Here is a 72089-nt window from a genome sequence, read left to right as displayed (position 1 = left end):
AAAAGAGATAAAGAAGATCACTACATAATCATAAAGAGAACAATCCAAGAGTAACAGATAACAATCATAAATACATATGCAACAAATCAGAAGCACCAAACTATATAAAATAATTACTAACATACATGAAAAATCACATAGCCCTAATAAAATTCTATTGAGAGACCTCAGTGCCCCACTGTCATGAAAAGATTCAACTAGACAAAAAAGTAATAAAATACTAGAACTAAATCAAACTTTTGAGCAAATAAACTTAGTTGATTTCTATAGAGTGTTCCACCCCACAACATCAGGATACATTTTCTTGTCAGTTGCATGTGGAACATTCTCCAAAATAGACAAATCCACATGCTTAAGTAAATGCAAATGAATTAAAATTATGTCATGCACAGTGTCACAACACAATGCAGTGAAATAGGAAATCCATGCATAGGAAACTACAATGACTTAATAAATACATGGAAATTAAATAGCACTCTACTGAATGACCAATGGGTCACAGATGAAATTAATGAAGAAATTAGACAGTTTGTACAGTTGAATGATAACAATATAAAACACCAGAACTTGTGGGACACAATGAAAGCAATTATGAGAAGGAAAATTTTAGCAGTAAATACACATATCAAGAAAGTGGAGAAAGTGCATATAAATTACTTAATGTTGAAACTGAAACTTTGAGAAAAAGAAGAGCAGACTAAACAAAAAGATGGTACAAGGGAGGAAATTATAAAGATCAGAGAAGAAATTAGCCCACTGGAGAATAAAAAACAATACAAGGAATCAATGAGTGGAAGTTTGTTATTTGAGAGATTAAATAAACTTGAAAATTCCTTAGCCAACCTTATCAATAAAAGAAAAGACTCAAATCCATGCAATTAGATTTCAAAAGGGCAAAATCACAACAGATTCTGCAGAAATCCAAAAAATAATCTCTACGTACTTTAAAAACACGTATTCTAAAAGATAGAAAATATAGAATAAATAGATTCCTAGATATGTATGAATTAACAAAGCTGGATCTAGAAGATATATGAACCCTAAATATACCAATATCAATAAAATAAATCAAATATGTAATTAAGAATCTATCAACCAAAAATAACAGGCCTTGATAGATTCACTGCTGAATTCTACAACAAATTTAGTGAAGACATTTCACCACTACTTCCCAAACTGTTTAGTGAAATTGAAAGGGAATCGATACTTCCAAATTCATTGCTGGAAGCAAGCAACAACCAGGGAAATACCCACATAAGAAAGAGAATTACAGACCGATCTCCCTAATGAACATTGATACAAAAATCCTCAATAAGACGCTAACAAATCAAATGCAGCAAATCATTAAAAATACTGTACACCGTGATCAAGTGAGATACATCCCAGGGATGCAGGGCTGGTTCAACTTATATAAATCCATAAATGTAATGTACCATACTAACAGAGCCAAGGATAACAATCATGTGCTCATCTCAATAGATGCAGAAAAGGCTTTTCAAAAAGTCCATCACTTATTCACGAAAAAACTTTACAGAAAATTGGAATAGATATCTTTATGTCAATCTGTTAAAATCCATTTATGACAAGCCAAAAGTCTACATCATTCTAAATGGATGAAAGATGAAAGCTTTCCCTATAAATTCTGGAACAAAACTAGGACATCCACTTCCCCCACTCTCCTTCATTATAGTCCTGGAAACTTTCCTGGAGCAATTAGAAAAGACAAAGAAATAAAAGGAATAAGATATGAAAGGAAGAATTTAAACTATCATTATTTGCAAGTGACATCATACCCTACTTAGAAGACCCCAAAAACGTCACCAAACAACTTCTAAATTTAATAAACAAATACAGTAACATAGTTCATTCCAAACTCAAGAGTAAAATCAATAGCTTTGGTGTATCGAATAAAAAACTCATTGGGAGAGAAATGAAGGGAAAAGTACATTCAACAATAACATCCAAAAAATGAAATACACAGGAATCAATCTCACAAAGGAGGTAAAATGCTCTACATTCAAAACTATAACACTCTGAAAAAGGAGATTGAAAACAAAATTAGAGAATGGAGAAATATCCTGTGCTCGTTAATAGAAAGAACCAAAACAGTGAAAATGACCACAATTGCAAAATTGCTATACACAATCAGTGCAATCCCAATCAAATTTACAATAGCATATCTCACAGAACTACAGAAAACAATCCTAACATTCATCTTGAACCAGATGGTACCTAGAATAGCAATGGCAATCCTGGGCAACAAAACAAGAGAGAGGAATCACAATCCCTGACTTGAAATAATAGATAAAGCTGCTGTGATTAAAAAAAAAAAGTTTGGTACTGGTAAAAACACAGGCTCAAAGATTAATGGAACAGATTAGAAGATGCAGAAACAACTGTAGACACACTCAGCTAACTTGTCTTTGAAAAATGTGTCAAACACTTTCACTGGGAGAACCATAGCCTCTTTAATAAATAGTGATTGTAAAACTAGCTTAACATATGCTGATGATTAACAATAGAATCATATATTTCACCATGCACTAAGCCAAAATCAGAGTGGATCAAAGATCTTAATATTAAAACATAAATATTAAATCTGCTGAAGGATAGAGTAGGTAACACTCTAGATGTCATTGGTGTAGGCAAGGACTTTATGAACATAACACAGATTTCACAGGAACTATCACAAAAAATCAACATCTGTGATTTCACTCTACTGAAAAGCTTTTGCGCAAGAGAAATCAACAATAGAGTGAAGAAACAACCCACAATGTGGGAGAAAATGTTTGCCAGCTGTTCCTCAGACAAAAGATTACTGTTGAGAGCATATAAAAAACTCAAAATATAAGTCCTCCCGGATTTAAAGATCCAATCCAAAAATGGATATCTGACATAAATACACACTTCTCAGATGAAGAAATACAAACAGCAATTAAATATATGAAATAATTCAACATCACAAGTCATTCAAGAGATGCAAATTGAAACAACAGTGAGATTACAACTCACCCTGCAAAGAATGGCTATTATCAAGAATTCAGGCAATAACAAATGCTGGAGTGATTGTGTGGGAAAAGGAATCCTTCACTACTGTTGGTGGAAGTGTACCCTGGTGCAACCACTGTGGAAATCAGTGTGGAGATTTCTCAACACATGAGGATTGGAGGTCCAATTTATCCCAGCTATTTTCCTTTGGGGTACCTTCCCAAATGAATTAAAGGTATTATTCTACGGTTGTTTATGATTCATATATATAGTAGCACCAGGGTACTTATAATAGCCAAAACTTGTAACAACTCATGGGCCTATCCACTGAAGTGTGAATAAAAAGATGTAGCATTTTGGTAGAGTGGAGTAATAATCAGCCATACAAAAGGATAAACCGGACACAATTAGGTAATATGTGCAACCTTAGAATATACTCATTAGTGAAATAAATAACACACATGTGTCAACTTCATATTGTTTCATTAGTGTGACAAGTTGAAAGGAAAAACATACCTATATGTTTATTTATATGTATGTAAAAACAGCTAAGATATTTATATTACTGATGTCTTGAGCTCACTAATGAGGAAGATTTGCGCTGGTATTTTTTGGATAAATGGATGCAGATTTCCGGTGCTCAGGGTGAATGATTTGAGGCTAACAATGCCCAATGTTTACAACATTGTTGACCCCGGACTGATGTGTATTGCGTGTATTTTGTTGTACTCTCCTTCTCCTTCTCCTTCTCCTTCTCCTTCTCCTTCTCCTTCTCCTTCTCCTTCTCCTCCTCCTCCTCCTCCTCCTCCTTCTTCTTCTGCTTCTTCTTCTTCTGCTGCTTCTTCTTCTTCCTCTTTTTCTGCTGCTGATGCTCTTTCTTTTTGCATTTCAATAAAATGAATTCTTTTAAAAAGCCTTGATTTGATAGAGGACATCACAACTCTGAGCTGAACTTATAGTACAATATACCATGATAAAATCATATAATTATTGTTATTGCAAAGCACAAAAACAGAACTAAACAAAACAAACAAAAAATCAGAAGATCAATGAATCAAAGTAGAAAATGCAGAAACATCTTCAAGAAAACTAATCTACCTTGCTTTGACAAAGAGGCCAGGCACTTAGCATGGAAGAATGATTCTTTAAAAATGGTGCTGGGAAAACTGACATTCCACATGCCTAGACTTGTATCTCTCACCAGACACTAAACTAATATCAAAATTCTAAATATTAAAATAAAAGGCTTCAATCTTCTGGAGGATAGAGTAGGTAAAACTCTTGAAGATACAGGTGTAAATAAACTCTATGAACAAGCACAAATTACAGAAAACATTACCAAGTATCAGCAACTAGAATCACATCAAAGTAAAAAGCTTTTGTACAAAAAAAAAGAAATCATGAACAGAATCAAAACGCTCTACGCAATAGATAAAATTTTACCAGATATTCCTTAGACAAATAACTAATATCCAATGTACATTAAGAGCTTAAAATATCAGACCCCTCAATTTAAAGATCCAAAATGCCATTTGAAGAGATACTTCCAAGATTAAGAAACACAAACAGCAAATAAATACATAAAAAGCAATTAAATATCACTGGTCACTAGAGAAATGCAAATTCTGTATTCCATCTCACTCTTGAAGAAATGGCTATCATCATATAAATCAACCAACATAAATGCTGATGAGCTATGGGGGGAAATTAACCCCTCTCCACTATTGCTTTGAATAGAAATTGTTACAACCACTATGGAAATCAAAATAGGGATCCCTCAAAAAGTAAAAACTAGAGGTTCCAAAGGTTATTCTGTTTCCCTTCTAAAGCATCTTCTCAAAAAAAATTAAAAGCATCATACTGAAGCTATATATGCATAGTCAGATTTATAGCATTACAATTTAGAATAGCTAAATCTTTAAGAGCCTAGATGCCCAATAATGGATGAATGAATAAGGAAAATGTGGTTTTTATGCACAATGGTGTACTGTTCTAACATAAAGAAGGATAAACTTGAGAATTTGTTTTCATTTCTATCTCAATGTTTATTTAAAAGTGGCTTTTTCATTTAAAAGGTAAAAGAAAAAAAGCAGAACAAAACAACAGTGTAAGGTACAAGTAATACAGAACTACAAAAAAAAAAAAAGTAAGCTATCACCAGTTAATAGATTACACGCTATCAACTTAGAAACGGTATTTCAGGTCACAGGATCAAAGCATACAAAGTGAACATTCAAACAGTGAGACTGCAAATAGTTGTGTTCAGTAATCCAATAAAAATATTAATATGGTCATCTATTTAACACACTTAAACACCCTTGCTGTTGTATCCTTTAGGGCACTTTTTTTCCATCTCTTTATTACAACAAAATTTACACATTTTTGTTGGGAGCCACCACATTGCCGAGCCGCCGCATATAGCGATCATGCGGCCTGTGGTAAAGAGTAAAGCCTGAGTTAGATTACCCCTCCCATCGAGTACGTTAGTTTCCCACTTCCTGGTTGAAACAACCCGCTCAACAATGTAGTTTACCTAGTAACTAATGACGTTAGCCAATCAGCTTGCATCGCCGGCTTTAACATGATTGGGCGCTGTATCTGCATATATACTAGTGCCTCTTCCGCGAGAGGAGAGAAGCACAGAAGGAGCCGCGGGGAGCGGACCAGAGGAGGCTTTGGCTGGGAGCGATCCCAGGGCAGGCTGTACGGAGAGAAAATAAAAGAAAAGGTTGTCCACTGCCAGACTTTGTTGTGTGTCCTTCCTGCCGGCCGGGAGCAACACCGACACATTTTGGGTTTTATTGCTCCCTTAGAACTTAATACTTTTTTGTAAGAGAATAAAATTAAGCATGATAAAACAAAGCTGTCAGTCAAAACCAAGGATAGACATAGCACATGATGTAAAAACAGAGTACAAGGTTATCAACAATGGTTACCATAATGCCTCTTGCTTCCTTAAGAAGAATTTTCTATCTCATTAGGTTTTATAAAGTTGAACAAAGCAGTAGAGAACAAGACCAATGAAACCTAAACATTGTAAATCTTACAGAACCTCAAAAGAGGATAATAGTCAAACCAGAATGGGCATCATAGTGAATCTTATTGCCTTCAAAGTAGTTGCCTATACTCTGATACTTGATACTTTCATACAGAGCAGAATAGAGTCTAATCAGTCAAAACAAGATAATGGGGGTATTACAGGATTTCAAGTTAACAGGAAATCGAAAAAGGTACTATAATATGTCCTGCTAGGTTTTTTTTTCCCCTTAATTTAAAAAATTAAATAATTTTTAATGAATAAGGGAGATGTTGAGATAAAAGGGGGCATAACAACATAACAACACAGGTTAAAGCATGACACTTTCAGCAACCTAGTGCTTCACCACCAAATAATCCAACTTAATAGTAGTTTCCATAGTGACTTTTTCCTTGAAATATTTGAATATAACTTCATATGCTATAGCATCAAACATGTCAAGACAGTGTAACACCATTCAAGTGGATGAAAGCATTGAAAAGTATTTAGAACCAGCTAACAGAAAAGTGAACAATGGTTTCTATATTGTCTCTTTGCCTATAACAACTTTTGTTTATACTACCACATAAGATAAAATTCAGCAAGATACAACATGACAAAATCAGTGGAGACAGAAAAGTCATAGTTTGTTGCGGCTTCAAAACAAGATGGTACTAAATCAGCACTAGCTATTATGATGTCTTGTTTTCTTCAAAATAGCTGTTCACTGCATCACAGGCCATAATATCAAATAGCCCAAAATAAAGCCATTCAAATTAATGAGTGAAAACTTTCTAAGGCTTCAAGACCACATAATGGGGAATCATGGTTACCACATACTTTTATATATTTGAATCATTTCTTACATGAGGGAAACTATTTGGTGTGCACAGATGCGAGTTTGATTTATTTCACTTATGAGTATGGTTTCAATCTGCACCCATTTATTGAAAAATACCTCAATGTGATCCTTCTTTATAGCTGAGTAGCACTCCATTGTATAGAAATACCTCAACTTTTTTCCATTCCTCAGTTGATGGACACTTGGGTTGTTTCCAAGATCTGGCAATTACAAATTGTGCTGCTATAAACATAGGTGTGCATATATCACTGTGGTATGATGCTTTCAGTTCTTCTGGGAATATGCCTAGACGTGGAATATGTCGAACAAGTGGGACTTCCAATCCCAGCTTTTAGAGAAATATCCAGACTGACCTCCACAAAGGTTGTACCAGTCTACACTCCCACCAACAGTGTAGGAGAGTTCCTTTTTCCCCACAGCCTCTCCAGCACTTGTTGTTGTTGGCTTTCTTGATCCTAGCCATTCTTTCAGGAGTGAGATGGAATCTCAGTGTGGTTTTAATTTGCATTTCCCTAATGACTAATGATGACGAACATTTTTTCATGTACTTATTTGCCATTTGTATTTTTTTCTCTGAGAAGTGTGTATTCATCTCAGATGCCCATTTTTGGATTGGGTCTTTGAATTTTGGGGCTCTGAGATTTTTAAATTCTTTATACGTTTTAGACAAAAGTCCCTTGTCTGAGGGGGAGTTCACTAAGATCTTTTCCCTGTTTGTGGGTTTTCTTTTCACTATGCTGGGAAAAAAATTTTTTTTGACTTACAGAAACTTTTTAATAAGAGGTGGTCCCAGTTATTGATTCTGGGAAGTATTTCCCATGCAATTTGAGTTCTGTTCATGAATTCTTTACCTACCCCTATGTCTTCAAGGTTTCTACATAACTTGTCTTTCAATGGATTTAGTGTTTCTGTTTTAATATTCAGATCTTTGATCCATTTAGATTTTAATTTAGTACATTGGTGATAGGCTTGGGTCGAGTTTTAGTTTTGGTAAATGGAGAGTCAGTTTTTCCTACACCATTTATTAAAAAGATTGTCGTTTTTCCAGTGAAACTGCTTGGCTCCTTTATCAAAGATAAGGTGGTTGAGTGTGTTTGTAGTCGTGGTTGTATCTTCTAATCTATTCCATTGATTCTCTGTTCTGTTTTGATTCCAGTACGATGTTGATTTTACTACTGTTGCTTTGTAGTATAACTTCAAGTCAGGGATTGTGATGCCTCCTGCCTTGCCTTTGTTGCTTAGAATTGCCTTTGATATTCTAGGTCTCTTCTGGTTCTAGATGAATTTTGGGAGTGATTTCACTAGATCTATAAGGTATGTTGATGGTATTTCTATTGGGATTGCATTGAATCTGTATAACAGTTTTGAGAGAATGTCCATTTTCACAATGTTTATTATCCTATCCATGAACATGGGATGTCTTTCCATTTTCTGAGATCTTCAATTTCTTCTTTCAGTGTATTATAATTTTCCCTGTATAGGTCTTTCACTTCTTTTGTAAGAGTAATTCCTAAATATTTCATTTTTTTGTTTGCTAGTGTGAACAGTGTGGCTTCTCTTATTGCTCTCTCTGTGATTTTGTGGTTAGTTAGTGTATAGGAATGCTAATGATTTTTGAGTATTGATTTTGTATCCAGCCACATTACTGAAATTATTTATTATATCTAAGAGTCTTACAATGGAGTTTAGGGGGTCTTCTACATAGAGTATCACGTCATCTGCAAAGAATGACAATTTAACTTCTTCTTTTCCTATCTTTACCCCTTTTATTTCTCTCTCTTGTCTAATTGCTCTGGCTACACTTCCAGTACTATATTAAATAGGAGAGGTGATAAATGACATCCTTGTCTTGTGCCTGATTTTAAAGTAAAGGCTTTCAATTTTTGGCCATTTAGTATGATACTGGCTGTTGGTTTGTTCTAGATGGCCAAAAGCAAGAATCACATGATCATTTTCATAGATGCAGAAGAAGCCTTCAATAAGGTCCAACATTCACTCATGATAAGAACTATACAGAAAATTGGAATAGATGGTCTTTACCTCAGTATAATAAAGGCCATCACTACCTATCCCTAACTATGAATATGATCCATAGCCACATGTTACCCTGGTTACTGCGGACAACTAAATTTGTTTGACATATATCTAAGCCCCAGATTTCAGACCTATTTCTATAACACCGTTGCTTATATTTCAGGCAATGGATTTACTGCCACTGGGAAAGTTCTGCTCCAGTCCTTGGTGTTGTGGTAGTTCCACATATGCTCCTGCTTCAGATCCTATTTCTACTTCTAATCTGTGACCATCTGTGCTTCAGACTTCTAAGCCCAGATGACAGTGTATCATTAGCCTTCTCCCTTGACTCTTTAACATTTTTTTCTATATGTGTACTTGTGACGCATAACTGAGCTCTGTATTCTGTTTTGAATATACTCACTACGAACATAAGAACCACTGCAGAAAACATTTCTTTATTCAAGCTTCCAGTCAGTATTCCTGTGACCACCATATTCATCACCCTTGTTTCCTCTCCACTCTGTAAGTGCTCATGCTTCATATAATGTTATGACATAGTAATGAAGTTCCGCTGCAACCCCATCCATCAAAGTTTTTCTATTATCAATCTATCTATCTATCTATCCTTCAAATACCAGGTTTATAGATGGTCCATAATTACCACACAATAGAAACAATACCATCTTACAGTATGAAAATACCATCATCAAAATATGCTGCATCTAACTTTAAAAGGAATTCTTTTTAGCACAATATCCCTTATGGGAGAAAAACTAATCAGAAGATCCTCAGTGTCATCACCACTTAATATCTCAACTTTTTTTTTTCATTTCAGTGCATCATAGCTAGGCTACTAAGGACAGTTCAATCTTCACTGATATTCATCTTAGTTGAGAGAGCTGCACACAGTGTATGTTGTTAAATCCTTACCAGTTCTGTAACCATTGCATTTCAACTGGACAATTTTTTAATATCTACTCATAGAGAATGTTTTTGCCCAAAGAAAATAGTCCAAAATTCTGGAAGAGTTGTCTCCTGGATGAACTGAGGAGACAATAGAACAACCCAATAAGAAACATAAGAAAAAGATAGTATAGCTATTTTTAGTATAGCAAAACAGTAATTATACAATAAATGACACAAAACATAAATCTATAACTTATGGAAAATTCAAGATAAGTGTTTTAAGAAATCACAGCAGAAGCACATAGATGGATAAGTCAATGAAATTAGAAAAAAACACTAGTCATGTATTGCATAGTTATGTATTAGTCAATAATGGTACATACATATGATGGTGGTTGCCTAAGATTATATAAGCTATTGATACAATACCAATGTATATAGGCAACTTAACATATGTTTGTGTAAATATGCTGTGTGATTTGCACAAAGACAAAATTAACTAACAATGCATTTCTCAAAATATATCTCTATCATTAAATGACACATGACAAAATAAGATCAAGCAAGATACATCAATAATGCAAAAGAACCAAAGAGAAATTCAGGAGCCAAAGAATATGAAGGAAGAAGTTTAAAATGCAATAAAAACATCAAAAGCAGAAGAGACAATCAAGGAATGATTCTGTGAAATCAAAGACAGGTCTTATAAATATAAATATTCATAGAAAAATACAGCACCAAGAAAATGAAATTTGTATTGTCTGCAATGCAGAAAGGAGATTAGAGGGAAAAAAGCTTGTTTAAGGAAACAATTTCTAAAACTCAGTAGTCTGGCCCACATCACAAATACATTGGTAAATAAAAATAAAAATCTAAAATTATATTCACTTCAAACAAGTGTACATAAATAACTGTAATCAAACTGTCAAAAGTGAAAGGCAAGAAAAGAGTACTGAAAGTAGAAAGAGAACATAATTCCTCATATACAAAGAACTCAAAAAGCTACCATATTATTTCTCAGTATAACCTTGGTAAGTCAGGTGTGAGGAGAATGTGAAGAGTATGGATAAATATAATGCTTTTCACAGAAAAGCTCTTCTTCAAAAATGATGTAAAAGAAAGAAAGACTTTGCCAAATAAATAGAAACACAATTTTCTTATTAACCTTTGCTATTAGACAGAATAAACATCCTGCACTTGGTTTTAATTTTATATTATCTGTGTTGGTTAGAAGTTTCCAATTACGTTTTTACACTTCTTAAACATTGTTGTAAGAATATTCACCTCTCCATCTCTGTTCTCTCTCTCTCTCTCTCTCTCTCTCTCTCTCTCTCTCTATCTCTATGTATCTCATTCTTCGCTTAAAAAGTGTGATGCTTTCACAGAAGTACAATGGTATCTGACAAAATTGAGTGAACATTATAAAATATACTTAGAGAAACATACATGGTTTATGTTTAGGTAAATAATTTGCCATGGCTTCTTGTTTAAATGAAAAAAAAACAATAAATATAAGTACTGTGAGGCTGTATATAATTATATTGCTATACCTTTGTATGATTGCTAGAAGATTGATTTACATCAGCCTGACCACAAAAAATGTAAATAATATATTGATGTATAATATTAGGGAAATACAATATTAGTATATGCGTGGAGTCTTTAGTTTCACTATTTTCTTATGAGACCATCATCATATATATGATCTATTACTGATGAAAATTTCATTATGCAGCACGTAGTTGTATATACCTATCAACACACATTTCTTTTTATTTAAATATTTATTTACTTTTAATTTCATTAAACATATACTGGTAATTTGATGTTTAACAATACCATTTATCATACCAAATTTAATAACAGCTTTATTTGACTAGTAAATTTATCATATATTTCAGATATTTTAGCTTGTGTTTGCTTTCTTTTTTTCTCCTCTGCCCCTGAGTTTATGCTGACTCTCAATCCTTGTTTTCATATCCTCTAATCTCACATCCTCCCTTTCATATTTTGTTTGGATTGACTGAATTATCAGTTTTATATTTCACTTCCTCTTTCTTTAGTGTTTTTGAGGTTGTAGAACATTTCTTGTAGCATTAGTCTCAATTATCATTACTACTTTTGGCAACTCATTAACTGTTGTGCCTTGTTATGTCTTTTAAATATGATTTTCTAAGTTTATGATTATTTAAATAAATTTTCCAAGTGAATTGTAGGAATGATAGGAAGCAGAACAAATATGTATGCTCGTGTAAGGATAACAGTGATGAATGAATTGGTGGACAAGCAGTAGAGGTTAGGTAAGCACTTGAATTCTTGGAAATACAATTTTTTCAAATTTTAGATTCCTTGAGATTTTACAATATTTGTATAGAGTTTGCCATTTTAGTATCCTTCACCAAAATACATCACATCTGAAATGTTCTAAATTTAAAATATTTTAATACTGGAATGATGATGTTCAAATAGATTCTGATTTTGAGCATGTTATTTCTTGGATATTAAGATTATAGGTAAATGACAGGAACAAGTCTATAGTATTTATAAAGAGAGGAATGAGATATAGAGACAGGGGGCACAGAAGCAAGAAGAGGCAAAGCGGAAGTAAAAAGTATCAAGAATGTACATACACAAGTTTCCTGTGGTGAATGAATTTACTATACAATACAGAGATACAGTAACAAATTTTTTGGAAAAATAGTCAAATGAACATTTCTCTCACAATATGCAGAATATACTCAAGGGAACGCTATATATTAAAAGATGTAAATATCATCAATAATTTGGTTGATATCATATAATGACCCATAAAAGGAAACAAAATAGATATTTTATATTAACAAACAATAAAATACATAAAACAGCATACTAAAATATTTGCATAACATAATGAATTGACATTTTATCTCAAGAATGTAATGTTGGTTTAACATATGATTACAAATTAATGAAATATTCCACAAGAAAAAAATATATTGAACAAAGCTACATGATAATCGCAATACAGAAAAAGTATTTCAGAAAATAAAACACACTTCATGATAAAAGAAGACACGTAGAAAACTACGTGGGAAGTAGAGATTTCCATAAGAAGATTAATTTTTAAAAATCTGAAAGCCAACATGATACTTAATGATCGATGATGGAAAGCTCAGGAAGGAGACAAGAGTGCATAGTTTAAACATGGCTACTAAATATTATTCTCAAAATAATAGGTAGAGTAATTAAGTGAGAAAAAGTAAAAGCATCCAAATGATAATTGAGGAAATAAGACTCTATAAGCAGATTACATCTTCCTGTACAAAGAAAATCTCAAGGACCTCTTACAATTTGTGAAAATAAGTGATAATGATTTCAGTAATGTTGCAGGATGCATATCAACATATAAATGTCATTTTATCAGCAAAGTGACAACTATAATTTTAAATACAGCTAGTTATATTAGAGTAAAATAGCTACAAGTAAATTTAATTAAGGATGTGAAAGTCTTTTTGGTGTTTAAAATTTAAAAAAATAACAAAAATGATGATACAGAATAACATAAGAGATTAACAGTGGTTACTATGTATATTGTGTTTAGTTTTCTTCAAAGCATTTGCTCAGATTACATGATATAGGCATGAAAAATGATCAAATGATGAAAGTATAAACCATTATTTTTGATGAACTAATGGATTTGTGGTATAATTATTTATCATATATATTTTTGTCTTGTATTTTTCCTTTCCATGCCCCAGTTATTCACTCCTTTTAATCAATTTCTTCCCCTTTCGCTTTCACAATATTTATAGTACATTTTGTATCATACGTACTCTTCCTGTTTTCATACACTAAATTGTAAAACATTGCTTAAAATGAAATAATAAATGAAGAAATCCCATATACATGATTTTCAACACTTAATATTGCTTGCATTCCAGTACTATCTCAAGTGATGAAGAGCCTCATTAAAAGCCCTACCAAAATTCAAATGGTCTATGTTTAGAAATGAAAAAATAAACTTACCTCAAAATTAATGTACAATTTCAATGAGCACGAGTTATAAAGATTCTTAAGAAATAAGAAGACATATGTATTTACATAAATATTATATCAAATAATACAGTAATCATACAGCAAGGTTTTTTTACATAAATATAGACAGACAAATTCAATACTAAGGGGGCATGTTGAAACACAGTCACTCACCAATATTCAAAGATTTTCAATAAAGCACCAAGAAAATGTTTGGAAGAAAATGCTTGAAAGAAAATGCTTGGAAGAAAATGTTGTACTTTCCAGAAATTTTGGAACGACTGTACACTAAAATAAAAAAGAATGATTTTGGGTCTCTGTTCTACACTGTATAAAAATCATAATGTAATTTAAATACCGGTAGTGTTTACAGTCTGATTCAATATTTGAAGAGGAGAAAATACTTTCAAAATTATTGTACAAGACCAACCTCACCCTTTCACTAATACAAAGTTACAATAAAAAACAAAAAAGAAAATTACATATATCACTGAAAACATAGATTCAAAACACACATGCCAAAAAAAAATCAAACTGAATTTAACAACATATTTGAATGGTCATTCATCATGATGAAGTGGATTAGTCTAAGGGATAATTCAACAAATTTAAATCAATAAAATAAGTACTTTCATAACAGTAATAAGCATATATATATATATATATATATATATATAATTTCAATGGATACAGAAAAATGTTTTCAATTGATTTATCATCCCTTCATTTAAAATTTATCTCAGTCAGTTTAATATAGATATTATACATCTTAACAGCATGAAGGTCATATATGACAGACACACAATTATTATATTGAATGAGGAAAAAGTGAAACTATTTTCAGTTTCTCAAATACACAATATATCTGGACTCATTGCAAACATTCAGTAGAGCACTAGAAGATCTAGTTAAAGAGACAGAGAATAAGTTAAAGTCAAGAGAAAGGAACAACTATAATAGGTACAAAATCAGAGACAGATAAGGGTAATAAATGGTGATCTTTCATTACTCAGAAATATGGTTACAAAAAATATATACTTTTTGTTTAAAGAGGAAAAAATTAAACTAAACAAAAAATGCAAGATAAGCCAGAAATTAGACAAATGAAAAATGGTAACAAAAAATAACAATTTAGGCTTTCAAAAAAAGTGGTAGAAACTTAACATAAGTTGTCATTTTGCTTAGTTATCTACAAAAGTGTTAACTCAGATTACCAGATATAAACATGCAAAACTGATCGAATCTTATGAATGTTAACTTTTTTGTTGTAAGAACTAATAGAATGAATAGTGCAGTCATCATTTCCCTTCTTTTTTTCTTATTTTCTCATTATGAGTTATTTTGCCCCTTTGAACAGTTTCTTAATCTTTCACAATATTTATTGAAGAATTTGGATCTCATTTACTCTTTCAGTTTCTTTCACCTGGGATATAATATGGTATTTATAAAGGTGAGTTTGAGTTATTTCATTTATGATTATGGTCTCAAGTCACATCCATTTACCTATAAAAGCCTTAATGTGATCCTTCTTTATAGCTAAGTAGTACTAAATTATATAAATGTACCACAACTTTCTTATTCATTCCTCCATTCATGGACATTTAGGTTGTTTCCAAAATTTGGCTGTTACAAATTGTGCTGCTATAGACATGGGTGCACATATTTCACAGTGGTATGGTGTTTTCAGTTTTTCTGGGAATATGTCCAGAAGTAGGATAGCTGGGTCAAATAGGTTTTCGAATCCCAGCTTTGTGAAACTTCCAGACTGATCTCTAGAGTCGTTTCACCAGTGAACAATCCAACAACATTGTAAAGAGTTCAGTTTTTCCCACAGTCTTTCCAGCATTTCATATTGGTTATTTTCTTGATCTTGGCCATTTCTTTTGGAGTTAGATGAAACCTTAGTGTTGTTTTAATTTGCAAATTTCTAGTAACCAATCATGATGAACATTTTTTCATATATTTATTTGCCATTTATATTTCTACACTTGAGAATGAGTATTCATCTCAGATGCACATTTTTGGATTGGTTTTTGAATTTTAGGGGCCTGGTATTTTTAATTCTTTATATGTTCTAGATAGAATCTTTCGTCTGAGGGAAAGTTGACTAAGATTTTCCCAATGGATGTGTTTACTTTTTACTCTGTTGGAGATTCCTTTTGATGTGCAATAAAGTTTTAATAAGACCAGATGTCAGTTGTTGATTCTGGGAAGTATTTCCCAGACAGTTTGATTTTTGTTTATCAATTCTCTGCCTATACATATGTCTTTGATGTTTCTACCTACTTTGTCTTCCATCACATTTAGTGTTTTTAAAAATATTTAGGTCCTTGATCCATTTTGACTTTAGTTAAGTGAGTGGTGATAGACATGGATCTAGCTTTAGTTTTCAATGTGAGGAAATCCAGTTTTTCTAGCACCACTTACTAAAGAGGCTATTTTCCAGTGAACATTTTTGGCCCCTTCGTAATGATAAAGTGACTAAGAGTATTTGTATTTGTGACTGTATCATCTACTCTATTCCACTGACCTTCATGTCTGTATTTGTTCCAGTATGCTGATTTTATCACAGTTTCATTGTAGTACTTCATATCAGGGATTGTGATGTCTCCTACCCTGCCTTTGCTGTCCAAAATTGCCTTTGCTATTCTAGGACTCTTCTGGTTCCAGGTGAATTTGAGGAATGATTTCTCTATATCTGTGAGATATGCTAATGATATTTTGATCAGAGTTATAGTAAACCATTACAACAATTTTAGGAAATGTCTATTTTCACAATATTTGTTCTTCCTGTCCATGAATAAGGTATGCCTTTCCATTTTCTGAAACCCTGTTGTATTTTCCTTTTTATGGTTATGTAATTTTCACTTTATAGATCTTTTATTTCCTTTGTTAGAATTGATACCTAGGTATTTCATTTTTGGGATGCTATTGTGAAAAATGTGGCTTTTCTTATTTCTCTTTCAGTGATTTTTTTGTTTGTTTAAGGAATTCTATTGATTTTTGTGTATTTGCTTTGTATCTAGCTAGATTACTGAATTGGTTATTACAAACAGAAGTCTTTAAATGAAGTTTTGTGGGTCTTCTACGTAGAGTACCATGTCACCTTTAAATAATGGTAATTGAACTTCATTTTTTATATCATTATCTGCTTCATTTCATTCTTTTGTCTAATTTCTCTGGCTAATGTTTCCAAAATTATATTGAACAAGACTGGTCATAATGTACAACCTTGTCTTTTCCCTGATTTTAGAGTGAAAGCTTTCAGTTTTGCCATTTAATATGATGCTGGCTGTTGGTTTGTCACAGCTGGTGTTTACCATATTGAGCTATAGACCATGTGTTCCAATTTTCTGTAAAATTCTTTGCATGAATAAATATTGAACTTCATCAAAATGTTTTTCTGCATCTACTGAGATGACTATGTGATTCTTATCTTTCACTCCATCAGTATAGTATATTTTTTGATATGCATATATTGAACCATCCCTGCATCCTGAGATAAATCCTACTGGTTGTGTGTATAATCTTCTTGATGACTTGCTGAATTCTACTTACCATGTTCTTATTGAGGATTTTTACATTTATATTCTTCAGGAAATTTGGCCTGCAGTTCTCTTTCTTGGTCTCTGGTTCTGGTATTAGGTGAATACTTGCTTCAAAGAGTGAGTTAGAATTGCTTCCCTTTCAATTTCCTTGAAGAGTTTGAGGAGTGTTTTTATAAGTCTCCTTGAATTTCTTGTAGAGTTCAATAGTGAATCCTTCAAGACCTGGATTTTCTTTCTTGATAAGGTTCTAATCACATTTCCAAGTTCATTAACTGAAACTGTTTTACTCAGCAGTTTTACATCTTTTGATCCAGCTTTGGCAATTCATGTGTTTCTTGGAATATGTCCACTTCTCTGTTATTGAGCCTATGAGAGTAAAGTTTTTTGAAATAGGTATTGATAATCTTTTGTATTTCCACAGGATCTAAAGTGTGTTTGTCCTTTTGCTATTGCATGAATTTGACATTTTTCTTTCCTTTTTTTTAAAGCAACATTGTCTAGGGGCTTGTCAGTTTTGTTTATTCTTTCAAAGGACCAACTCTTTTGATTCATTGATTCTTTCTGTTGTTTTCTTATTCTCTATTGCATTTACTTCTGCTCTGATTTTTATAATTTCCTCCCTTCTTTTGGCTCCAGGATTCACTTTTCTTTCTGTGGACATTATATATGTTGCTTCAGATTTTTTTTCCTGTTCAATCTATTTTCCTAATATGGAAATGTACTGCAATAAATTTTTCACTGATGACTGCTTTCATTGCATTGCACAGGTTCTAGTAAGTTGTTATTGCATTTTTATTTACTTGTAAATATTGCTTAATTTCTTCTTTATTTCTGTGACCCATTGACTGCTCATGAGTGTATTATTTAATTTCAATGTGTTTAGGGAGTTTATACAATTTCTTTTGTCAATAATTTGCAGTTTCATGGCACTATGATCAGACAATATGTACAGGATAATTCCAATTCTTTTGCATTTACTAAAGCATGTTCCATGAGCTGGTTTATGTTCTAGCTTAAAGAATGTCCCGTGTGTGAAGCTGAGAGGAATGTGTATGCTGATGTTGTTGGGTGGAATACTCTGTACACGTCTGCTATATCCATTTGTTTAAAAGTTTGATACAGTTCTGAATTTTCTTCACTGATTTTCTCTTTAATGAATTTGCCTCTTTGTGTTAATTGTGTGTTAAGGTCTCCTTATAACAACTGTGTTATTGCTTATTTGATTTTTCATGTCTATTATTATTTGTTTTTTATAGCTGGGTGCTAGTATATTATTATTTGTTTTTTTTATAGCTGGGTGCTATATATATGGTGCATATTTACAATTACTATCTCTTCTGGAAATTTAGCTCAGCATCATAAGTGCCTGCCTTGTAAGCACAGAGTTGTGAGTTAGATCCCCAATACAAAAAAAGAGAAGATTGCTCTCTCTTCTTCTTGAAGTTTTTCCCTAGCTGATATGTAGTGACCTTCTTTATCTCTTTTGAACATTTTTCGTTTGAAATTCATGTTGTCTACAACCAGAATTGCTACCCCTCCTTTTTTGTGAATGGGAGCAGGGTTCCTGTTGAATGAATTATTATTTTTGATCCTTTGAATTTCAGTCTATGAATTTCCTGAGTTTTTTGAGTTTCTTCTATGCAGCATATGGTTTGATATTGTCTCTTGATCCATTCCGCCAGTCTGTTTCTTTTCATTGGTGAATTAAGGTCATTTATATTAATGATTGTAACTTGTATGTATTGCCTTATTTTTGTCATGTTATCTTTCTGCTATTGGTTATTTACCTTTCCTCTCTGTTTAATTATTTGCCCTCCTTGGTATTTTTTTATTTTAGTGTTCTTGAAGTTGTAGTTATTTTTATGTCTAACTAGAATATCTTTCTATATTCTTTGTAAGGTTAGTTTCACGGTCTTGAAGTTCTTCCGGTGTTCTTTGTCATAGAAGTATCTTATTTCTTCATTAATTTTAAAGGATAGTTTTGTAAGGTATACCAACCTGAGTTGGAAATAATTATTCTTTAGGATTTTAAATACTTCATGCTTTTCTTGACTTGATTGTTTATATTGAGAAGTCTGCTGTGATTTTGATGGGCTTTATTTTATAGATTATTTTTTTCTTTCTCATCCAGTATTTAACATTCTGTTTTTTATGTTGAATTTCTGGGATATTGGTTATTATATGTGTGGATATAGATTTATTTTGGTTATGGTTAATTTGAGTTCTATATAATTCACTTATCTGTATGTCAGATTCTTTTCCAATGTTTGGGAAATTTTGGGCTATTAAATTTGTAAATAGTCTTTTTACATTATTTTAATTGTCACCTTTTTCATTTACACCTACCAGTTTTATATTGTTTTTCTTGCATCATCTCACAACTTTTCAATTCTTATTTTCTGATTCCTTGTTATTTATAAAAGATTTTTCCTTTCCTATTTACTACCTACAATATTTTCTACATAGTCTGAAAGTCCATCTTCACATTCATTTAGGCATTTTTGCAAGCTTTCAATGGAACTTTTGATTTCCTGGATACCTCTGTGCATCTTTAATGCATTCTAATTGTTTCTTACATTTTTCATTCAAGGTTTCCATCATTTTGTAGTGCTCTTTTTTATTTTTTAGCTATGTCTTCTTTAGATGTGTTCAGCATTTCTTCCATTATGTTTATCAAGTCTGGGTTATCTGGCAGATTAATTCTCATGTGCTATCCTTTACAGTTTCTCGGAGTTTTTTTTTTTTTTTTTTTTTTTTTTTTTTTTCCTTTCTATACTTCGGTTGTTATTATTTCAGATTTTTACAGTGTGTGGCTTACAATTTCTTCTACCTATTTCCCCGAGGCTTGTTTATTATGGGATGGAGGTTTGAAAATTCATTTCACTCGTTCATTTTGACTTGTTCCTGTATTCCCCCTAGGGCAGCCAAATGCAAGGTATCAGTTGTTTCCTGTGTTGAAGACAGCTGTCTGTACTGCAAGGGGTTTTCCCAGGTGAAGGGGGATTATTATGGTAGGACTTATCAGGCTCTGCTGGCATTCAAAGCCTCCCAGAGTACACTGGGTGGACTTTTAGCATGCTCCACATGGCCAGCCAAGGTTCTTTGTCTCATTGATCTTGCTGGGCAGGGCTCTACCAAGTCCTGATTGGCTTTCAAGGCTGCACTGTGAGATGGAGTATGCTTTTCAGGTCTTCAGCTCACACCACATAGCACACCCATGTTCCTTGGCTGCTTGTTGTTCACTGGGTAGCACCATACATGGTCCAGAATGGTGCACCAGAGCTCTCTGGCTGCTTGTGGTTGTTGGAGAAGGCTCGATCAGGTAGCGAGTGGTGTAGCAAGGCTTCATGCCTAGGTCGAGCATACTGTGCAGGCCTTCACCTTGTGCTATCCATAGCACTGAAGTTCCTCAGCCTCTAGGAAGGGCTTTATCAGGTTCAGAGTATCATGACTTCACAGCTAGATAGAGTATGCTGTGCAGGCCTTCAATTCATGCCACACAGTGCACCAAAGCTCCCTAGCGGCTTGCAGTCCCTGAGTGGGGCCATACCACGTACCAAACAGTGTACCAGGGCTGCGTAGCTAAGTGGAGTATACTTTGCAGGCCTTCAGCTCATGCTGAATGGAGCATTGAAGCACCCCAGCTGCTTAAGCTCTCTGGATGGGGCCCTACCAGGCTCCAAGTGTCATTGGCTTCAAGACTATGTGGAGTAAGCATCACAGGACTTCAGCTCATGCCACGTGGAGCGCCAAAGCTCCCCCCAGGAATAAAATATTATATCATTTATTTCAATCTAGTAGAAGATTTTTAAATCAGAAAGAAATGATAAAATATTTGAGATGTGTAGGAAACCAATACCTTGAGTTGATTGTTTCACTATATATAGATGTATACATCATCATGTTTTACTATGTTGAGTATATATATTATTACATATCAACTAAATGATAAATATATCTAAAAGTTTGCATTGATGTAGTATAATTCTTTTATTTGTTTTATATGTTTTGTCCTATTAGTTAGTCACTGATTCAAATTTATAATGAAAAAATATTGGAGGCCATTGAGAAATGTCTATAGTATTTAATCTACTAAAAATAAAATAGTTATAATCTCCTTAAGGAATATTTGATGCATTATGAACTTACTCTTGCAAATAATAGTGTATTCCGTTAAAAAGTTTTTTTTTTTAATTTTATTTAAAAGGAAAAAGAGAAAAAAACAAAACAAAACAAAGCCATGTAAGGGTACAAGTAATACAGAACTAAAAAAAAAAAAAAAAAAAAAAAAAAAAAAAGAAAAAGAAAAAAGAAATCACCAGTTAATAGATTACACATTATCACCTTAGAGATAGTTGCTCAAGTCACAGTATCAAAGCATACAAAGTGAACATTCAAACAGAGAGACTGCAAACAGTTGTGTTCAATGATCCAATCAAAAACATTAATATGGTCAGCTATTTAACACTCCTAAACACACTTGCGGTTGTATCCTTTACAGCACTTTTTTTCCCTCTCTTTTTTACAACACAATTTACACATTTTGGGTTTTATTACTACTTAGTTCTTAATACTTTTTTTAAAAAATCATACATTTTAACCTTGAATGAATTCTATTTTATTTTTGGTGTTTTTTAAATAACTAAATTAAAATAAATTTACAGCAGTCTATAGTAGCTCTTGAGATATGCACTTCAAATTCCTCAATAAAATAAATATAAATACATACATAAACCATATCACATAAGTCAAATAAATAGCTTATGGGTATAAGTTAAATAGATTTTCTACTAAACTTAAGCTAATCATTCTTACATGCATTAAAGTTAGATGTCTTTAAAGCATAAACTACTTAAAGAATGTACATTGATTTTTATTCTTACCCTTGCCTTGTGATACAGAGACTTGGATTTTATAACACAGAATACTGAATAGGTGAAAGGGCATTAATATTTTTTAATAACAATTCATTATGTAGCTGATCTTATTATTTCCTGTTTTTCATAAGGAATGACATTTTCTCTAAGCCTATAGGAATGATAGTTCATGGTAGTATTAAAATGTAAAGATATTTTCATTTGTTTTGTAAATTGTTGGAAGTATGACTGATTTCATCAGCTGTTTCATTGCTCTGTTCTTCTCTTCCTTACTGACAAAATATTTCATTTTCTTATTCTATCCTGAGTGAATTTTCCATTTATGTAACAGCAATTTCTTCTCAGTGAAAACTTGCTATAAACTAGAGATGGGGAAAATCAGTTTTATGAATACACAGAGTGAGATTAATGTAGCCTCTTAGACATTAATTTGTGATTCTTGTACTTCTCATTTATTACAGTGAGAAAATTTTCTGATAATTTAAACTTTTATTTTCAAAATGCTGCAAGATTCAGCGAAACATTCTTGCGTAGTTTTGATTGTTCTTTTTTCTCCATCTTGTTGAAGCTCACTAATTCTTTTTTTTAATATTTTTAATAGTTTTTCACAGCATATAATTCTTACATTCTATAGGAGAGGGGTATGTGCACATATAACTTTTCAGTTTCCTTTTCCTTCATTAACCATGCCCTTTTATTTTTCCATCAGATTCATTTGATTATCTAATAATATCTTATACAGTTAATTATCTTATATACAATTTGAAAACTAGGCAAGTAGGCCACAGAAAAATATACTTATTACAACTGTGTTACATATTTAACATGTTCTGTGTTTGGGTTCATGATACATTGTCTAGTGTGAATTAAAATATTATTTCTTCTTTTCTATTACATTATACATTTTTTTTCATATAAGAGAATACTTGTAATATATTAACTTGTAGGAATAAATTATTTTACATAAGAATATGGTTCTAATTTACTACAAATGATTCAGGTTTATTCTTTTGAACCGTGCAGTATTACTTCATTGTGTATGAGTACCACATTTTTAAATCAGTTTATCTGTTGATGGACATACAAGCTGTTTCCAAAATTTAGATACTGTATAAAATCTGGTTATAAACTTGTATGTATATATCACCATAGTGTGATGATTTTAGCACTTATGAAAATATATCTAGAAGAAAAAATTTGGATCAAGTGGAATTTCTACTTTTAGATTTTAGGACTTTATGTTTTAATTTTCATAATAGATGGATCAGTTTACATTCCCCACAACAATGTGGAAATGTTCCTTGTTTCCACAGTCTCATCAGAACTTGTTATTGGTTGATTTTTTTGATGGTAGTCATTTGTCTCAGGCAGTAATACTGTAACATTTTTGCCTGATAATAACAGGGTCACATAACTGTCCCAAATTATCTGAAAACCCACATTATAGTTGTCTTTGTGACATTAGCAATGATAGAATACATTAGCCACACCCAAAGTGATTACTGAAAAGCAACTGAAGCAATCTGCATATTAGCAGCAAAGTCTTTAGACAATAAACAAACACTCACAAACCTCAGAACAAAGCATAACACCAAATGAGCACAAACATTAGAGGCATGTGAAAAAAGTCAACAAAATGCCTCTCCAAATCTATAACTCCACTGAAGCCTACCCAGAGAACACCAAGGGACACAATATTATAAACTATACACTTTCAATGCTCAAAAGCATAGCAGAAGACATTAGAAAACATCTGAGAGATACTTAATTGGATTAAAGAAGGTATAATAAAATATATATGCAAATAATATTTAAAAATTTGCAAGAGCTCACAGAAGACAGAAATAGAAAGCTCGGTGAGCTAGCAAAAATTGGATCATATCAAAATGTTTCAATCTGAAATCCAGGAGATTAAAATCATATCAAAAGTATAGGCCATAGGACAGACTAAAGTGAGGACAGACTTACAGAAGCAGAAGACAACGAAGCCTTCAAAGTCTAACTATTATAAGACACTATAAAAACAGCAAGAGAAAATGAAAAGTCCATTCAAATCTCTACTGATAATACAAAGAAGACTAAGAATAAATGAAATAAGTAAATAATAAGTAGACAATACAAATGATATTTCTAAAAATTGTTAACAAAAATAATGGCAGTTAGCTCTTCAAATACAGGAAAATAAATGCACATACAGTTAAGTGAGGTATATAGTATACAAAATATCACTGACAACAGGAGAATCTCTGCATGTCACAGAATTCCGGAAGTTCAACACAGGGAAAAATCTTAAAAGTTGTCAGTAAAATACAACAAATCATGTACAAATATCAACCCATTACAATCACAGCAGACTTCTCTATATAAAGCTTAAATACCAGGAATACTTGAAGCGAATTTTTTCATACTTAAAATATATTGACTTCATGAACTGGGCAAGGAGGTGTACTCTCATTATTACAGCACTCCAATGTTTCAGGCAGGAAGATTGGCATATTTTCGGGGCCAATCTGGACTGCGTAATGAATTCAAGGCTAGCCTGATTTACAGTGAGAACCTGACTCAAAACTAAACAAAACAAAATGGAAAAAAAAAAAAAACCAAAAAAAACAAAACACCTCTTGCAACCCCAACCTATTTATCCTTCTCTAAAAAACTGATGGAAAAAGGTGTTTCCAAGACAAGGAACAACTCAAAAAACTGACAACCAAATCAGCTTTACAAAACCTTCTCAATAATATCTTACAAAGTGAAAATGAAACTTCTACATGTATAAAGTAATCTTTAAATATATATAATTTGCAAGGAAAAATCTGGAAAATATACAAGATTAAAATCATATTCTTGTTTAAGAATGATATATATATATAAATATAGACAGAAATCATAGATTCTAAAGATTTTTCGCTTAAACTGACAAAAAAGCAAAATGCAACACATGCAACATAATTCAACTACATCAATGTCACGTAGAGACAGAACTTAGTGATGGAACAAATGTAAGATAAATGACACTCTGGAGTGGGGTGGGGGGAAATAATTAAAAGAATATGGTAAAACCTGATGGAGTGATTGATATAGACTCTATATCGACTGCTTTAGAAGCGATACAGATTAATTTGTGAAAACTCATGAAACTGTAAACTTAATGTATGAAAATTTCCAAATGTAAGTCAAACCTCAATGAAGTTGAATGAAGAGAAAGCAAATGTTTTTCAAGGGTAATTTTGGAACTTCCATATATACAGGTGACCCCTCTTTAACAAGAACATTATACAATATTGGAAATCAAATTAATATAAATTGAAATATTGATTTATTTTCATCAATAATGTTACGTATTCTCAAATTAATTATAATACCAATATAGATTAGAGCATATGAAACTTCCTTATACACTGGTATTGTAAAAGCTAATTAATGCAAACTATAGTTAAGAAAATTTGAACATAGATATCAAAATCCTGAAATATTCAATATTTTAATTCAGTTATATTAATTCCAGAAATATTCTTTAAATTTAATTTGAGAAAAATATGTTCATTGTTTTTCTTGTTTTAAAACATAAGGTAAATGAATACTTAGGTAATCAACACCTAGCTTTAACAAATTTGTTCATTTTATCATATTTTCTTCAGTTTTATTCAAATAATAAAATGATTTTTGTTCAGTTTCAGAAGCGCATGTATGAGCTCATGTGCTTCCTTATCTCCCTAGAGGAAATTCACTATCAGGAATTTATTGTTTATAACTTTCATTGATTGTTTCAATTGTGTGTGCTAGGTGTTTGATGCTTCTATTCTTTATTTAAATGATCACACAATATAAAAAGCATTGAACAGATAACAATTTGGTTCACTATTTTATTTTTTAAGTGTACTTGTTTCAGTACATTTAGCTCAAGCTGGTTTATTTTAATTTGTACATTTTCACCCAAAGTATATTTTGGAAACAATTTTTCACTCTTTCATATCATTTTAATTGTTTATCCTTATGGGTTCAAGACTACATAATAAGACCCTATCTCAAAACAAACAGAAAGATTGATAATTCTCACTGACAGAAATGAAGCCAGAATTTGTCACATTTTACAAAAGAGTATATAGTATTGGTGAACTATGTAGGAAATATGATATCGCTCAAAATACAAAGCACTGGGAAATGGCTATGTTTTACTTGTTCCTAAACATGTGAGGCATAGTTTACAAAGAAAATGGCAAGCATGAAATAACATGGAGCAATTTCATTAGAGAATTGAGAATGAAATTGATGAATGATCGATTTCAACACAGGAAAAATAGTGCATATCTGGCCAAAGAACACACCTCAAAAGGATTGCAGACCACATTAGTGAGAAAAAAAGTGAAATATCACAAGAAAATACTAAGAAGATAGGAAGATCAGCACGATGTTAAGTGTGACCCAACAAATAAGACAAGAAAATAAAGTGAACAAAAAAAAAAAAACCCTTTTTTACCAAGGTAAGCAATATTTATGAATGGAATATCCTATTCTTATGTGTTAAAACTGCCTTAGCTGTGATAATTGAAATAAATATTATTTTTGTCATAGTTTTATTTGTATTTTCATTTTACTTTCCATATGAATTTAGTTCTGCTGTTATATTTTAGATTTAGATAAACAGTTGATGTAGGAAACAATGTTTATTCTTAACGCTCACCATACATTTGATACTATATTTTATCAATATTTCATTGTCATGATAAATGGTGATTACATAAAATAACAAAAGTGTCTTGACAAAAGAAAAACATAAGAGAAGTAAAAAGTATGGCCTGTCAAACAGGTAAAGAAAGCTAAGTTCATGTAGTGTCATGACATATGCTGTATTCCTGTGTGAAGATTACCTTAGGTGTGATAACTGAACCAAGGATTATTACTGTTGTACAGTTTTCATTGTATTTTCACTGTAGTTGAAAAGGAATGTATTTCTGTTGTTATTTTTAGGTCTTGTAAACAGTCGATATTGAAAACACTGATGTTCATTCTACAAATTCATTACATTTAAAAATTTTAAGATTTCATTTAATTTCCTGGTTAAGTACGCACTAGTTAATATAATAAAATTGATAAAATTCATAATTCATCAATATATATACCCATAAAAAATAAATACTGGCATCACATGCACCATAATGTGTCCTTTTCTCAAAATTTGCTGTGATGCCCCCACGGTTATATGTCCAACATAAACGTATCAGTATCAGTCCCTTTTAAATTCTGTCGAGGAAAGTTCTGTTAGATCTTCTTGACTTTATTTTTGAAATGACCACATTTTTCAAATGTCTTCTGTCATTGTTTCTCCTTCTAGGCTTGTAGCAATTTTTTTCTTTTCTAAGAATATTAGCCATAAGGAATTACAGTATAACTCACCTAGTGATCTCATGTTTTGTTTTGTTTTGTTTTGTTTTGTTATCCATACCAGGGGTTGAACTCACAACCAAGTGCTTGCAAAGCAGGTGCATATGCCACTGAGCTAAATCCCCAGCCCATGATCTCATGTTTAATTGTATTTATGACTAACCTACTTTAACATAAATTTCCAGTGGGATACTGTGAGTTAAGGAACTCAATATATAAATTTGAGTGGGAAGCACACTTTAGCCCATAAGAACTTGTCATTTTATTCATGTGAAATTTGTCCAAGTTTCTCTAGTTCAAGAGCGCTGAATCAGTAATAATTTTGTCTTCTACAACCCATGACATTTACAGAGATATTGTGGATTATAAAACTGCTAGCATCAGGTGCTACTGGCATCTACTAATTAGTGGCTAGTGATTCTGTGAAATATCCTACCATATGTAAACTGGTCCTTATGTAAATGAATTCGAAAATGTCAATGATATTTCATCAGAGGAAACCTCTGTTAAGAAATCAAAATTGTTGTGTATGCATATATTCAGTGAATTCTCTAAAAAATATGCTTTCTAATGTGCTAGAGTTTATATGCCATAAGCAGTGTATGAGTGTTTCTCTTCCTCCATACTTTGACAATACTTGAAATTTTGCTATGTTCAATGTATCATTAAAATTGCTTTGGAATAAATTTTTTAACATGTACTTCCTTTACTAATAATGAGGAGGAACATCTTTCAGTATTTTTATATAAAATCTGGAAAAGTTTTTATTATTTAATTGGATTATTCTGTGCAAGAACTCTACATTTTTATATTAACATGTTTCAATAATTTACAACAGTAGTAGGTTTTGAGTCATTGGCTTGATTTTAACTTGTCATGTCTTCACACCAAGATATGAAACTTCAAATTTTATTTCAGTCAAATACATCAGTATATGTTTTGTTATATAACATTTATTTTAAAATGTTTACATTAAAACAGTAGTAAAAACTTAGAGTAATAAGATCCAAAGTGTATAATGGATATTATAATAATGAAAAAAAGAGAAAGTTCCCAAAAGGAAAAAAATTATTTGTAGGTATACACATATAATTGTATGCATGTTTAAGACTGCATGACAGATATCCATACTGCTATGTTTTTGTTAGTTCATCAAACAGAATAGTTTGTGCTGTCTTTGTCTGTTCTTCTTCTTCTTCTTCTTCTTCTTCTTCTTCTTCTTCTTCTTCTTCTTCTTCTTCTTCTTTTTTTTTTTTTGCTTTGATTTTGTAACTTGAACATCTACTTCTAAGATAACAATGCTGTTGTAGAGTCAGGGGTTGTGCAGAGAACAACTAGACTCAGACATGGAGTTTATATTATTTTTATAGTGGTTACCAGGAGTTAACACAGGAAAATGCAAGAAATCTATTCGTAACACCAAGAACATAGGCTATTTAGTCAAGGGCCTAAATCCCACAGCAATGTCCCACATGAGTCCAAATAAAAACCCAGAGCTCATGACAATGCTTTCCATGAGTCCACAAAAAGGACTCATACCAGTCTCTTTTACAGATCCATGCCAGGAAGGCACAAAAGTTAGCGGTATGCCAGCAGGTTGAAGGTGCTGTGCTGGTGGGATGAGGGTTCTACAGTGGAGCTGAGAAGTCACACTCACAACAAAGACCAGAGCTGTCCTGAAAGGCATCACAGCCATCCTCAGTGACATAGAGGCCCCGAGCTCCTCCTCCAACAAGCACAGTCGGGTACATGCCAGGAAGCCAGTGTAACGAGTCCATCCTGGAAACCAAGCGACACAGGTCTTCCCCTCTGGAGCCAGGAAGCAATGCTTGATGTAAGGACCAAAACTTCTCCAAGAGAACCTAACGGCTCAAACAGCAATTCATAGGATAATCCATAATACCTCAACGCAATGCAATAATGCATCAATGCACTAATAACCTCCTTCTCCTTCTCCACCTATTTATGCTGGAAATTTTCCTCAGGTGGAGCATCTTCACTCAGTGCGATGCTGATGTAATATAGCTGCTGTTAAGTTGACTATTAGTTCTTATCCATAACAAACACACAACTAATCAACTAGTGATTTTTTACTGTTTGTTAAAAAATTTCTATATCATTTCTACACTTTTTTTCTGTTTTTGTTTCTCCAAATAAAAAATAAAGATATTCCTCTGCATTTTATTTAAAAGTTAAGTTTTTGAATTCACATCAGTAATTTTAATTTATGTTACACAATATATAGAAACAATATGGGAAAAGACAGCGTTTGCTTCTCCTCAAAATCTTCATCTCAATGACTAATTTTTAAATATATTTCAGAAATATTGGCTAGTCTTTCACATTAATGTTCAACAAAAGCCATCCTGGCTTGCTTTGTTTACTTTACACTCACTTGAGGGTGTCACTTAAGTGACACCTTTTTAATAAATATTTTTATTAGGTTTAATAATTTCTTCTGTAGTCCAATTTTCTAAGTGTATAGCAGGAAAGTGTTGAACTCAAGCAAATTCATATGGAACATAATCAAATGTTTTTATGTATATATGTATGAAAATATGCTTTGCACATATCATTTGTTAATATTTATGTTATTAAAGTTTTATTATTGCACTGTTCAAGCATCTTGGACAATACTTATCTTGATCATGATGTATACATTTATTATATATATCTTCATGAAACATTTGACAATATTTTTTTCAGCTTACTTTGCCTGAATTGGAATGAGAGCACTAATTTAGCTCATGATTTAAGCCATAAAATTAGGTTAGGTCCCCATTCTGAAACAGCAAAATTAAAAGCTTATGGATGTTTGACAAGTGATCTACATATTAAAAGATGATTTTCTTAGAGTGATTGAATAAAATAATGTAATTACACATTTTCATCACACACACACAAAAAACAAGAGTTTGAAATTTCAGCAGTCAATGACTTTGTAAAACTTTAACAAATGTACTTTCAATAAATTATATTTGAGGAATATCTAGATAAAATAGTATAACTAAGTTTTCTGGTGGTAAATCTCAAAGCCTGTTTTGGAGAAGCAGATTATGATCATGGCAAAGATGTCTGTAAATCTGGGAAATTCTTTTTTTTTTTTTTTTTTTGAATGTGGGTAAATTCTTAGAAGCTGAGTACTATATATGATACAAAAGCTAGTATTAGTAGGTTATATGCATGTGGTATAAATTTTCAAAGTACTTCAATATTGTATGGTATGGAAATCAACTTATTGGGAAAGATTAGAATTGAACTAATATGATGCATTATCGAAGCTTTCATCATGGAACTTGAATAGGAATTGGCAATTCAGAAAGGGGGCTCACTTCACAGCTGTGTAATCTTTAATGTTGTACATTTTATCCTTTTTTGTTGTTGAATGTGAAAATGCTGTTATCAGTGAACTGTATGACAGGGTACATCTAACAAAAACTCAGTTCAAAGAAATACATAGCCTATCAATTTGCTACTTTTTTAATGACATTGGTAGAAACCAGTAGGTTTTCAGTGCTGCTGTGGTGATGTCATACTGATATCAGATTTCTCAAATATCATCTGTATTTTGGGTCAACCATTCTTTGGAACTGTACCTACTCTTTCTAAAAGTAAGATGGCTTCTTTTTGCCAAACCTCTTTACAGAAGTCAAAGCAACAAACTTTAAGCTACAGGGAAAGAACAAAAAGTTTCACTCTGGTTATATCCTTCTCATTCCAAAAGTGCTTTCCAAGAAGGCCAAAGCAACTCATTCATATCTCATTGGCCAGAAGCTGGCCCAATTGCTACCTATCTGCAAGGTAGCCCAAAAGGTCTATTTTTTGGATTATACATTTGTTCAAATAAGAACAGTGCAAAGAATTAATGTTTAGTAATTACCATTTAGTGTCACAAGTACTCAAAATGTTCAAGAACATTGAGTATTTTATTTTTAATCTCTGTCATTATTGTGACCTTTAGGTGTCACAGAATGTGGTGGAATGACTACTCTTACTTTCTAAGGCTTTAGGTAGAACTATGCCCAGTTAAAATAAAAGCAAATTTCAATAAATTTTTTTTTTAAATCATGGAGATGGCTACAAATCAAATAATTAAATTTCAAGCGCGCTCAGTGTAAAAGTCTGAAAATGAAAGGATGGTTAACCATTTTAATCATGAATGGAATATCACAGCATTGCATAGGGAAGATTATATAAAAGTATAAATCACTAGAATGCCTTATATGTTAGAATGTGTATATGTTGTCCTTTGCTGTGAAACAAAATATTACAAACTTTGAAATGAAACACCATGTTAGAAATATAACAGCGTGTATTTTATATCTCACAGTAGCTGTAAGGCAGAAGTTTGGTAAGGGATAATGATTTTCTGAGAGTCTTGTCAAGCTCAAATCACTGTATTGGTTGGTGCTGTACTTAATTTTAATTTGTCAATAAACAGTAAATGTTAGCTGTACACAATGTTTCCATTCATTTTAGGGAATAAGTACATATGCTTAACATATTTTAATTTTTATAGCATTTCCACTCCTATCTCCTATATTTAATTACTCAAATTTCTTTTTAAATTTTTAATCAAAAATTCATTAACATACTTTATTTCAATTTGCAGCACATAAGAACTACATTCAGTGTGGGCAGTTATCAAATATACATGGTACAAATATTTTTATTTTTATTTATGATTCCCCTCAAACATTCTGGTCCCTTTATTTCTTAGTACAATTTTATGAAGCTATTTTATTATTTCATACTATATCTCTCATATGCCAGAAAATACATGCTATTATAAGCTTCTCCGTCTATTTTACTTTACATTATCTTTTCCTGAAAACAATTAAAATATATCCTTCTTTTATAAGAAAATTATTCCATTATATATAGACACCATGTTTTGGTACCCATTTGTCTGTTAATGGACATTTAGGTTGCTCCAAATTTACCTCTTAACAATTATGTGCTATAAATATTGGTAAGCATGAATCATAAAATTGTACTAAATATGGCACACTTAATATATTCTGAAAGATATCTAATAAGGAAATTCTTTTAGATTTTTGAGGAGTCTCCACATAGATTTCAAATGGTTGTACCACATTCCCAAGACCAAAATAGAAAATTCCCTCTGTCCTACAGCCTCATCAGCATTTGTTATCATTTGATTTTTTGATGACAGCCATGTTTTCAAGGTAAATGAATTCTCAGGACTGTATCAAGTTGAATTTCTTTAATATTCAGTGATGATGAACTTTAAAAACATATATCTATTGATCATTTGTTTCTCTTCTGAGAAATGCCTATTTATTTAGATTACACATGTCTGATTCAGTCTTCTAAGTGTGTGTGTACTTTTTGAAATTTTATATAGTTTAGATATACCTTCATTCAATGTGTAAGTGATCATTTCATATTTTTTCTTTTTTTCCCATTCTACATGTTATTTCACTATGCTGATTTGTGTGAAAATATTTAATTTGACATAATCTTGTTTATTATTGATGTTATTTCTTGTATAACTGGAGTTATGTTCAAATAGCCTTTGCTTATGACTATGATTTCAAATGTTTTGCAAATTTTATTTTTTGTCTTAGTTATATCTCTTACTATTGAGACAAAATGCCTAATGCCTGAAATTAAGGAAATAAGATTTATTTAGCTCACAGTTTGTAGAGGCATCAGTCCATAAATAGCTTGCTCCAGGGCAGGGTGTCACAGAAGAGGGACCACATCACTCAGAAGTGGAAAATAGCAAAAACAGAAAGAGAAAAAGGGAAGAATAAGCCTTTTTTTCCTTCCCTTATATTGTAAGCAGACCAAATGCCTTAAGGCAGTTGTAGCACCCACATGACATTTGAAAGCTTTGGATTCACTTTCCTCAAAATGCCTATCTCTCTATGATTGCGTAAGCCTTTCAGGGAACATCAAGACACAAACTACATTTTTTTCCATCAGGTTAAAGCATTTTTGCTTTAATATGCAGATTGATGATTCAGTTTTGTTTTAATTTAGAACATGATGAAATATAGGGGTTCAATCTTCATATGGATAGCAAATTTCCCAGTATCACTTGCTAAAGAGACATTTTTCCAGTGTATGTTTTTGGACTCTGTTAAAGGTAGTGAAGGTGCATTTATCTTGTGTTTTCTGTACAATATATACTGTTCAACTAACCCACATGTTTAGCTTTCTACCAATAACGTGCTATTTTTATATATGTAAAAAAGGTAAAACAAAATATCCTAACAAAATAATGAGAAAAGGCAATAGTTGATAGATTATATGTTGTTATACTTAAAGTAGTTGCTCAGCATACAAGATATGGGCACATGAAATTCTCCAGCTGGCACTAGCACAAACCTTCCTTTGTAATGAACTAGGAGACAAGTAGTATAATAAAATTGCGTTTTTCATTTTATCCCTACTGCTGTTTCCTTTTCACCCATCCTAGTTCCATTTTCCTTTTCAACAATTTCTTCTGATTTCTCAATTATCTCTTGTACCATTTACATCTTATTTACTCTTTCAAGTTCTCACACAAGGGACACAACATGATGTTCACTCATGTAGTTTGGTTTATTTTAACTATGAGTATTGTCTTAAGTTGCATCTATTTACCTATAAGTTTCAAGATTATCCTTCTTTATGGCTGAGTAGTATACATTATAAAAATACCACAACTTTTCAATCCATTCCTTGCTTCATGTACATTTGAGTAGATTCCAAGATTTATTTATTACTAGTTGTGCAGCTATAAACATAGGTGCACATACATCCCTGTGATATGAGATTTTTTAATTTTTTTCTGAGAAGATACCCAGAAGGTGAATAGCTGGGTGGAATGGACCTCGAATTCTATTTTTAAAAGAATCTTCACATTGATTTCCATAGTGGTTGTACTAGTCTACACATACACCAACAGTGGAGAAGGTATCTTTTTTTTTTCAATAGCCCCTTCAGCAACTGTTATTGTTTGATTTCTTGATGGTGACCATTCTTCCTGGGGTGAAATGGAATTAAGGATATTGTTTTAATTTGAATTTCTCAAATGACCAGTGATGTTGAACATTTCTTTCATATATTCACTTGCCATTTGTATTTCTTCTTCTGAGAAGTATATATTCATCATAGACTCCCATTTATAAATTGTGTCTTTGAATCTAGGGGATCTCATTTTAACATTTTTATACACACTATTAGAAGTCCTTTGTCTAAGGCATAATTTGCTAAAATGTATTTCTGCTCTATATGTTGTCATTTCACTCAGTTTGTGATTTCTTTTGCTGAGCAAAAGCTTTGTAATAGCATGAGATCCCAGGTGATTCTTTGAACCATGAAGTCTCAGTTATTTTTTCATGAACTCTCTGCATACTCCTCAGTTTTCAGGATTTTTACCTATGTTCTTTACCGGAGATTTAGTCTTTATCTTTTAAAATTTAAATCATTGATCCATTTTTACTTCAGTTCAGTTCATGGTGAAATACATGAGTTGGGTTTTAGTCTTCAGAATAGAGAAACCCAGTTTTTCCAGCATGACTTATTAAAGACATTGTCTTTCTTCTAGTGAACAAGTTTGACTCCTTTTGGCAAGATAAGGTGACTTAGTGTGTTTATAGTTGTATCTCCATCTTCTAATCTGTTTCACCTGTCCTCAGATATACTTTTCTACCATACCATGCTAATTTTATCTCAATAGCCTTGTACCTTGTAGTACTTCATGTCAGGGAGGGTGATGCCACCTTCCTTGCCTTTGTTGCTCAGGATGATTTTCATATTCTTGGTCTCTTCTGATCCAGATGAATTTCAAGAATGTTTTTTCTAGTTCTGTATGCTAATGGTGTTTTGATTTGGGATTCCATAAAATCTGTATACCAACCTTGGCAGTATTGCTTTTTCACTATGGTGCTTCTTCCTATTCATGAGAAAGGAATTATTTTTCCATTTTCTGATATCCTGTTTGACTTCTCTTGAGTGTGCCATAATTTTCAATACATATAACTTTACTTTGTTAGGTTTATTCTGAAGTATCTCAATTTATTGAATGATACTGTGAAGGGTATCACTGAGTTTGTTGTTTTTTATTGTTGTTTATAGGAATGATTCTGATATTATAGTGTTGACTTATTTTATTGTTGATTTTTTTCCAGTTATGAAACTGAATTAGGTTATTAAATCTAAAACTATTTTGGTGAAGTTTTTGGGGTCTTCTCTGTAGAGTATTATGTCACCTGAAAATAATGATAATTTTAATTCAACTTTTCCTATCCTTATTCCTTTGTTTTCTCTCTGTCGTTTAAGTGCTATGGCTAGTGGGCTGCAGATTTATGATAAGTATCCCTCATGAAAGTGGATATCATTGCCTCATTCCTGATTTTAGATTGAAAATATTCAGTTTTTGTCCATTTAGTATAATGTTCCTTTTGGTTTTACATAAATGGTTTATACCATATTGAGGTAAAACCATCTATTTCAATTTTCTGTTTTTTTTATCATGAATGAATGTTTTACTCTATCAAAAGCTTTTCCTGCATCTGTTGAGATAATCATGTGAATTTTGTCTTTGGCTCTGTTGACATGGAGTATTACATTTATTGATTTTCATATGTTAAACCAATCCTTCATTTCTTGGATGAATCCAACTTGATCATGTTGTATAAACTTCTTGATGATTTGCTGCTTTCAGATTGATAGTATCTTACTGATAATTTTTTTAATCTATGTTCATTAGGGAAATTAGCCTGTATTTCTCTTTTTTGGTTGAGTCTTTCTCTGTTTTATTTTTTTTAATCAGGATAATACTTGCTTCCATGAATTAGTTAGGGGGTATTGCTTCCCTTTCGATATCATTAAAATGTTTGAGAAATATTGAGACTAAATTTTTTCTATGTTTCTTTTAGAATTCAGCAGTGAATGCATCAGGACCTGGGTCTTTGTTTAATAATAAATTTTAAATTACATTTTAAATTTTATTTACTGATATTGGAATATTCAGAATTGTATAACTTCTTGATCCAGCATGGTAATTCATATGTTTCAAGGAATCTAACCTTTTGTTCTGTGGTTTCGATCTTATGAGATTTAAGGTTTTCAAAGTTGATATTAATTATCTTCTGTATTTCCACAGGATCTGTAGGGATTTCATATTTTTCAGTCCTTATTTTACAAATTTGAGTATTTTCTTTTTTTATGAGATTGTCTAAGAGTTTATAAATTTTATTGATTTCTTCAAAGAATTCTCTCTCTCTCTCTCTCTCTCTCTCTCTCTCTCTCTCTCTCTCTCTCTCTCTCTCTTTGGTACCAGGAATCAAACTCATGACTGCGCACTTGCAAGGCAGGCATTTATGCTGCTGAGCTAAATCCCCAGCCCCTCAAAGAATCAAGTCTTCAATTCATTATTTCTCTGTATAATTTTCGTAGTCTAAATTGCATTACTTTCTGCTCTGATCTTTACTATTTCCTCTCCTCTATGTGCTTAGGGACTGACTTTCTCTTCTTTATCTAGAAACTTGAGATGTATAATAAGTTGCTTAATTGTGCTCATTCTGTTCCAAGATGTGAGAATACACCACCATAAATTGCCCTCTTAAGACTGCTTTAATTGCATCCCACAAGTTTCAGTATGTTTTATCATCATTTTCATTTAATTGTGGATCATATTTAATTTCTTCTTAGATGTCATCCATGTCTCATTGGTTGTTCAAGATATTGTTTTTAATTTACATTTGTTTATGGATTTTTGTGGTTTCTTTTGCCAATTAATTCCAACTTAATTGCACTATAATCAAATAACAAGCATGGGATAAATTTAGTTCTTTGCATTTACTTAAGCATGTTTCTTGCTCTAGTATATTTTATGTTTTATTGAACATACAGTGTGCAGCTGAGATGCATGTATATTCTGTTGTTGAGTGGGACACATTGTAAACATCTACTAAGTCCAGTTATTTACTGTTTTGATTCAACTCTAATACTTATTTGTGGGTTTTTGTCTGATTAATTCTCCTAATTCTAACAGTGGGGCATTGAGATTCCATTACAATTATATTATTGCTTTTTTGATGTTTAATATCTATTAATATTTGTCTCATAAAATAGAGTGGTCCCCTATTTGTCTTATACATTTGGGTTCTCCCATATTAGGTGCATCCACATTGGCTGCATACATGTTTATGATTGTTATATTCTCATCTCAAAATTTTTCCCTAACACATATGCAGTGACCTTCTTTACCTCTTTTGATCATGTTTATTTTGAAGTTCACATTGTCTGCAAACAGAATAGCTACTCCTGCTTTTTTCATGTTTACTGTTGCATGGAGTATTATTTTCCATCCTTTGAGTTTTAGGCTGTGAATTTCTTTTTTTTTTCTATTTAAAGAGAAAAAGGAAAAGAAACAACAACAACAACAACAAAAAAAGCAGTAATGGGGTACAAATAATATAGAATTTCAAGAAAAAATATACAGTAAGAAATCACTAGTTAATAGGTTACACATTGTCATCTTAGAAACAGTCGTCCAAATTATAAAATTATTTTTCAGTTAAATGTATTTCTTGTATACAAGATATTGTTGATTTTGTTGCTTCCTCCATTCTACCAGTTTGCTGTTTTGATTGGTGAATTGAGGCTATTTGCATTGATAACGATAAGTGACATATCTTTGCTTCTCTTTGCTATTTCATTTCCCTGTGTTCCTTACATTTTTCCTCTGCTTAATTGCTTGCTCTGCTTCATTGTTTCTGTTGTTGTTCTGTGAATTGTGGTCATTTACCTCATCTAGAATATCTATCTTAACCCTTTGCGTTTTTAATTATGTAGTTATAAATTTCTCCGGTTTTATTTTTCATGGAATTATCTTATTTCTTCATTATTTTTAAGACAATTTTTCAAATTACCTCAAACTGGGTTGTGAATTATTTTCTTTCAAGTCATGAAATATTTCACTTCAAGCCCTTATTGACTTGATGGCTTGTATTGAAATGTATGTAGTGATTCTGATGAGCTTTCCTTAGTGGCTGATCTATTTCTTTTGTCTATCATCTTTTGGTGTGACTTCTTATTGCTGAATTTCTGTTTCTTGATTACTATATCTCTGGGTAGAGATTTAGTTTGGCTATGGCTAATTAGAGTTTATATGCCTTACTTACTTTCATGTCAGATTATTTTCACAAAATTTGGGAAATTTTGTGCTACTACTTCTGCATATCATTTTTTAAAATGTCACTTGCGTTGACATCTGCTTTTTCATTGACACTAATTATTGTAATATTATTTTTCTTTGCATCATCTTGTAGCTGTTGAATTTTTATTTCTTGATATTTTGTTATTTCCAGGAGATATATCTTTTCAGGACTACTAGATGAGATCTGTCCTCCAAGTCTTAGAGTCTGTCTTCAGTTTCATTCAAAAGGTTTTGCCAACTTTCAATAGAATTAATTCTTTGATGTCTGTTTCAATCTTTTTCATGCATTTTGTTTCTTTTCTACATTGATCATTCATGGTTTCCATCCTCTTGCTATCATCATCTATTTTTTATCTATCTGTACTCTAGGATTGCTGAACAATTCCTTTTTAAATGCTGAGGTTTTTTTTTTCATCTAAGAATTTAATTCTGATCTAATTTCCTCTAAAACCTCATGGATTTGTTTGTATATTTGATTGCTATGATTTCACCAATGTTAGATGTTTGTCTTCCATTTTCTTGTACATCCTTGACTCAAGGACTAGTTCTGAGTGGTCTGAAACTGAGGTTGTTTTTTCACCTGTGCCTTGTCATTTTCTATAGCAAGCATATTTTTTTTTTTGTTTTCTTTTGAATCCTTTAACCTTTGTAGTAGATAGCTTTATCTAAGGTATTTTTTGTAAAGTATAAAGTTACCTGCAAATAATGATAATTTTGTTTCTTCCATACATATATTGCCAATTTCTGTGTGTAATAGGTTAAGTACTATATTGAACTCCATTATTAATAGTGGACAAGATTTTATTGCTCTGATTTTAATGGGAAAGCATTTAACTTTCATCCATCTGATATAATTTTGTCTACTGCTTTGTCATACACAGTTTAATCAAGTTGAGGTAAGATCGTTGTATATTTTCAGATTTTTAATCATGAATGAGTGTTTAATTTTGTGAAAAGTTTTTTCTGCATCTCTTGTTATGATCCTATGTTTTTCCCTTTGTTCTCTGTGTGTGAATTATTACATTTATTGGTAGTGTATATTGAGTCATCTTTGCACTCCTGTGATGAAACTAACTAGATCATGATGTATAATCCATTTGATGATTTATTAAATTCTCTTTTCCATTATCTTGTTGAAAATTTTTTCATCTATGTTGTTTGGTGATATTGGTCTGTTGATTTCTTTTTGTAACTAGATTTCTCATTTTGAGATTGGAGAGCTGCTAGCTTATTGTAATGAATTTATAAGCAGACTTTCTCTCTCAGTATCATCAAAGTGTTTGAGCTGTATTGGCAGTATGAACTTTATAGCCTTCAGTGTTGAATTCACAACATAATTTAAAAAAAATAAACAGTAAGAAATCACTAGTTAATAGATTGCATATTGTCATCTTAGAAATAGTTGATCAAGTTACAAAATTAAGCATACAAAGTGCACATTCAAACAGTGAGGCTGTAAACAGTTGTGTTCAATGATCCAACAAAAACTTAATAATATGGTCAACTATCTTACATACCTAAACACACTTGCAGTTGTGTCTGTTGAGTACTTTCTTTTGCTCTCTTTTTTTACAATAACATTTACACATTTTGGGTTTTATTATTCCCAAAGTTTTTATTACTTTTTTTGGAAGATAATAAAACCAAACGTGACAAAACGAAGTAGTCAGTCAAAACAAAGAATGGACATAGTACATGATGTAAAAACAGAATACAAGATAATCAACAATGGTTACCATAATGCCTCTTACTACTTTAAAAATAATTGCCTATATCATCAGGTATAATAAAATTGAACAAAATAGTACAGAAACAAACCAATAAAACTTAAACATTGGAGATATTACTGAACTTCCAAAGACGATAATAGTGAAAGCAGAATGGGCATCATAGTGAATCTTATTGTATTCAAAGTAGCTGCCTATACCTTCAAAATTAATACTATCAAACAGAACAGAATAGAGTAAAATCAGCCAAAACAAGATCGTGAGAGCCATACAGGGCTTCAAATTGAGTTGATAGGAAATCAAAAATGTTACTATAATAGATCCTGCTAATTAAAAAAAAATTCCCTTAATTAAAAAAATAAATAAATTTTAAAAAGGGGAGACATTGAGATAAAACAGGACATAACAACATAACAATACAGGTCAGAATAAAACAATTTAAGCTACATAGTGTTTCACTACAAGATAACCCGACTCTATAATAGTTACCATAGTGTCTCTATCCTTGAAATATTTAAGCATAACTTCATATACTATAGCATCAAACATGTCAACACAGTGTAAAACCGTTCAAGAGGATAAAAGTATTACAGGGTTTTTAGAACCAGGTAACAGAAAATGAACGATGGTTTCTATATTATCTCTTTGCTTATGAAAAATTTTGTTTTAACTATCACATATAATAAAATCCAATAAGATACAACATGATAAAAGCAAAGGAGACAGAAGAACAACAGTTTGATGGGACTTCAAAACAAGATGATATTAAATCAGTACTAGATATTATAATGTCTGGTTTTCTTCAAAATAGCTGTTCATATCATCACAGATAGTAATATCAAATAGCCCAGAATAAAACCATTCCAATTAATGAGTGAAAACTCTAAACGCTTACTTTTATGTATTTGTGTCATTTTTTACACTAGGGAGACCATTCGGTATTCTGCCATACACCTGAATCATTTTTATATTGCAGTTTATTTTTACTGAGAATAAAAATCCTACTCATGCTACCTTTGGAGGTCCTGTTACTAGAAATTTGTTTTCTACCCTTTGTATTTTTCTAGTAATTTCTTCTTCACTACATGATTTTTTTAAGTCTATATTTTTATCAAGTCTGCAAATCTGTTTCTTTTTATTGAAGTGCTGAGATCACTTTCTTTGAGAGTTATTCTCAGAAGTATTGATTTATTACTGGTACTGTATTCTTTTTATGTTGCTGAATCTGCGATTTGTCCATAGTTGACTCCATTCTTTGCTGAGCATTCACTTTTCCATCAATTGTAAATCAGAGTTTTGTTATATACATTAGAAGTTGTTCGTTTCCTTTTAGCAATTTCGTACTTCAATCCATATTTTCCTAGGTTTTTGGGTTTGTGTCTGGAAATCTTCTGTAATCCACTCAGTTTACTTTTTATATTTGATTCTTTGCTTTCTTCTGACAGCTCTTGAAATTATGTCATTTTGTTGGACAATCAGGGTTTTGATTATGATATGTCATGAGAAATTTCCTTTTCCTTGTGGTGTTTGTAAGTCTTGATTATCTTCATGTGGAAATTTTTCCTCATATTTGTAAAATTTTCAATTATGATTTCTGTTAAAAGATTATTTTTATTTCATTTGTTTTCCAGTTTCTTTCTAACTCCAATCAGACTTACGTTACATTTTGTTCCATCTAGTAGTTTCTGGATGAATATTTTCTTTGCTATTATTATTTTAAGGTCTATTTGAGTATTTAATTTTAATTTGCGATTTTATCCTCTATTTCAGAAACACTGTCTTACATTGGTGATTTTTGCAAAGTATGAATTCTATAACATTTTTGGTATTTTGATTATATCTGTCTGGCTCCATTTTGTGTAATCCAAATATGTTCACTAAATTTGTTATGCATAAATAATTTTGTTAGCTATTCTTAAATTTTGTTTCACCTCTATCCACATTAGTCTGTTTACATTTTATTTCTGTCATCATTTGGGTCATGTTCTCTTGAGCCCAACAATTTTTGTCAGCTCTTCCTTAATCCTTTCATAAAGCTATGATACCTGGTGTTTGATTTTATTTCTACTCATGTCACTTACATTTGTTTTGGGAGATTTTTGGAAATTTTTGGACTTTTGTTGCCTTGTTTTTACATGCTCCCATGCATATTAGTATATATGTATATATATATATATATATATATATATATATATATATATATTACATTAGTACATTAGTGTATTAGTATACATATAAACATATACATATTAGCATATATAAATAACAGTGTATATTTACATTAGTTAATATAATAGCATATAAATATTAATACTTATACATTTGCATATATATCTGTATATAGATATATATGTAGATGTAAATATACATATTTGAGGTCTTATAGAATGATGGAATTTTGTATATGACATGAGGGTAATTTTGTTACATTATCTTTATTTATGTACTTGTGGCTTTACTTGTGCAGGGATAATATTCACATTATTGCCTATTAAGCTTAAACAGGAGAAACACTGCCACTCTTTTTAAAGCAGGGAATTTTTGTTATAACATTATCTACACATCCAGTTATACATCGTTTATATGTTGTATAATTTGTATTTACATTTTCACCCTTTAATAGTGCTCTTGAAGTCTATAATGTTCTAAGCAGTTTGCAATTTGAAAGAAGATAAAGTAAGTGGAGGAAAAGGAAAAAAAACAAGAGGATAGGCCATTAGGAAAATCACTGGATAAGAGAAAAATAATATACTAAAATGATATAGGATTCAGACTCCATTAAAGCTCTTTTATTGTAGGAGTTAATGGGTAGGATGTAGCAGAGTGAGGTGCAGTTTTTGAATTGACAAAAGTTGTGATGTGTTAGAGTTGTTGATGTACTTTTGATTAATTTTATTTAAATTTTCTAATCACAACACTACTATGTGTTACCCTATAACAAATGATCATAAATGTTGTCATGAATGTTACCACTTAGTTAAAGAATTGCTGTGCTTTTCTTCTTCTTCTTCTTCTTCTTCTTCTTCTTCTTCTTCTTCTTCTTCTTCTTCTTCTTCTTCTTCTTCTTCTTCTTCTTCTTCTCCTTCTCCTTCTCCTTCTCCTTCTCCTTCTCCTCCTCCTTCTTCTTTCTTATCTCTTTGTCTATCTCTCTCCCTCTCTTATAATTAATTCCATGAGCCTCATTGAGGGTTATCAATGGACTGTGAGTTTCATATACCTTGTCCTTGTGGCTCTCAGAGACGGTATATATATATATATATATTTACATACACAAATACAAACACACACACACACACACACCTTGGGTCATAAGTATCTTGTTCTGTGTTGAAAAACACAAGCAAATATTTCTAATTAATTTAACTTGAAAATATGCGCAATAACTTGCATTCCAAGTATTATGTGAAGCCAAATAGAACATGATTAGAACATGATCAAAACTGACTCTCTCTCTCTCTCTCTCTCTCTCTCTCTCTCTCTCTCTCTCTCTCTCTCTTAGTATTGTGAATGATTATTTCCTGACAGCAAGTGGTTATGTTTGAGATACCATTTGTAGAAGACAAGGTTAAAAATGCAGAATAATCTGTTACATATAAAGATAAGAATGAGATCTACAAGGTGAGAAACTACAAAATTTTTCAGAAAAACACTACCTAAATTAGCCTATAGTACTGTGTGTGATAAATCTGTTTAATTACAATTCAGTGGCATGTTTCTGTAAAATCCTCTGAAGGAGATGAAACTGTGGTGAGTATTCGTCGTTTTTAAAATTAGAGGAAAACAAAAATATTAAAATTCAGGGATTGTGAGGTCTTCAGTCTTGCCTTTTTTCCTGAGGACTGTCTTTGCTATTCTAGGTCTCTGTGATTTCCAAATGAGCTTTAGAACTGCTTTTCTAGATCTGAGGGGTGTGATAAATGTACTTTGGTTTGGATTGCATTCTGTACAACACTTTTGGTAATAGGGCTGTTTTCACAGTATGGATTCTTCTGATCCATGAGTAAGGGTTTTCTTTCAATATTCTGAAAACCACCTTGATGCATTTTTTTCAGAGTGCTATAATATTATATGTATAAATCTTTTATTTATTTCTTAGACTGATTCTTCAGTATTTTAAGCTTTTGGATGCAACTTTGAAGGGTGTGATTTCACTAATTTCTCCTTCAGTGAGTTTGTTGTTTGTATTTAGGAGTACTATCAATGTTTAAGTGTGTTGATGTTGCATTCAACTATGCTACTGAATTTGGTTATTGAGTTTAGAAATCTTTTGGTGAATGTCTCAGGGTCTTCTATGTAGATTAATATATCATCTAATAATGATAATTTCATTTTCCCTTTACTTTACTTATTCATTTTTCTACTCCCTCTTGTTTAATTGTTATGTTTAATGTTTCCAGAACTGTATTGAACTATATTGAATAGGAGTAATGATAGAGTACTTCCTTGTCTTGTTCCAGATTTTAAGTTCCAATATTTTATTTTTTGTCTACTTAGTATGATTTTGGCTTTTGGTTTATTATAGACAGATTTTATCAGATTGAGGTAAAGACAATCTATTCAAATTTTCAGTAGAGTTTTTTTTTTTCACCATGACTAAGTGTTAGAATTTTCAGAAACTTTATCTGCATCTATTTAAATGATCATGTGTCTTTGGCTATGATGATTGGAGTATTACATTTATTGATTTACATATGCTGAAACAATTTTGTATCCCCGGGATGAATACCACTATGGAATGGTATATAATCTTCTTGATGATTTTATCCATTCTGTTTGCTAACATTCTATCGAGGATTTTTTTATTATCTATGTTTATTATGGAGATTGTTCTGTAGTTCTTTTTTGGTTATGTTTTTCATTGGGTTTGGTATCAGGGTAATAGTTGCCTCAAGGAATTAGTTAGGAGAAACTGATTTGCTTTGAATTTCATTAGTTTGAAAAGTACTGATGCCAAATCTTCTCTAAATTTCTTGTAGAATTTATCTGTGAATTTAGTCATAGTGTGGCTTTTTTATTTTTTTTTTTTTTTTGATACTGGGTATAGAAATCACATCCTCATCCTTGCCAGGCAGGTGCTTATCCACTAAGCTAAATCCCCAGCCCCTGTTTGTAAGTTTTAAATGAGTCTACAACTTCATAAAATGGTATGGGGTTATTCAGAATTTTTTAAACTTTTTCACCCAGCATTGATTATTTATATTTTCCAGGAATTTTTACATCTTTTCCTTGTTTTTCATCTTATGAGAGTATAGATTTTCAAAGTACATGTTGATGATCTTCTAAATTTCTACCAGATCTGTAGCAATTTCACCCATTATATTTCTTATTGTATGAATTTGAAATGTTTCATTCACTTTTTATAAGGATGGCAAGGATTTTTCAATTTTTTATTCTCTAAAAATAATTCTTAATTTCATTAATTGTTTCTATTGTTTTCTTAGTCTCACTTGTGTTAATTTTTGCTCTTATTTTTATATTCTCTTCTTTGTGCTTGATCTGCTCTTCTCTTTATAGAAGCTTAAAGTGCAAAATTAGCTTAGTCTTTTGGTACTCAATCCAGTTTCATTGCACTTGAGGTACTTCAAAATCAACAATAATGATATCATTTTATTAAAAAGTTATTGCACATCAAAAGAAACCACAAAATAGGTAAAAGGACAACACAAACATGGGAAAAATTTAGCCATCTGTCACTTACACACAGAACTTCTATCTAGAACATACAAACAATTGAAAAAATTCAGGTCCTCAGATTTCAAAATTCCAGTTCAAAAATAGACATTTGAAATGAATCCACATTTCTCAGATGAATAAATACAAATAGCAAATAAATATATAAAAATGGTCAACATCATTAGTAGTTTGTGAAATGCTAATTAAAATGATACAGAGTCCATCTCACTGCAAAGGAAAAATGACTGTCATCAAGAAAAAAATCAGTGGTAAATGTTCAATGGACTGTGAGGAAAAAAGTAACCATTGTCCACTGTTGGGAGTGTATACTGGTACAAGCACTTTGGAAATCAGTGCGGAAATTCTTCAGAAATCTAGGATTGGAGGTATTCCAATCAAGTATTCCATTAACGTATTCCACTATTTCTGAGTATTTTCCCAGAAGAATTAAAAACAACATAACAGTGACATATGTGCATTCATGTTTAAATAGCACAATTTGTAATAGCTAAATCTTGGTAACAGCTCAAATCCCATCAACCACAATATGTGTAAAAAGAATGAACTACTTTATAGAATGCAATATTACTCAGCTATAAAGAAGGATAAACTTGAGTATTTTATTATTAAATGGATGCAACTTGAAGCCATACTTATAAGTGAAGTGCAAAAGACTCACATGAGTAAGCACCATATTTTCTACCTAGTTTGAAAAACTGAGAGCAAATAATGTCCAAAATTAACATTAAATGTTGTGAAAATGAAAATGAAAGAAACCCCTCCAAATGATCAGCTATATTTAAAATAACAATGTGCAATATGTTAAACATAGTTAATCACCTATTAATTTGCTTTGTAGCTGTGTATCATTTTTTTCTTTTTTGATTTTAAATATAAAATAGAAAGGATTCCACTGAACCAATAGATATCAGTAATTCCAGTGGTGTCAGTGAATGTCATCCTACACAAAAACCCTCCTCTCTGCTGTTTTTCACACTAGCAAAGAAAATTTCCAAAGGAAACTTCATATTAATTTGATTATTTTTCTTTATTTTGCTTTGTTTTCTATTTTACTTGACTTAATTACTTTATTTTATATATAGAGTGACAACATGTCTCTTAGGGAATTTGTACCTGTCTTATCCTCCTCCTCCAGTCCCTCAACCTCACTTCCACACCTTACTTAGAAAATATTTGTTGCCGTTTTTTCCTTCTGGCATTATTTTTTCTTTTCCTTTACTTTCTTTCTCATGCCTTTCCAAGTTAGTCCTCCTATTTGAATATTTCATACCAGCATCATGATATTAAGGGCCTATTAAGATATTTTATTTATAATTTCAGTTTCTCACATTATTGGAGCAATATGATTTTAAACATTTGTATATGATTTATTTCACTTAAAAGTATGATCTAAAGAACAATACATTTACCTATAAATGTCTGAAAATTTCCTGTTGGAAGTATAATTTTTATACATTAAAAATTCCATATTGATTTATCCATTGATAAGCATTTTGGCTGTTTCTAATTTTAGATATTACAAATGATGATACAAATATTTGAATACATTTTTCTTTGTAGTACAATGCTTCTCATTCATACAGGAAGATACAAAGAAGGTAAATAATCGCTTTTAAAAAAACCTCCAAATTGCTCTCACCATTCTGCACTCACACCAACATTGAAGAAGGATGCTTTTTTTTCCCATAGTCCCATCAGCATTTGTCATTAGTTAATGTCTCAAAAATTGTCATTCATTCTGTGTTGAGATGGAATTTCAGCATTATTTTAATTTGCTTTTCTAGAATACCAATGATGAAAATATTTTCATTTTACTGTCAATTTCTTTGCTTCCTCTGAGTAGTATGTATTAATCTCAGATGACCATTTTCAGATTGGGTCACTAAATTAGGGAATTAATACTTATCCAATTATGTCTTCTATATAATTTTTCTTTGAAGAATAACAGGCTATATTATTTTTCTATTCTATGAGTTGTCTTTGTACTCTATTGGTAATTTTGTTTGCTGTGAAAAATTTTTAATAGAATGAGACACTAATTAATGATTCTAAATATTATTTTCCTTGTGATATGTTTTGTTCATGAAATTTTTGCCTACACCTATGTATTCAAGTGTTTTATGTTGTCTCTCTTCAAAGAGATATAGTATTTCTGTTTTAATATTTAGATCTTTGATCCTTTTTCACTTTAATTTGTTGAATATTTGAGAGCCTTGGTCTAGTTTCACTCTTTGGCACGTAGAAATCCAGTTTTTTCAGTATCATTTATGAAAGGAGCTATCTTTCTTTCAGGGAACATGCTTTACCTTTTTTTCAAAGGTAACGTGGCTGAGCATGTTTTGAGTTGTTTGGGATCTTTTAATCTGTTCAATAGATCCTCAGATCTTTTTATTTTTTAAATTTTGTTGTGTGTTTTTTTCACTTTTACCAGAAACATGTTATTTTTACCACTATTGCATTGTAATACAATTTCAAGTCAAGGGTTGTGACGTTCCTTGCTTTGCCTTTGATGCCTAGGACTGTTTTTGCTACTCTAGGTATCTCATGCTTCCAAATGAATTTCAGAATGTTTTATTTAGGTCTGTGGGGTTTGCTAAGGGGATTTTGATTGGGATTGCATTAAATCTGCATAGAAATATTGAGATTATGGCCATTTTAACTATCTTGATTCTTTCTATCCAAGAGAAAAAAGATATTTTCCATTTTCTCATATCTTTTGCAACCTCCTTTTTCAGAGTACCGTAGCTCTCATTTCAGATTTTTTTTACTTACTTAATGGGATGGATTCCTAAGTATTCAATTTTTTTGAAATGCTATTGTGAAAGGTGGTGTTTCTCTAAATTATTTCTGTGTGCATTTGTTTTATTTTGTGTGTGTGTGTGTAAAGGAATATTATTGATTTTTTGATTGCTGACTTTTACCCAGTTATGATATTGAAGTTCATTACTACATATATGTCTTTGGTGAACCTTTTGGCAACTTCTATGTAGAGTATCATGTCATCTGAAATAATAATTCAACTTCTTCCTTTTATATCATTATTTCTCTTATTTCTTTTTCCTGTCCAATTTCTCTGGCTAATTTTTCCAGCACTCCATTAAATAGGAGCACTGATAATGGATATGCTTTTCTTATTCCTGATTTTAGAATGAAAGTTGTCAGTTTGGGCCTTTTAGTATGATGGTGAGTGTGACATTTTCATAAATGGATTACATCAAACTGAAATAAAAACCGTCTATTCCAATTTCTTGTAGGATTTTTATCATGAATGGATGCTGGATTTTTTCAAATGTTCCTTCTATGTCTAATTAGAGTAGTATGTAATTTTTGTCTATGGATCTGTTGACACTGTGTATTACATGTATTGATTTCTGTATGTTGAATCATCACTGCATCCTTGGGATTAAACATATTTATCGTGGTATACAATCTTTGTGATGATGTGCTGCATTCTGTTTGTTGGTAACTTATTGAGGTGTTTTGCAACTATGTTCATTAGAGATTGGTCTGTATTTATGTTTTTTGTTTGGTTTCTTCTCAGACTCCAGTATCAGGGAAATACTTGCCTCTAGGAATGACTTTTGTAGTATTGCTGCCTTTCAGTTTCAGCATTAGTGACTTTAGAACTTCTCTAAATTTCTTGTAGAATTCAGGACTAAATCAGTTAGGATTTAGGCTTTACTTTGTTGCAAAGTTTTTAATCACATTTTCAATTTATGTCTTGATATAATATTTTACATTGTTATACCTTCTTGATTTGGTTTTGACAATTCATACATATCTAGGAATCTGTCCATTTCTACTTAGTTTTCTATCTCATTAGGCCACAAGTTCTCAAAGTATTTATTGATGATCTTGATTTTCATAGGAACGACTGTTATTTCACTCATTTCCTTTCTAATTGCATAAAATCTTGTCTTTCCTTTCCTCTTTTGATATGGTGCACTAAATGACTAACAGATTTATTTAGTCTTTCAAATAATGAAATCATCAATTCATTTATTTTGCATTGCTTCCTTAAATGATTGCATAGATTTCTGTTCTAATGTTTATAATTGCCTCCCTTATTCAAGCTTTCAATTTGATTTGTTCTTTTTTTAGAAGACTGAGGTTCAACTTTAGGTTCTGTATTTGATATCTTTCTGTTTTTTTTTTTTTTTTTTTTTTTTTTTTTTTTTTTGTCTTTTTCGTTTTTATCGGTACCAAGGATCGAACTCACGACTGCCTGCTTGCAAGGCAGGCGCTTATGCCGCTGAGCTAAATCCCCAGCCCCTTCTTTCTGTTTTCTTGATGTGAGATTTCACTGCTACAAATTTTATTGTTAGGAATGTTTTCAGCTTTCCCCATAAATTCCAGTAGGTAGTATCAGGATTATCATTTATTTGTATATACTGTTTAATTTCTTCTTTACTTTCATCTCTGAATCACTGGTTGTTCAGGAGGATGTTGTTTACTTTGCAAGTGTTCGTGTAATTTTTTTTGTTTAATTTTTTAGTTACTTTTCCCTTTGATTTTCAATTTCACTGTGATAGAATCAAATAATAAGCATGGAACAGCTTAATTTCTGTTGCATTTTCTTAAGAGTGGTCTATGTGTTAAAATCTGCAAAATGTTCTATGTGCAGCTGAGAAGAGTGTGTACTCTGATATTGAATGGAACACTCTATTGACATCAACAGCTATTGACATACAGTTTTTCTCAGGTTTTGTTTAGTTTTGATTTCTTTTTCAATTTTTGTGTAGTTAATATGTCTGTTTGTGAAGGTGTGATATTGAGATCTCCATTAAAACTGTGTTATTTCTCACAATAACTTTTCATTTTTAAAATAACTCCAAAAGACAGCTTTGCAGGTTGGGTTTAAGGGTGTTTTCTTTTTGTGCTTGAAATACAGTCCAAGTTCTTCCTGACTTAATGGTCTGCTTTGAGATATTTGTTGCAATTCTCATGGGTTTTGCTTTATAGGTAATTGATTTCTTTTGTATAATCACTTTTAGTATTTTGTTCTTGTACTAAATTTCTGGAATCTTCATTATTTTATACCTTGGTGTAGATTTATTTTGATCATGGCTAATTGCAATTTTATATGCCTCGCTTATTTGTATATCAAATTTATTAACCATGTTTTTGAAATTTCTTGTCATTATGGGAATAATTTTATGGCGCTTGAATTATCTTTAGCTTTCTTTTGATTCTGATCATCCTTATGTTATTCTTCTTTTCTTCTTCTTGCATCAGGTGAACTGATTTTTAATAGTCCTTAGCTATTTGTAAGATATCTTTATATGGTCACAATCTGCAATTCTTTCTTCTATACCTGATATTCCATTCTTGACTTCATTTGGTCTATTGGATCTAATTTCAATGAAAATTTTAGTCTCCTGAATTTATGATTGCATCTGTTTCATGAATTGTATTCCTTTTTTAAATTGGGAATTCATGATTTTCATTGTCTTTTTGAGATTCTCTATTTTTGAGAATTATGTGTCAGCTTTAATGATATTCATTAGGACCTCATTTATTTTTGTACTTTGGAGAATGTTCCCCCACAGCCTATAGTCTATTTCTTTCATTCATTTTTTTTACTTCCTTTGCTACCATTTTAGATTGTGTCAGTGCTTTTTCTGACTTCCTTTACTTCACTGTGCTCTGGACTTGTCCTGGTATGCCTGCAGATCTGAAGTAGTACACACATCTGAATACTGTCATTTTTTGTTTTTGCTTCATTTTATTTACTATTTTTGGTTTGTATATTTCTTATGGGAGACATTGTGACTTCCCTAGCAAATAACTTCTCCTCAGACACATCTTCTATGTGTAAGTTCTTGTTGGTTTTTGTGTCCATCCTAAAAACATATATTCTAATTTTATTAAGGTTGAAAGATGGTTATCTATTTGGCTATGGATTTCATCCCTTTCTACAGTACTATAGTGATGGTTATTATCCCAGACATTGTCATTAGTGGAAGACAAATTTATTACATCATGTGTGATGTCTTGGATAACGTAGTACAATTAGAAATAACAATAACACTAATCACAGACTAGTAACTGACCCAGTGGTAACTAACAATTTGGTATTTTTAACAAAGGGGGGTAGCACTATAGTTATGTAACAAAATCCAACATATACCAAGATATTTTTTGCAATGAGTTTGCCATTATTACTTTTCTGTTTTTACCTGATGGCTCAGAGTGGCACCTTGGGAATCAGTGTCATGTTGATGCTGGGAAACTCCTGCTGGTGCCTTAGGTGGTGCTGGGTCATCCTGGGCTGGGCTTGAGTTCGGCACATTTTCTAGATATTAGTATTTTTTTGTGTGAGAAACAGGTGGAAATGTTTTCCCACACTGTGGGCTGTCTCTTCACTACGTTGATAGTTTCATTTGCAATGCAAAACATTTTTAATATTTGAGATACCAGGTTGTTTATTCTGTGTTGAATTTTTCATACTGTCTAGGATTTTTTTCTTATAAAATCTTTGCCTGTACTTGTGTATTCAAGAGTTTTATCTATTATCTCTTCCAGCAGATTAAATATTTCACTGTTAATGTTTAGATGTTGATTAATTTTGATTTATTTTAGTTCATTATGATAAATGTGGATCTACCTTTAATTTTTATCATATGGAAATCTAGGTTTTTTCAGTGCTTCTTATTAAAGTTGCTCTCTTTATTCCAGTGAAAGTCTTTGACACATTTGTAAAATGTAAGATGGCTGAGTTAGAAGTTTTTATGCACATTAATACCTGTTCTTTTGATCCTTGGTTCTCATTCTTTGCTAGTGACTTGCTGATTATATCAGTATAGATTTGTAGTATAATTTCTAGTCAGGAATCATGATGTCCTTTGTCTTGTCTTTGTTGTCCAGAATCACTTTAGCTCTTCTGGTTCTCTTCTATTTCCAAATGAATTTTAGGGTTCTTTTCTCTAATTCTGTGAAGCACACGGTTGGTATTTTAATTAGGATTGCACTAAATCTGTGTAATAATTTATGGAAGTAGTGCCATTTTCACCACCCGGGGTAATCTTATATATGAGCACACTGGATTACAGTCAGAACTTTACGTTTAAATTATAACTAAAGTCTTGAATTACAAGTCAAATTCTGGTCACCTGTGTGGTTGTAATGAACAACTCATGATGACAGAAGGAAATAGATCAGCATACATAAGCATTAGTCTGAGTCCAGATGTGTGTGTTTGTGCGTATGATTTTGTTCGGTAATTTGTATAATTACTGTGGTTACTGCAATAAAAAATGATCCAAGAAAAGTTAGAAAATAAAGTTAGGAAGGAAGAAAAGATACAAGAAGGAATCCTATTTGAAAAGCAGAAGGAAACTACAATGAAATAAGAGAGTGACTTTTGTATGACTTATCTTAACTAATATGCACATCTCAACAATCTTAGAGAAAAGAATTGTATAAGAAAATAAATTTTACTAAAGTTGTTACGCAAATTAGTAACTCATAATTCACAGTTTTACAAGAGGTAAAAATGCTATGATCAGTGTAGATAAATGAAAGCCATCTGGCAGGTTATAGCCTATCTGAGTGTAAATTTGTGAAAAATGTAGGTGCATTAATGCAGATCTTGTAAAGAATATCTCGTCAAAAAGTGATAATAATGAAACTTGTTGTACCAGTGATGGTGGTTTTATAATTTTAAGGTGAGAACTGGGTTTAACAGCATAATTAGGCATGATGAAGCACCCAGTGCTGGTAAGAAGCTAGAGAAACTTACATCCACCACTACAAAATGATGATGCAAAGAAATGGCTTTTATTCTCATCAAATGCTTGAAATATTTTAGTGAATTATTGAGCATCTTCTGTGTAAAGGATCATGTAATTGGCAAATAATGATAATGTAACTCTTCCCTTACCTATTCCTGTATTTTTATTTCTTTCACTTGTCCTACTGCTCTAGCAAATTTTTCAATAATACTTTAATCAGACATGGTGATAATAGATTTCTTCTGTTTTTCCTGATTTTAGAGGAAAATTTTTCAGCTTCTCTTTATTTAGTATGGTGTTAACAATTTATTTTTAATGATAGCTTTTATTAATCTAAGACTTACCTCTCATAATGTTATTCTTCAGTGTTTCTCTTGGAAGGCTCATGAGACAAAAGAAGAAATTTGACAGTCTTTATAAAAAATGATAATATTAATACAACCTACTGGAACTTATGGAACATAATAAAAATTGTCATAAAAAAGAAAATTTTGCAGTGAATTTACATATCAGAAAAAGATAACAAAGTTAAATAAATAACATACGTATAAACCTCAGCATACTAGAAAAACAAGAAAAAACCTAATTCCAAATCTTACATAAACAAGGAAATTTTAAAGATCATGGTAGGAAATAAAGAAATTCAGACTGAGAAAAACAATAAAAAGAATCAATGAATTGATATTTGGATCTATGAAAAAAAAAAAAAAAACAGAAGAGCCAAAGTCTTAGGTAATCTTATTAAATAAGGAAAGAAAAGTCCCAAATCCATATAATTCGAAATGTAACATCACAAGAAATTTTTTCTGATACTCAGAAAGTTATTAAAATACTTTGAGAACTTACATTTTAACAAAATGGAAGATTCAGGGAAAATGGAGAACTTTCTAGATACATGCAATCTCAAAAATATGAACCAAGAAACATAAAATACCTAAATAAAACTTCAATCACCTTCTGGTTTTCTGATCTTTGATGAGTATCATATATCAAATTTTTTGACAGTACTTCTAGGGCTTCTCTACTCAATATTTCCAAACTTCAAACTCCCCCACAATCCAAATGCTTCTACATTACATAGTCAGATATAGTTGAAGCAAGCACAGAATATATTTGATACTAATAACCCCTTTCTTTCCCATAAGTGAAATAAAATAGCTGACTCCCATAAATTAAAGGAGTTTAATTTTTTATGACTTATAATTTATTTCTTATTCAGCAGGCTATAAGACACAAATAAAATTGTAGAAATTACTGAGTGGAGGACACCTCCTCATCCTTCAGCAACCATGAAGGATTAGACAAAAGGAGGAGTCAAAAAGAAAGATATTTCCATTTGGATCAGCCCTCCAGAGATCTGTCTCATCCATATAGACTCCACTTCACAACAGAACATTCAGTTCTGAACACTTCAGTGGATTACCTGATGAGTATAGTGTATCTTCTTCCTAAAGCCTATATCTGGACACATGAAATTTTAGTGGGACATTCTAAATCTAAACTATTATCCATACAAATATGAAGAAACAAAATTCAAATGATGCTTATAAGAAAATATGTTTACATATTTGAATCCCAATTGCAAATGCAACATCTAGAAAATTTAAAGAATAAAATTCACTAAGGATGTAAAATGATGTTACAGTACAAATAACAAAACATTTATCAAAGACATTGAACACAAAAATAAAGAGTAAGACTCCTTTTCTTGAATTTGATTAATATTATTTAAATATCCATACTAAATAAGACAAATTACAGATTCAATAAAATCCTCAAGAAAATACCAATGATGCTGTTCTAAATAGAATGAAAGAATACTACCATAAAATATGTAAGAAAGCACAAAGGATTTTAAATAGTCAAAATAATCTTGAGCCACAAGAATAAAACTCTAAGTATCCTTTATCAAGATATACAACTAAATTATATTGTATTCAAAGAAAAAGCAAACACTCATGTTGACTAAAATAAAACAACAAAAAATACGTAAAAATAACTTCATACCTTTCATGCCAAGCCGATATTTGACAAATGTGTGAAAAACACAGATTGGACAAAAGACAGCCTCTTGAATAAATGATTCTGTGAGAAGTAGACATTCACATACAGAAAACTTCAACATGAACCTATGCTTCATTCCATGTAAAAGTCAACTCAAAATGGATCAAAAATCTCAATATAAGAACAGATAATATGAAACAACTGAAAGATAATTTAAGAGAAATGTTTCAGTACAAAAGTATTGGCAATGGTTTTTCATAGTGATATCACACAACCACAGACAACTCAAGCAAAATTGTACAAATTGGAGTATATTAATTCAAAAATCTTGGGTAGAGAAAAAAATAATACATTGAGAGGATAGACTCCCAATGGAATGAAGAAAATTTGGAAAAGTATACATCAGAAAAGAGATCAATATTTAGAGTATATTAAAGAGATTAAAAATCTCAAAGAAAAAATAATGTAATAAAAATAAGCAATATATAAAAATAGACATTTCTCAAACCAAACACTCGGAATGCCCAATAAATTTATGAATAAATGCTCAACTTCATTTGTCATCAAACATTTAAAACAAAATTGTAAGGAGATAGCATTTCTTCCAGTTAAAATTAATATTAATAATAATGGTGATGATAATGATGAAGATAATAGGGTAGATAAATAGATAGATAGGTGATAGGAATGGTTCAGAATGTAAAGAGAAAGGACGTCCCATAAAGTTTTGATGAGATTATAAACCAGTACAATTGTTATGGAGAAAAGTATGGAGTGTCTCAAGAAAATGAAAAGTACCTGTACTGTGTCATTCAACTATACCTTTTTAGGTACACACAGAAATGAAAATTATATGAGCATATCAAAGAATAATCTGTACACTAGTGTTTTTGCTGCACTAGTTACAAAATCTAAAATGCATAAATAATAATGAAATATTTAATGTATATATATATATATACACAGATACACTAAAAATGATGGCATATCATTGAATGTCTGAATAATATTTCATTGTTTATATAATTGTATATTATATAATTATAATTATATATTATATGATTATATCTGATATTTTATTGTATTGTATATATGATTATTCAGTCTTTCAATTATATGCAATAATTTTTATTAAAATGCATAAAAATGGAAGAAAACATGCCAAATGAAATAATTCAGACACAAAAAATCCATTTCCACATATTTTTATGGATGTGTTAAAGCATTATTCTGATACAAAGTAATGGCTAATAAATGTTGAGAGAAGCTGTGGATTTAGCTCAGCAGCATAAACAACTGCCTGGCAAGAGCAAGGTCATGAGTTCAATTCCTGTTACTCCCCTCAAAAAAATTTTGGGAATTGTGGGGAAAGGTCAAATAGTGGGAAATTACCAAACTGTACCAAAATGCAGACAGAAATAATAAGTACTAGCATTCAACAGTACAGTGATGGAGGACAGTTCATAATATGCTATATGTTTGGTTAATACCTGGAGGTGGAGTGTTTAAAGGATATAAGCCTTCAATAAATAAGAATATTTAAATATTAAATATTCTGATTTGATCATTATGTATTCTATACATTTATTGCATTATCACACATACTCCAAAAATCATACAATAAATGTAATATATGTATATCACATTTATATATATACATATATATGTGTGTGTGTGTGTGTGTGTGTGTACATGTATGTGTATTTGTGACACTGAACATTGTCAATAGGACATAAGAAACCATTACTCAATTATAAACCAAAAGGTAAAACAAACATCTATAAATCCATACTTCTATAAATGAATGAAAAATTATAATTGAGAAATTGGGATAAGTGAGGAATACTGATTGCAGAATATTTCTGAATAATTTTTTCAGGTAGTATGCCCTGAAGTAGGCACATGTGATAATGCATCTCTCACTAGATGGAAAATGTAATATTATTATATGACATTAGTAATATTTTCATGATTTTATAGTGTAATGCTGAATTATAATCTGTGTAGGAGATAAAGGAAAGCTGTGCAGGGAAGTGTGAAATATACCAATAACCCTGATTCCTACACCTGCTACATACAATCAGTCTAATTAAAACCTGAATAGTTTCCATGTGCTTAAGTGACTTGACCAGTAAACCACAGTGATTAATGATCATATTTTCACTGAACTATATGAGTGTGTGCTTATGAAGGTAGACATTTAGTGTTAGGGAGCAGATGTTAAGTTTATTAAACATGGACATATTTTATTTAATTAATGTAATAATTTAAAATAGGAGTTGGTTAGCAGTTAAGGTACAGGAATTATAAAAATGTTTCTACTAGACTTGCTAAGTCTAGTAGAAATTACATTTAAAACGTGGTAATAGTAGACATGTAATGATAAAAATAATTCTGAAGACAATATTGTTGGGTAACCTTCTCTGAAACCTGTGGAGACCTATTGTCTGTGCCCAGGAACCTGTGATATTCAGAAACCCACAGTGAGGCCTTTAGGCATTGAAAAGCTGTTCCCAGTGACCTACTCACACTCAGTAACTATCTCTTAGCCCAGGGGGACAAAAAATCCATGCCCAGACACCCACAGTCATCTGGAACTGTCAGTGAGGCCCATGGGGATTAGAAGTCTGCAACCAGTGACTCACCCACATAGAGAACCATCTCTTAGACCCATAAGGATGGGAATATGCAACTAGTGATCCACAGTCATCCAGGAACATACAGTGAGGACTCAGAGACTGAAAAGATATACCAGTGACACACACAGACACAGCATGTGAGGTTCCTGGGTACTGTGAGGTTGCACCCAGCAATCATTCACATATGAGAAAAATCTGTGAGCACTGTTGGGACCTATAGTCTGTTCCCATCAATATGCTTTCATCCAGGAACTCAAAGTTAGGCCAAAAGTGACGGGGGAGTCATTGTCTTGTATCTCACATTCAACCAGGAACACTCAGTGAGACACACAGAGCCTGGAAATCTGACTCCAGAAACCCACTCACACCCAGGAACAAGCTTTCAAGCCTATGGGGAATAGGACTCTGTGTCAAAAGACCCACAGCCATCAGAAAACCTTAAGGAGGCATGCTGTTGAATGTGTCACCAATTTTGAAGAACACAGAAAAATACCAAATTGAAAACAAAACCAAATCTCAAAGTTCCATTCTATCCAGATAAAGTACAGGAGATATAATCATGGATGAAATTAGAAATCACACACTTAAAATGTCTGAAATGATGGCAATGGAAGTTAGAAACAACTCCAGGAAGCTGCAAAGGAAATCAGATCAGAAATAGTCTCTGAGATAAAATTGGAAATGATAAACATAATGAAACAATTGAAGAGTATATCCAAAGAAGACATAGGTAAAAAATTAGCAGAACATAGAAAAAAGATGGAAACTTTAATTAACAATACAGAAAATGATTAAAATATATGATGCAGACTCATGGAAATATCCAGGAAATCAAAAATTCCAATGAAACTGGAAAAAATTCATAAATGCAACTGAAGACAAACACTCAAACCTTGAAGACAGGATTATGACTAGTAATCATTAACGGAAAGGTTTCTTAGAAATAACACGGAATCAAGATATAACAATATAACATCTGCAAGGTAATGCAAAGAAAAATGTTATAAGATTGATAAGTGTCAAGAAAAAGCAGACAACGCGAATGACATGAAAATACTATTTGCAAAAGAAAGTGCAAATTTCCAATCATGGGGAAAAGACACTGATATACAGGTAAGGGAGGCATATAGAACTCAATTTGGCAACAAAATAAATCTACACCGCAACATATAATAATCAAGTTCCCAAAAATTCAGTATAAGAACAGAACACCAAAAATTATTAGGCAAAAAGAGCAGATCACCTATAAAGAAAAGCCTGTCACAATCAAGACAGCCTTCTCAACACAAACCATAAAGTCATGAAGACCATGGAGTAAATTATTTCAAGTACGGAATGAAAACAACTTCCAACACAAATTGATGTTTCATGAAAACATATCTTTCAAAAAGAAATGAGAAATAAGATACTTCCACAACCAAGAAAAACAGAAGAACATCATGACCTGCCAACTAGCACCAAAAAGATATTGAAAAACATTCTAGAAAAAAATAAAAATGATTACAATTCCAAGAACAACTACAGAAAGAACTAATAAGTGGGACAAGCAATTAAGCACAGGGGAAAAGTAGGAACGCAACAGCAGAAAGATAACATGACAAAGAGAAGAGAGTTCGTATCAGGAATAATGATTCATTTAAATGGCCTCAATTCACCAATCAAAAGATACAGACTGGCAAAGAGGATCAAGAAAAAAATCCAACAACATGCTGTATAAAACAAGTACATTTAAGCCAAAAGGAAATACATAGACTGAAAGTCAAAGATTGGAAAACAATGCTCCATGTGACTGGTGCCCAAAAGCAGGAGTAATATATATATATATATATATATATAATAATATGAAGATTCATTTAAGAAATATCAAAATAAATACAGAAGGTCACTACATACTGTTAAGGGGAATACTTCAAGAGGAAGAGAAAACAATAATAAATATATATGCACCAAGTATGGGAGCACTCAACTATAAGAAAAAATTAATAAATTAAAAATCAACTAAGCAGTAATACAAATATAACAGGAGAACTTATGATCCCATTGCCACAAAGATACTGATCATATAGACAAAAAATCAGCAAAGAAGTAAAGGAACCCAATTACACTTTTGAACAAATGAATTTAGAAGATGTGTATAGAGTGATCCACAAAACAACATCACAATACACATTCTTCTCAGCTGCACATGGGATATTTTCCAAACTAGACCATTCACTAGTCCATAGAACATACTTTAAGTAAACACAAAGGAATTAAAATCCCATCTATATTTTCTCAACACATTGCAATGAAATTGGAAAATAATGCCAAAAGAAACTGCAAAAGCTCCATAAACACATGGAAATTAAATAATACCCTATTAAACAACCAATGGGTCACAGAGAAAGCTAAAGAAGAAATTAAATAATATATAAACTCAAACAAAAATCCATATACAACTTATTAGAACCTGTGGAAAGCAATCCTCCGAGGGAAATTCGGTGTCGTGAAATCTCACATCAGATAAATGGAATGAGCAAAACTAAGCAACCTAGGCTATAACTCAAACTTCTAGAAAAAGGAGTACAGGTCAAGCCCAATGCCAAAAGAGAGAAAAAAATAATTATCAGAGCAGAAATTAACACAATTGATATCAGGAAAATACAAAGAATTAATGAAAAGTTCGTTTTTTGAAACAACAAACAAAATTGATAAACTCCTTGACAAAATTAACAAAAAAGGAAAGAAAAGACTCAAACTCGTGTAATAAGGAACAAGACTGAAATCACTATAGATCTTGTGGAACCAAAAAAAAAAAATCATTGATAACTACTTTGAAAAACCTTATGCTCATAGAATTGAAAACAAAGAAAGAGACTTATTTGTAGAAATATATGGATTACCAAAGCAGGATCAAAAGCCAACATTGTACTAAATGGCTAAATCCCGAAAGCTTTCACTGTAAAATCAGGAACGAGACAGGAATGGGAACTATCACCATGAAGATTAAATATCATTCTGGAATCATTAGCCAGAGGACTTGTAGAAACAGTACAAGATAAAAGCAAAATATGATGTCTTTTAGATTGGGAATTTTTTTCTTTATCATAAAGTTTTTGTTTTTATTCTTCTTCAATTTTGTCTACGATATGTAGAATTGCTAATAGGTAGATAATGATACTCCTGTATTTACCCTGGGATTTTCTGTCTTTATATTACCAGTCACATTGTTATTTTCCTTTATACTTTCAAATTTTACTATTATATGTTTGAAGTACATAAAAATTATATCATTCATGAGGAGTTGATGTAAGTGCATATTATATATAGCTTACATTTCAAAATTTCTAATTTTGCAGCAAAACTGACATTCATTTTCTTAAATGAATTTTACACTTTAGAAGATTTTGGATTTAGAAATAAACTGCAAAGTGGCAGAAAAAGCTTCCATGTACAGAACACTCAATTTCCTCACTGTCTTACTGTCCATTGTAAACATTTAACATAGATATGTAAAAACATCTAAAATTAAGTAAATTATTTGAGATTACAATAAAAAGTTACTTTGAAAACTCATAGATCATAAATTTACTTTAAGCAATAATTGAAACTAAGAAGTCATGAAAAGAAAAGTATATATTTTCAGCATTGAAAAATATCTAATATTTTATATTATGGAATAAAACATGTAAAAGGCGTATGATAATGCTGGATGTAAAATTTGCAAAGACTATAAAAGAAGCCATTTATTCTGAAATATAGAAATGTCTCCTATAACTAATAAAAATGTTTAAAAAGCAGAATATATATTTGTTTAAATAAGATCTATAAATAACATATAAACATCTGAAAACAATATCAAAATAATGAGGCAAATTAAATACAAATAAAATATATATTTATATTTTAAATTCAATAGGTATAACACGTGTTACTCATGGCAAATATTGGAAAAATTTGAAAAGTGTATAAGTGAGGAGCTTTTTAAATAAATAAAGCTAATTTCATATAATGAAGATTTGTAAATTTATCAAAATGGCACCTAAATATACCTATATAGACATGTACTATCTGTTATATAAGCTGATAAGCAGCCAATGAAGTATGTAGTACAGAGTGGATATTTTTACCTTGTTCTTGGGAAACAATAAAATGTTTATAAGAAAATTCACACACATATGTTCAAATAAGTGCAATAAATGATAGCTGAATCTGTAACAAATCATGGATTAGTGTTTTTTTACAGAAATATTCATTTTTGCTCTAAACGGTATTATTCAAATTCTTAGATACCGGCATATATAATTTTGAAAGTATAAATTGAATATCATGAAACTTATGCAACATTTAGTTAATATAACCAATATAGTAAAAAATTTTATTCACTAGTTATTTTTATCAGCATTACCCTCGTCGCTGGTTACTTTTGCAAATACTGTATACATAAAATATGACTAAATCACTCTGTCCACAAAGAAAATTGGAAGGATGTAGTCTTATAAAATCATTATGTATTTTAGTAATATGGGATAATCTATCAAATAAGTTTTTATATGTCATACAACAATTACTTATGTGTAATCACATTAAAATAATCTCATCAACGTCTTCATATATTTTGTGAATCACTCAAATATCACTCAAACAAAAGCATAGCTTTACAGAAATTATATCAATTGGGCAGGAAACTATCCAGTAATGGTTGAAAACGAGTACAGCATTTGAAGACTCAGGTCCAATGGCATTCAAATATGGACACTGTGCTCCCTACTGCACCATCACACTGGTCGCCTGGGTATTGATTCTAAACATGCACTAAAAATAAACCCAGGGATTTGTGTACAGATAGCTGGCACTAGAACAGTATAGGTATTGTATAAAAATGAATGGACATCTTACAGTATTTGGAAAAAAAGTGGTCAAAATTAAAATCAGGGTCATGCAAAACATATACTAGATTCAATATGAAAGAGTGACACAATTTTACCAACTGTAATAATTTGAGCAACAAAATACAGTAGTATTAGACTATTACCCAAAGATTAAAATGCACATAGAGAACTATGCAGACATAAAAGAATTTACGAAAAAGGAAAATTGGGATACATCAAGTTTGCATAATAATTTCAAATATTTGTATGAATTTACCTATTGAAAATGGTTTTAAAAAGATGGTCAATTTAAACCATTTCCCATATCATTATCTGTGTTTTACTTTAGGTTGAAATTAGGAACACATTTGTAAGGAAAAGATTATGGACAATGTAAAAATACTAAATTTACAGTGGAGAAACATGACAACTACGTCCTCAATATTAACCCCTAAGGAAAAATGCTTATGCATATCAGTTTACTGCTAAAATAATAGAATGAGAAGGACATTCAACTTCTATGGTGTTCACTCCTGACACCCGTAATCCCAAACTCATTATGAAAAGTAGCTGAACCTAAGTCAAGGGGTTTCTTGAAATGCAAAGATAATGAAAAGAAGAGAAAGGAGTACATAATCTATACTGTTTGGATTTTACATAGGATTAAATATACACATTATGTAAATATGAAGGAAACTGAAAAAGCATGGAATTCAGATAATTCTACATTGCCTTCTTTAATTAATAAACTTTGTCCAAATGGCGGACTGTGAATTATAGGACTTGGCAAAACTGATTAAAATTACAGAAATATTCTATAGTATTTTTATAATGGTACATAAAATTTTGTATTTTTCAAATTAAAAGTTGTTTTTTAAATGTATATAAAACATAGCAAATTTCCCAAATAAATGTCATTTTTCTTCCTAAAAATTCTCTCTCAATCACTCATTTCTATCTCTTTCAGACACACATAAACATGGACATGTGTACACACAAAAACATGATTATACACATTACTTATGTGAAATAAATTGCCAGCTCATCATCATTGATATAATAAAGAATCTAAAAAAATTATGAAAATAGCAAACCAGCTATCTCTATTATTTAACTAAAATAAAAGTTACTGCCTAAGATCACTAGGAAAAAAAACTCAATAAGCTCTTTGGTGCAGCATAACACTTGTACAAAGAAAAAATATATGCAAAATTGATGATCAAACACACTACAGTTTTTTTGAACCACAAAAGTTGCAATAAAGTTTTTTATTGTAGTAAAAAACTAAGATGTCAAATAAAATTAAACTCAACTTGGATAGTATCCTATAAATTATGTTTGATAGCTTGTGTTGCTTTGAAAATTCACGTATCTTTGATCAACATTTCCAAGAAAAAAAAATAGAAACTTATGGAAAATATATAACAGCATGAAATGTGGAAATCAGCTTTTGATTTTAATATTTGAAAGTACTGAGAAGCTGCTATGATAACTTTTCTTAAAATTATATATAAAATGTACTAAAAATGCACAAAGAATTGAATACATTGAATACTAAGGCTAAACGACTTTACATATTAATCTCTTTACAGTTACTTTTTCTGTGTATGGTGAGAAGACAATAGGAGTGTTTCTTTAACAACATTAAAATATATAGCACAGAATTACTATAATCAAATTCAGATTTTTGAGCACATTCTTTTACATAAATGAAACTTTCCATCTGTTGACTAACAAATTTTATTTATTCTTTCACACTTCTTGCAGCTGCTATGCAACAGTTTATAATTTCACCATAAAATGAGTCTATGAAAGATTTTTTTATCATGTAGCAGTGTGTTTACTAGGTTTACTCATGTTGGCACAAATACAGGACTTCTTATTTTTAAAGCTAAATATTCTGCTTTACACACAGAACCTATTTTTCATTTGATCTTTTGATGGTACAACTTGAATGTTTTCAAAGCTTTCTTATTGTGAGTAATGATTTATTCAACACGGGAGCTAAAATGTACCATTGAGGTACTTATTTCAATTCCTTTAAACATATCAAATAAATTTTAGATCATGTTGAACTATTTGGAAAAGCAATCTTGGATCTGATTTGTAATAGCATCATTAAAAATAAGTGCTTAGGCAGAATTTAGCCAAAGAGATAAAAGAGCTATGCAATAGGAAGTGCAAATCAATGATGAAAAATTGAAGAAGAGGCAGATAAATAGAAATATATTTTTCATTCATATATTGTAATAATTAATGTTGTTAAAATGTCCATTCTATTCTATACAATCTGCAAATTCAATGCAAACTCTCACTATTTCAAGCGCAAAATTTTGCAGAAACAGAAAAAAAAAAACTCTTATAATTTGTGCAGAATCACAAAAGATTTTGGTCCGCAGCACAGAGAAAAAATAAAGATAGGGAAATGTATTTTCAGATTTCAATTTTTGTAATAAAAGTATAGTTTACAAAACAATATGCTGTTGGCATAAAACTAAATGTATGAGTAACACAATGAAGAACTCAAAATTAATCTCCACACTTGTTGACAATTCAGAATGGAGAAAGGATAATATTTTCAATAAAAGATTTTGATAAATTGGGTGTCCTCATATAAAAATAAAAGTAGACCGCTACCATACACTGCACAAGAAAAATAACTGAAAGTGTGTTAAAGACTAAAGTATAAATCCTGAATGCATAAAACATTTTAGAAGAAACCGTAGAGGAAAAGCCAGTTGATGTTGATTTTGGAGAGCTTTTTTGTATATGATACAAAAAGTGAAAGACAAAAAAAGAATCAAAATGCATCAAATAAAAATACTCTGCACAGCAAAGGATGCAACCCACAAAATTAAAAAGCAATCCCAAATTGACAGAAAATGAACCATATGTCTGATAAAATTTAATGTAATAAATACATTTTATCTCAAAAATTTAGTGAAATATAAATTTATTAAACCTTATAACTTTAAAATAGATAAATCTCTTGAATACATGCCATTTTCTATTGAACTTAAAGATTTTTTATTTACATAATCATGTTAATTTTGTTAAATTTTGATAGACAGCTGTATTTTTCCATACTTTCTGTTAGGTTTTTAAAACCGATGTTTCTTTTAAAACCTTTTAATAGTATGGTTTTAAAACAATGAATGTTAAACTACATTCAGCTTGGGGGTTGATACATACATAAACAACATATCTTGATCATTTTTCCTAAGGAAAACTTACAAATGGCCAAGTGAAGTATGACAAACTGTTCTATATTTTCAGTCATCAGGAAAATGAAAATCGATATGATAATGTGCTATCATCTCACTCCAACTTGAATGGAGTAACCAAAAATGAAATATTAGCAACAATATAGAAAAAGGAAAACATATACTCTTTCTAGAATTAAGTATGTAGACCATAAAAAATGGAACCAGCAATCCTGTATCTTGGTATATATCCAAAAAAATCAAACCATTATTTTGAGGAGATATCTGAACTCTCATGATTATTTCAACACTAATCACAGTATCCCAGACATGCAAGCTCTAAATTTCCATTACTTGGTAAATGAAAAATAAGTGGTATACATGAAAATGAAAAAAAAAATCATCTTTAAAAAGAATGAAATCCTATCAATTGCATTAAAATTACTGGAATTAACTTTATGTTAAAATAAAGTAGTAATTCTGCAAAAGTGAAGTATAATTTGATTTACAATAAGTTGCCTGTCTGGTGACAACAGCTTTGACCATTCTCAAGGACTATCAGACAGGTGTCTAAGTAGTGTTCATTGTTTTTGTGCTCTGGGAAAGATATGACATAGTTCAACAGGAGTTGAACAGAGATCACGTTGTCATTTCATTTTGGGTCCTAAGTAGACTAAGAATTTTAATGACCCACAGTCCCTACTTTATTGGCTGAGAAATGATTTAGTGATCTTAATAAAACAAAAGGCTCTATTTATATTTAGTAATGCTCACTCAGCTTTCAAAATGACTGATACCATGCTTAACTTAAGTATGTTGGAATCTTCAGAGTTAACCTAGTAACAATATAGCTATAGCTTTTATACACTTTTTATAAATCGAGTATTGTATACAAGTTCTTCACTCTGTTTACATTGTACAACAGAAGTAGAATTCTTCCTTACTATAGGGAATTTTATTTCTTTAAATGAATTGAATCTGGTCACTTTCATTCTTTTGAAAACAACATGCAAGATAATGATTATATTATTAGACATTTCCTTTCTATTTATTGTAATGTACATCACCTCCCTGGGGGGGGAGTGGTAATCTTGATTTGTATTTTAGCTTTTTAAAACTATATTATAATTGTCTAACAATAAATGCAATCATTTTAAAAGCTACTTGTTTCAACAAATCAAGAATAGTACTAAATTTAATTAACAGTCCCAAATTTAGAATTAAATCTGAGTTTTCTAAATTCCAGGAATAAGTTTCATATAGAGGTGTTCAGATCTTCATTAATAACAATTAACATTCTTTCTGGAAAAGACATGATTTTATGCCTGCCTCTTCTGACATCCACCCCAAAATAACATATTTATACTCAAAATCTGAGTAAAACCTCGAAATTCATTGAACAATTTTTGAAAAATTTGCTTCTGAATGGCAACATCAGTTGATATCTTGACTGCATTAAATATAGCAGTTTCCTCAAATTTTATTGTTCATCACAATTTTTTGTTAAAGGATCTTATTGAAGGTTGTACAAAACCCAGATATATTCTTTAGAAATATTTCCATAGATGAATAACTATTTTTACTATCATTAGTTTTATCATGTTAAATTGAATACTTAATAGAAAAATATTAAAAAATAATGTATTAAATTTCTAATAATTATTGTATGTTTATTAAATATCAGCGTTTTCAACATTGAATGAATTTTGGTTTACAAGGTCTAAACAATAAAAACAGGAGTAACTTTCTATATGAACTACAAATAAAACTCTACAACAAAATAATCTTTAATTGACTTATCACACTTAAGGATCAGTCTTTACTCATGACAATGGGATGTTCCATACACATGTATCACTTATTCTGATTGCACACATGCTTAACTTTCCAGTCATGCTTGTAGGACCTGACATCTTGCTGGTCTTGCTGTATGTCAGGAAGTTCTTATTATACAATGTGTAGTAAACAAAACAAAAAATCAATATAATGACGTACAAAATTTGTAATACGCATACTGCATTCCGAATAAGCATCAACATTTTTATATCAACCTTGTACTTGATTAAAAACCTTAAAGATAACATGAAAACTAAATTCCTATATGAACTACAGTGAAAACAACAACAGAATTCTGTATAAAAATAATCTTCCCTTTAATTATCATACTCAAGGCAGTCTTCACACATGACAGTTTTCACACACACATATCATTTGCACTGACAGAACATGTAGTTAGCTTTCCTGTCCTTTTGTAGAACATACTTGACATCTCACTGTCTTGCTGTTTTGTGATGAGCTTCTTATTGTATCATACCATCTGCTTTTAGCAGAAAAAATAAGTATCTATTTATTTATAAATGTCTCATAAGTAAAATAAATCAAACTCATATCTATAAATACCAAATAGTTTCCCTAGTGTAAGAAATGATAAGAATATATAAAAGTGTGTGGTAATCATGATTCCCAATCATGTTGGTTTGAAGCCATATGAGGTTTTTACTCATTAATTGCAATGGTTTTAACCTGGGTTGTTCAAGTTTAGTATCTATGATAGTACGAATAGCTATTTTGAAGAAAACAACACAATATAAAAGCTAGTGCTGATTTAATATCTTGTTTTGAAGTCCCATCAAGCTGTGGTACATCTGTTTCCACTGGTTTTAACATGATGTATCTTACTATATTTCACTATATGCTACAGTAAGAACAAAATTCTTTATAGGCAAAGAGATAATATAGAAACCGTTGTTCATTTTCTATTAGCTGGTTCTACATACCCTGTAATTCTTGCATTCTCTTGAATGGCTTCACACTGTCTTGACGTGCTTGATGTTATAGCATACGAAGTTACACTCAAATAATTCAAGGAAAGAGGCACTACGGAGACTACTATTATGTTAGATTATCTGGTGGTGAAACACAATGAGGCTTGAATTGTTTTTTAAAATTAATCTATTTTCTCTCATTTTTTAAGTAAGGGAAAACTAAATTTAAAAATAGCAGGACATGACATTCTTGGTTTTCCTATTAACCTGATTTGAACACCAGTATTGTTCTCCTCATCTTGTTCTGTCTGATTATTCTATATTCTATTTTGTTTGATAGTATCAAGTTTGAGGGTATAGGCAACCACTTTGAAGGCAATAAGATACACTATGATGCCCATTATGGTTTGACTATTATCCTATTTTTGAAGTCCTGTAAGGTCTCCAGTGTAGGTTTTATTGGTCTTGTTCTGTACTGTTTTGATCAATTCTACTATACCTGATGATATAGGCAACTAAATTTAAAAATAGCAAGAGGCACTATGGTAACCACCTTTGATCACCTGGTATTCTATTTTTGCATCATGTACTATGCCCACCCTTCTGTTGTAACTGACTCTGCTTTGCTTAGTCACATTTGGTTTTATTCTCTTCAAAAAAAGTAATAAGAACCGTGGGAGTAACAAAACCCAGAAAGTCTAATTGTTTTTGTAAAAAAGAAAGGAAAAGGAGGTGGACTAAGGGATATAACTGCAGGTATGTTCAAGTGTGTAGTATGGAAAACCACATTATTGAGCTTTTTTTGGGTCATTTAATGGAACTGTCTACAATGTCACTGTATGAATGTCCACTTTATATGCTTTAATTTTGTAATTTGGACAACTGTTTCTGGGAAGATAATATGTAACGTATTAACTGGTGATTTCTTACTGTATAGATTTTTTTTTTAAATTCTCTATTACTTGTACCCTTTTACTGCTTTGTTTTTTCATGTCCTTTCGTTTTTCTCTTTAAAAAAAGAAAAAAATAATAAGGTATCTATGAAGTATCAGATATATAATTAGTACTTAGAGTAAATTTAACATTTTCATATCATCTGTGTAATCATTTTTTAAAAGCCTAGAAAATAACACCAGAAATAAATATATGAACTACAATGTAAATACTAACAAAAGTCAACCGCTAGACATAGTTCCTTCAATTTTCTCAAGCAGTCTTCACACTAGAAAACTAAATATTCCATGCACAATTATAACTTACATGAATAAGTGCAATTTACTCTGAAAATACTTGTGTTTTGCTTTCCTGTCTTTTTTGTAAGGCACAGATGTCATCATTTTGTAAGGCATCCTGTTATTGTGGTAGGTCTTTGTGATGTTGCCATGGCCTGTTCACTTCAGCACTCACAGGGTGCTCCACATTTTATTTTGCATAGTTGCCCTGGCAGAAACATTTCACTCATCTTCTGTTATAAATGCTCTCCTATGAGCTCCAGTTTCAATTTTCTGAGAAAATTTCACCATAATATTTTATTTCCTTTGGAAAATACCAAAATATTCATGGCAAACATGTTTAGGATTGAGTCAAACACAAACATTGGCCAACGCTTTCAGCTTTCATTGACATCATATTTACAGCATATCTCATCAAACTCTCTAACTTTGTGTTTTTTTTTTTTTTTTTTTTTTTTTTTTTTTTTTTTTTTTTTTTGTAAAAAGTTACCATCTCACACTTCAGTTTATTTCTTATATTTTTCCCATTATGGTGCAATTTCAATATTAACAGTATTATTTTGTTTTCCTTTGCTATGTAAAAGGCAAATGTTAAATCTTTATGAAATGTAAAGATTATACTATTCAATTCTCTGTTTTGAAACTGCAACACTTCATTAAAATTTATTCTTTATTTTTCTGTGATGGTCAATTTATGCTATGTTAGCAAATGTAACATCAATCAGACACAAGTAAACCACTTGTCAAATATCAGATTCTGAGTAGTTCAGGAGATGAGAGCAGGAAGCCTTTTCACAGAAGTTGGGTCAGTATTATATGAATAAAGACCCAGTGGCTGAGTGCCAGGGTATTTTTTTTTAAGTTGAAAATGTGTATCTTTACGTTTATGGGGCATATGCTTTCATAATTTATTTTGAACTTTTTTTGGAATACACTGCCTGAAGCTACAGCACCTAGGTTTTCATGTGCAATTTTACTGATTTTTGCTATCCTACAGGGAAAATCAAGAGAAAATGTTTTTTTCTAAACAAATTCTAAGTTCAAGAAATTCAACAATATGCATTTCACAGGTAAAACTCACCTGGTGTTGCTTTGGGTTTCCTGTACACAAAACGTTATTCATCAGCCAAGTGAGTGAAGGCGAAATCAGTTCCTGTTTTCCCCAGGTATGGCTATCATGCACCACAGCTTATTAAATTATAACAAGTTTGATATCTGCGAAACAGAAAAATGGTGTAAGTTTATTTTATCTCACGTGATTCTCAGAAATATATACAAAATGCACAGGACATTATGTTGATAAAAATCTTAATTTGACACTTTTCACAGTGATACACACCTTGCTGTTCATTATCAAATGGGTTACACAAATATCTTTTCCCTATCTCTCAGGTGGAACTACTGAGTTTCACAGCCAGCTAGCAATATGCTGAAGCATACAATTTCATTAGAAA

This window comes from Cavia porcellus, unplaced genomic scaffold (assembly GCF_034190915.1).
Source record: "Cavia porcellus strain 051 isolate PalLab524CR breed Dunkin Hartley unplaced genomic scaffold, mCavPor4.1 scaffold_3, whole genome shotgun sequence".
NCBI lineage: Eukaryota > Metazoa > Chordata > Mammalia > Rodentia > Caviidae > Cavia > Cavia porcellus.
Note: the sequence above shows the minus strand (reverse complement) of the source record.